The sequence below is a fragment of the Sceloporus occidentalis genome, unplaced genomic scaffold, assembly GCF_023333645.1.
Source record: "Sceloporus occidentalis isolate IW3139 unplaced genomic scaffold, rSceOcc1.0.p SCAF_26, whole genome shotgun sequence".
Taxonomy (NCBI): Eukaryota; Metazoa; Chordata; class Lepidosauria; order Squamata; family Phrynosomatidae; genus Sceloporus; species Sceloporus occidentalis.
The window spans coordinates 125944-197500 of NW_028317006.1; the positions used below are offsets into that span (position 1 = coordinate 125944).

General features: G+C 39.2%; 3 protein-coding genes across 3 annotated transcripts; all 3 read right to left on the reverse strand.

Annotated features, from left to right (window-relative positions):
- Positions 1-13247: 13247 nt before the first annotated feature.
- On the reverse strand, positions 13248-20592 carry LOC149299965 (tubulin polyglutamylase TTLL13-like). The gene is made up of 14 exons (XM_089485475.1): positions 20559-20592; positions 20275-20393; positions 19926-20056; positions 19266-19422; positions 18833-18976; positions 18602-18687; positions 18275-18500; positions 17720-17904; positions 17191-17379; positions 16284-16467; positions 15195-15525; positions 14061-14115; positions 13403-13553; positions 13248-13301 (listed from the first exon to the last, which is right to left on the reverse strand). Exons 2-14 carry the CDS (start codon positions 20365-20367, stop codon positions 13248-13250), a joined length of 1986 nt encoding a protein of 661 aa, XP_089341601.1. The 5' UTR covers positions 20368-20393; positions 20559-20592.
- A 9541-nt stretch (positions 20593-30133) lies between these two features.
- Positions 30134-37491, reverse strand: LOC149299966 (tubulin polyglutamylase TTLL13-like). Its single transcript, XM_089485476.1, has 13 exons — positions 37458-37491; positions 37172-37290; positions 36816-36946; positions 36156-36312; positions 35723-35866; positions 35493-35578; positions 35166-35391; positions 34611-34795; positions 34082-34270; positions 33164-33347; positions 32082-32412; positions 30928-30989; positions 30134-30187 (listed from the first exon to the last, which is right to left on the reverse strand). Exons 2-13 carry the CDS (start codon positions 37262-37264, stop codon positions 30134-30136), a joined length of 1842 nt encoding a protein of 613 aa, XP_089341602.1. The 5' UTR covers positions 37265-37290; positions 37458-37491.
- Positions 37492-47036: 9545 nt separating this feature from the next.
- LOC149299967 (tubulin polyglutamylase TTLL13-like) lies at positions 47037-59142 on the reverse strand. Its single transcript, XM_089485477.1, has 15 exons — positions 59134-59142; positions 54380-54422; positions 54094-54212; positions 53738-53868; positions 53078-53234; positions 52645-52788; positions 52415-52500; positions 52088-52313; positions 51533-51717; positions 51004-51192; positions 50086-50269; positions 49004-49334; positions 47850-47911; positions 47192-47392; positions 47037-47090 (listed from the first exon to the last, which is right to left on the reverse strand). The coding sequence occupies exons 3-15, from the start codon at positions 54184-54186 to the stop codon at positions 47037-47039; spliced, it is 2043 nt and encodes a 680-aa protein (XP_089341603.1). The 5' UTR covers positions 54187-54212; positions 54380-54422; positions 59134-59142.
- Between the last annotated feature and the right edge of the window lie 12415 nt (positions 59143-71557).

Sequence of the window (71557 nt, forward strand, 5' to 3'; positions counted from 1 at the left end):
AGTAATAAATAATAATATAGGTGATAGATGGAAAAAACATAGAAGAAGCAGCTTTAATACACAAACATCAGGAAGATGGGGACATCGCCCATCAGATGCCAGGATCACAGTGGCAACAAAAATAAAGACATTAAAGGTGGCGCTCCACATAGGGGGGTCTATAAACGCAGATGGAGCTACAGAGCCAGCTTTACTTCACTTCTGACTGATATGTATTAAAACACATGCACAGCAGCACACCTCATTACATGCACAGCAACATGCCACATCAGAAGCACATTACATACACATCTTAAAAAATTTTTATTTGAACACACCTGATTTCAAGCACAACACACCTGATCACACGGACTGTAGCACACCTGATCACAAGCACTGCAGCACACCTGATTAAAAGCATAGCAACACACTACGTCACATATAACATACACACATACATGTTATACATTATGTAACGTATGTGAACACACCTCATAACACATTACATACACAAGTACATATTGTAAGAAAGTAAAAAGGGGTTAACATGAACCTGCAGCCTCTGATCACCAACTGCTTGCTGTTTCTAATCTCAGTCCACTTGCAGCAGGCGCTGTGGGAAATCATTAACCCCTTCAGTGCCTGGCCAGCTTGGACAATGCAATGCTTCCCACCTTGTGGGAACAGTTTGGGGAAGATCCTTTTCCAGCATGACTGTGTCCCAGCGCACAAAGCGAGGTCCACACATTTAGTGCCTTATATCAGGAACGTTGCAAGGACTATGGATACAAACAACCCTCTTTGGTGATAAAATATATTTAACTAAAATATTCTAGTTCTGTCCATAGGTATAAAAGAATAATACATATTTGTTCATTTACATCATAAAATAATGTCAGTTATCCGTGAAATAGTATATGTGATTAAATTCACGATCTCTATGACTCGCCAGCTGATAATCATTTAGAATTTCCATTGCACTTGTAAGTTGCAGTGAAATACTGTAATTGTGTCATTTTTCTGTCCAGTTTTTGTTCCTGGGATGTGCGGTCTGCCTTGTGGTCTGCGAGGTAACGCGTAAGGAGCTGCTGCTCGCTACCTCAGAAGATCTAAGACGGCGAGAGGAGGTCCTTGGAGCGGGTCCCGGAGCGGCGTGAGTCCTGACGGATTCAATAGCATGGACTTTGTTCGTCAATAGATTATAGACTTCTTTATAGTTTTTCCCACAAAATTAAGTCTAAACGAGTGGAACCTAGCATCTTCTGTTCCAAAAAGTACCAGTCCTGTTCTTTACATGTTGACAGTTGAAATGCATGTGCATGGAATATTAAACTTGATTTGTGATATCTACTCAAATCAGGCAGACCCATACCTCCCTTAAATTTCCCTCTATATAAATGAGATTTAGCAATTCTTGGTTTCTTTCCTGCCCAAATAAATGTACCTACTAAGAATTGAAATTGTCTTATCCATTGGAACTCTCAGGGGGATCTTCTTCAAATAATAGACGACTTAATAACGTTTTTTCAACCCATCCAGGAAACAAAAAATGTATCCCATCCTTTTAACTGATTCTTTAACTGATTGGATAATAACAGGAATATCTTTCTTCAATCCATGTGCGAGAATCGCAGAGTATATCTTTGTGTCCGAATTACTTAGTCCATCAAGTGGGCTTCAATATCTGTAAGAAATTTTTTGTAAAATAAATTTGAAGAACCATCGGGCCCAGGGGTTTTATTTAGTTAATGTCTCTCTATTGTAGTTTGAACCTCATTGAGAGTAAAGGGGGATTCTAACATTTCTTTCTGTTCATGTAATATAATATTTACATTTTGTCATCTCAGATATCTTTTAATACCCAGGGCCGAGTGGAGCCGAGTGGGGCAACCGCTCCAGGCGGCACTTTTTTTTTACAGCCGAGAAGAGAGAGAGAGAGAGAGAGGGGCGCCGAGTGGTTTTATCTTCTCACTACCCACTCGGCGCCCCTCACTCTCTCCTCTGCGAGCCCTCTAGCTCGGTCTCGGTGCCGGCTTGTAATGACATCATCTTCCGGCGCTCAGCATTACAAGCCGGCACCGAGACCGAGCAGGGAGACTCACCGCAGGACTGCTGAAAGGTAAGTACGGGGGGGGGAAGAGTAGATAATGGGGGGGGGGGCGGCAGGGAGGGGAAGGGTAGATAATGGTGATCTAATGATGATCTAAGCATCATTTGATTTGCTCGTTGGGCTCGGTAATCTCTAATGTCTTGTTTCAGACAGGATATCTTAGTAGATGGCCCCTCATGCAACATTTATAGACACACCACACGTTGCACGTAGTTATATCTTCCTTCCTTTTTTCTTTAAAGAAAAGATCTGACAGTCTTGAAATCTCTTCAACAACTTCAGATTTAGCTAAAAGTGAATCCCTCAATCTCCAGTCCCTATTCTGTTTAGAATAACCACCGTTCATGTCCAATAATAAAGGTTTGTGATCAATCCAAGGGGAAGATGATACCATATTTGCTCAAATATAAGACAACCCTGATTATAAGATCACCCCCCCCAAATTTGAATATAGTATCATATCTAGTCTTGAATACGATATTGATATTGCTGAGGAAAATGGGTGAATTATTTCTCTAAAGGGTTCAATATTCTCCAGGCATCATATAATTTAAATTTACCCAATATCATAAACGGAGCCATCGATTTTTTGAAGTATCGGTACCTTCTTGTACTTCAGCCACACAGTTAAAGTCCCCGATACACAGAAAGGTGCCTTGTATTAAGTCTGTTATTCTGCTCAATGTTCCACTCAAAAATTGGGTTTGACGCCTAATATTTAAAAGCAAAATCTTTTTCTCATTTATCTTACAAATAAGAAAGTTTACCGCCCTTCTGAATCTGATACGCCTCTTTTTTTACTTGCCTGCAGGGATACATGTGCTGCTACTGAAAAACATTTACTTTGTATTCTCTTAGCGTCTGAACCACAACAATGTGTCTCCTGAACACAATACACATCAATATTTTCATCTCTCAACACTTTATTCAAAATTAAACGCTTTTAGGGAGAGTTAATCCCCTGCAGATTAATAGTAGGAAATCTTATGCTAGCCATTTGTTATGAATTTGTTTTATACAAAAACCTCTTCTCCTTACAGCCACAAAAATAACTTTACAGCCAAATAAAATACATAATTTAGCAAATATATACAACATATAACAAAGGATTATTTAATATCCAATTAACGATAGCCCTATCTGGGCATGGAGAACCCTCTTCACGCATTCACATCGCCTATCTCGAGTAACCCCATGTGTGATTTTATAAGCAAACTTCTCGTATCTTGTAGCTATGTAGGAGAGAGAAAAAAACAAAAGAAGTACAGGTTCATATTCTCTCTACCTCCCCAATCACCCAATATCGCTACTTTCAGGCGTTTAGAGTCCCTTTACCTCAAAAAGAAAAAAGGAAATTATATATATATATCTATAACATAATATTAAGAGATTGAAGAACAATATCCATTTTAATTAGTGATCGTTGCGTGTTTCATTAATTAGTTGATTGTGTCTATAATTTGGAAGCGTATCCAATCAAAATATGATATACCATATCATCCTATAAACCATTCACAAATATTTCCTGAATCTGCGACTATTGCCGATATAGTACCATTAAGCGCCATTCATCCATTCTTCACCCTTAACTTGTGTCAATAAATTCTTAACAAATTCATCCAATCAGTGAATAATGTCTAAATAATATAAATTTCCACAAAATTAAGTCTAAAAATCTTAATCACGATTTAACCCACCAAAAAAGAAAAAAAATATCAATTTTAACCCCTTAGTAATCAGTGATCTATATTTTTCCAATATAAATATAAATAAAATCAAAATAATATTAAATGACTGCCCTAATTAAGTCTGAACTTAATTATATCAAATATGTTTATGATTAGAGGGAAAATCATAAACGTAAATGTAAATGACCAAAATATTCTCTCATCTCAGTTAACTTTTCTTTACCGTATTGTCCTATAAACCTTTGCCAAGTATTTCCAAAATCGGCAAGTGATAACATTATAATTCCATTATGTGCCGTTCATTCAACCTTAGATTGTGTCAATAACAAATTCATCCAGCAAATAAATAAAACAAATAAATAGTTATCCATGTAACAACTATATTATGCAATGATCCTCGTGCATTATAAATATCTTAAATGGAAACCCCCAGGTGTATTTTTTTTTTTTTCACAAAGTCTTTATGTCAAAGAACTTCTGGACCTCGTGGAAGGACAGAGATCCTGAAAAAAGAGAAGCCCTTTAAATCTTGGGTCGTCGTTAGCAAAGTCTTGTGCAGCCGTGAACACCTTCTGTCTCCCATAAAACGTAGTGAACCCTTTATATTAGCCGGTTTGGGAATTCGGTGTGCCCTTTCTATACACGTTTCCTCAGAAGCTTCTTGAACTTTCATTGTTCTAAATAGTTCCAGAAGTACAGGTATTAGCTTGTTAGGTCCTATTATTTCCCTCAGGCCCCTAATTTTTATTTTTTTCTCCTATTTCGGTCTTCCATATCGGCGATTATTTACTCCATTTCTTCTAGCTTAACATTTAGATCTTTTTTTTTTTTGTAAATATATTTTTATTAATTTTTCATACAAGTAGAACAGGAAATGGGGAGAGGGTAGAGGAGACATACAACACACCATAAAAGGGAAGGGGAAGGGAAACATAAGTCCCGACGCAGCGGAACTGGCAGAATATAATACTGTCACATAAGAGATTTACAGAAAGTACCAAAAGCACAGGTACAAAACTTCAACAGTGCGTGTCTGCATCTGTAATCAAAGTACCACCCGAAACCGGCAGCAGCATGGAGTGATTTGACCTACGTAAAGGGCAGCACAAACGGGAAACAAAAAGGGTAGGACAAGGGGCTACAGGGGGGGGAAAGGAACAGGGAAACAGGGTAGTACGGAGTAGCGGAAGAGTAGGTAAAGAGAAGAAAGAAGAGAAGAGAAAGAAAAAGAAAAAAAAAAAAAAGGGGGGGGAGCCTCTCCAACAGCACCCGAAGCACCACGCCCACACCTAGATCCCCAGTATGGACCGTGCATCAGGGCTTGCAACATACTCCAACCAGTAATACCACGTCCTATTATACTTCACAGTCTGATCATCAGAAGACATAGTTAGTTCCTCCAATGTTCTAATGCTTTCCACTTTCACAATCCATTCCTTGAAGGAAGGAGGTACGGGGTCCTTCCAATGAAGGGGTATTAAAGCTTTTGCAGCATTAAAAAGATGAGGCACTACCGACTTCCTATAACTGGAGATCGAACTGGAGGTATTATGTAGAAGGAAGGTGGCAGGGGAAAACGGAATTGAGTAATCCGTGAATCTCGGCAGAAGTGCGTGAATCTGTCGCCAGAAGGGAACTATCCTCGGACACTCCCACCAAATATGTAGCAGCGTACCCACCCCCGCCATGCATCTCCAACAGGTATCGGGCACGTCTGGGAAGGCGCCATGAATCGCCACAGGGGTCCGGTACCAGCGAGCTAAAAGCTTATATGAAGTCTCCTGCAACTTCGTACTACGTGAGCATTTGTGTGTAAGAAGGAAAATCTTTTCCCACTCCTGGGGGCTCAAAGAAACCTGCAAAGCCTGTTCCCAATAGCCCTGAAAGTGCAGAGGGACGGCGGTCATGGACTGTAATAGAAGCTGATACAACAGCGAGATGCCATGGGCAGGCAGGGAAGACCCAGTACAGAGGAGTTCAAAGCAAGTAAGTTCCCTAGTCAGAGTCCACCACAATGTCCGTCAGGGGGCGCAACTTGCCGACAACCAAAAACATAGAGATCTGGGCTTTATCTGTCAGTGAAGTCGAGAGAAAGGGGCCTGCCCCTTGTCCCGAAGGAAAGTCAGGGTTGTTCCGAATCGGCAACAAGGGTGAAGGATACGTCGTTAAAGCGTGTGTCAAGTGTAAAGAATGCAAAACTTGCAGTGTAGCGGACACAAATGGGTGGCCGCGGGCTTGAGCTCGGGAATGATGGCGAGGCAGCCATAAAAGGTGATGCAGCGGCAGTGTAATCGCCGCAGACTCAATATCTACCCAAAGCTTATGGAGAGGTCGATGGGACCACTCCAAAGCCCTGAGAAGATGACACGCCTGGTAATACAAGCGAGGGTTAGGAAGACCAGCCCCGCCACATCGTTTCGTCCTACACAGTGTGGTAAATTTGATTCTGGACTGCTTCCGCATCCAGATGAATCTTAGAAACATGGACCTCACAGAGGTAAAAAAGGCCAAGGGAATCGCAATCGGGAGCGACTGAAAAAGGAATAGAAGCCGAGGCATGATATTCATCTTAATCGCATTGATTCTCCCGAACCACGAGATATGCTGGGGGGCCCACCCATTGAGGTCTTTTTGGATCGCAACCAGTAGCGGGGCGAAATTATGGCGATAGAGAGCGGACATATCATTTAATATCAGATTAATATTAAGGATTTCAGACTTGGAGTTATTGATTTTTAAATTCGCCAGTTCGCCATAGTCCCGGAATTCCCGGAGAATAATCGGGAGAGACAACTGCGGTTGCGTAATCGCAAAGAGCAAATCGTCCGCATAGCCCAAAATTTTGTGCGTAGTCGTTCCAACCCGGAGTCCCCGAATATCAGTGTTCCGCCGTACAGATTCCAAAAAGGGCTCCAGGGACAATATAAAAATCAGAGGAGACAGCGGACAGCCCTGCCTAGTTCCGTTCGTGATGGGAAAGGATTCAGTGAGCATCCCATTGACCCGAATCCTGGCGGACGGGCCGGAATACAAGGAAGCCACCCAACGTCGCATGTTGGGACCAAAACCCATTCGCTCCAGGACTGCAAACATAAACGACCAATCCAACCTGTCGAACGCCTTTTCAGCGTCCGTCGACAGGAGGATAGTCTCAGTCCGAGATTGGAGCGCGTAATGTATCAAATTTAGGGCCCGGATCGTGCTATCCCTGGACTCCCGCCCCGGTACAAAACCCGTTTGGTCAGGATGGACCAGGATCGGAATGAAACACTGCATTCTAGAAGCAAGGATTTTAGAAAATAATTTAAGATCTGCATTAAGCAGAGAAATGGGCCTAAAGCTGCTACATTGTTCCAAATCTTTGCCCTCCTTGGGAATTAAGGAGATAGTAGCCATCAGGGTGTGCGGATGGATAGCCCTGCCGTCTAGGATAGCGTTAAGAGAGAGCACCAGCTGCGGACCCAAGATGTCCAACAACTTTTTATAATAGAGCAAGGGAAGCCCGTCAGGACCAGGGCATTTCCCCAGCTTTGAACTTTTAATGGCAGCCCCCAATTCAGACAAGGTGATGGGAGTTTCCATACTCTCCGCTTCCGCCACAGACAATTTCCTCCTCAAAGTTTTATCGAGGTAAGCAGATATTTTGGATGACCGCACAGCTTGGGGGGCAGGGGGGGGAGGATCAGAAAGGTTATAGAGACCGGAGTAATACTCCGTAAAAGCTGTCATAATCTCCTGGGGGAGCCTACAGGGGGCCCCAGACGAAGAACGTACCTTAGGAATGTAAGAGAGTCGCCGGCGAGCACGCAGTGCCCATGCGAGGAATTTGCCGGGTTTATCCCCGTGTTCATAGTATATCGCCCTCAATTTTAAAAAGGAACGCCTCGCTTTAGCAGCAAGCAGGGAGGATAAATCCTTCCTAAGAAGGACCAACCGCTGGAACATTGCGTCCGTGAGAGTGTCCTTATGAACCTGTTCAATAGTCGCTATTTCGTGATACAATGTCCCAAGGGCAGCCGAGTCCGCCTTTTTCTTTTCAGCGCCAAGCTTAATGAGATGCCCGCGGACCACACACTTATGAGCCTCCCAAACAGTCAGCGGGGAAACATCAAGCGTTGAATTTTCTAAGAAGTATTTAGTCAAGAGCGTCCGAGTGTTGGCCAGAAGCACAGGGTCAGAAAAAAGCGTTTCATTAAGTCTCCATGATGAGGAAGTCGGCCTGGTCAACGTCGAAGTCAAGTCCATTATCAGCGGTGCATGGTCCGACCAGGTAATCGAACCATATCGCGCCGCCCTCAACGAGCGCAGATGATAGTACGGCATAAAGAAATAGTCAATTCTAGTGTAGAGCCCCCTAGGAGTGGAGAAAAAACTATAGTCCCTGTCGCAAGGATGCAGTGCCCTCCAACAGTCCACTAGCTGGAAATCATGGAGTAGGGATTTCAACCGGTGGAGGACATGGGGGGGGTGCAGGAGTGCCCAGCAGAAGTATCCACCGCAGGCTCCAGAGCCACATTAAAATCCCCTCCGAGGACCAACAGACCTTCCTGAAAGGACCGTAGCAACTCAAGAATCCTAGCTAAGCAGCGATGTTGCTGTCTGTTAGACAGATAAACATTAGCGAAAGTGTACAGGGAGTCTGCAATTGTGCCCTTCACAAAAACAAATCTGCCACCTGGATCCGTCAAAGTAGCCTTCTCAAGAAATGGGGTATGTTTGTCAAAAAGAATCGCTGTGCCCTTAGATTTAGAGGTAACATTATTACTAAAAAAACCCAATGGGTAGGAAGCATTGAGCAACGTAGGCGACCTGGAAGCCTTAAAATGGGTCTCCTGAAGATAGACAACAGAGGCTTTGTGATAGTGCAGGTCTCTCAGCAAATGGGAACGCTTTTCGGGTATATTGAGACCCTTCACATTATAGGAGACAATGGTAAGGTCACGAGGAACACAGGGAGGACGCCTGAGCACCAAGGGCGCTACAACCGAGGCCATGAGAGAAGCAAAAGAGAGAAGAGAGGAAAGAGAGAGAAGAAAAGAAGAGAAGGAAAAGAAAAAAGAAAAAAGGGGGGGGTGGAGGGGCTGAGGAGGAAAGGGAAAGGGCAGGGTAGGGCAGAAAGGGGGAAGGGACACAAAAACCACCTGGAGTGACTACTGGATAGTGGAACGCGGCCTCCCTAACAAGGAAGGACGGCAGTCGTAACCACCTCAGTAACGTTACACACTCCCAATGAGGGGGTAAGCGTCACCCGTCCAGAGGGGAAGCAGGTTCCCCGAAAACTGTATAACCAAGGGAATAAAAACAAAATAACACTGGTGCGGAAGGCAGCCGCTGCCGCCCAGAACCATCAGCAGTATTTCTATATCCCGCAAGAATTACCAAAGAACCAAAGAGAGAAACATCAGTGTGAAACCTCTTTTACTAATAGTAATCTGTGAAGGATTCCAATAATGAATCATAAAACATTCGATACTAGAGGCAAACCGAGCGAGAGACCGAAGAAAACGAGTACGAACAGAAAGAACAGCATACATCATGCAGTGGCGGGTTCCCAATAAAGGGCAGCAGAAGGTGGCCGTCAGAGTATGCAATGCACCGGACCAGGCCACAGAGCAAATACAAATGTACAACATTGAAAATACATATATAACAAAACAAAACAAAAAAAAGTAAAAAAAATATATATATATAATCCAGTCCAGACACGGAGTTGCATCCTAGAGAACAACCCCATGGGGCAAGAAATCTAATTTGAGGGAGGCAAAAGGCACACCCATGGAGGGGGTATCATGGCGGCTTACCATGACCGCAAGGAGGTGTGAAAAAGAAAAACAATAATTAAATTAAGGAACCCCCCCCCCCCATAGAGAAATAAAGCACAAATATGTGTATGTGTGGTGCATCCGGGAGGTGCAATAAGCGAAGAGAACATCCACGCCTAGACCAGAGTAGCACAGTATAGGGCACACATGAAGAAACACCCCCACAAACTCCTCCCCCGTGTGACCAGGCCAAAATGCGCATTCATAGAAGCAGCGAGGTAGCAACCCTGTATTTGGAAAAACAAATTTATGATGTAGTGTGCGATGAGGGCAGATAGACAGGACTGAACAGCGATTGCACAGGCGTGTAGAGCCCAAATGAAAGCAGGAAAAAAGGGAAAAGAAAAAAAAAAAAAATCCCCTAACACCCCAAAGCAACCTCCCCCCGAACTCAACCCCCCCCCCACATCCCCCGAAATAATAATAAGAGTAATGTGTGTGGAAGTAGACCCATAGCATCCCCATACAGCTACACAAAATGTACACGGAGAGGAAGGGGGAACTCCCTCATCGAGAAAAAGTGCGATGGAAACAGATCTACAGAACGGACTGCCTAGGAGCGTCCGCAATAAGCTAGGGCAATTGCGAGGACATAAGGGCCCACTGAAAACGACAGGGTCCGTCCACATGTGCACCCATAAACATGAATAGCTAAGTGTGATGTCAAGGCATATAATGTACAGTGAGAGCATATGAGCTAGATAGACCACATGGGGGCGTAGTGTCAAGTGTAACGGGCAAAGACTGCAAGGGCAGTACTTAACCACAGGTGTAGACATAGACATAATAAAAAAAAAAAAAAAAAACAACAAAAAAGAACAAAACAACCTCCCCGTCCCAAAGCAAACCCCCCCGCCCACAAATACATACATAGAGATCATGGTGGGTGGCATGGTCACAGAGACATCGGCAAGAAAACAGCAATAACATGGCTCGCATAGTGTACCACACAATACAGTAGGACACCATAACATATAAACCAAAATCCAAATCCAAATCAAAACAGCCCGGTTCCGAAGACATCCATGGTGGTGAAGTCACGAAGGACTGGCCAGCTCAGGTAAGGGACATGACAACCGAGGGGGCCAGAGAGAGGAGCACATGGCCGGCAACCCCGGGCACTCGCAGGCATAGAAGGTAGTATAGGTGGCGAAAAAGGAAGAGGTAGTCTCTACGCCAAGATGTAGCAGGCGAAAACCACGTGGCAAGGCCCAAACATGTCATCACGGGGCAATAGAAAGCTCAAAACAAACATTTAGATCTTTTATGTTATTATGGGCTTTTTTGTTTTCAAATTCCAAATTTTCAATAATCAATTCAGATTTAGTTAGCCTTTCATTCATGGAGTGAAGATCTTGCTTGATATCTTGAAAGTGATTTTTTAATTTGACTTTTATTTAAATTAGTTGTGCATCCAAACATTTTTGCATTTCCATGTATGTAATTAAGCCCTCTGAAGTTGTAGGGCTTCTAGGATGTGTTGTATTTATATCAAGGTCTGTTTCACTTGGCGCATTTAGGCTCTGGCCTGGGGAATAAACATTTTTTGGAATTTTGAGGAGAAAAAAGTGTCATTTTCTTATCTTTTCCATGTTCTACGTTGTGCTTTTTGAGATTATTTGCCATTATCACAGAGGTAAAATTCTGCTAAGTCAATAAATACATAATAAAAAAGCACAAGGTAAAGTTCTGCTGGATCAATAAATATGGAATAAATATTTAAATAGACAAATAAATAAAGAGCTGGAGGGAAAATTCTCTTCTTCATTTAGGGAAGCTGACAGTCTTTATGGTTTCATTCGGTTAGGTTCCAGGGAGAGTTGAAATAAAATATAATAAATTGAAATCAGTGGCGTTACAAATGGGGGTGCCTCTCCCCTGTGACCACTTTTCCAGCAGGTCCAAAATTATTAAAAAAAGGCTAGACTTGCCCCTTGTGAACAATTTTGATCGGGCATGGGGAGACAGGAACACAGCGGGGTCTGGGTATATGCCCCAAGGGTAGAATCAAGACTGCTCGTAAAGTGTGTGCGAACACCTGAGAAAATGCTGCTGGTGAGAGGATGCGAGAGAGAGTGAGCTATTGACTGTAAGGATAAGGAAGGATGTATGATTTATTGTATGTATGTGAAATGTGTGTAACATGAATGTATATGAATACATTTACGTGAGCATGGATGTGTATGTGTTTGCATGTAAACATTGATGTGTGTATGTAAGGGTTTGGGCAGGGGCACAAGAAGGCTTTTTGGAGACAAATATGTCACAGACAGGTTGCTTGGTGGCAAAGAAGTCAGAGACAAGCTGTTTGCAGACATGACAGGCTGTTTGGGGAAGAAAATGGCACAGACAAGCTGTTGGTCAGCACTGGCAAGGTGGGGGCACTGATAACACAGTCAGAATGTTTGGGGGGCCCTGGGTTTTTGGGAGGAGCCCTGGGGGGGTTTCCGCACAAGAGCCCTGTGATTTCTTCTTTTTTTTAATATTTATCTTTATCATATTATAATAAAACATAAACAAACACATTTAGACAATACTAAGACATAGGACTAAAGCCTGTATTAGATGTTTACTTGTGTGTGTTTGAGCATGCATGTGTACTTGTGTGTGAGCATGGATGTATGCTTGTGTGTGTGAACATCGATGTGTACTTGTGTGTGTGTGAACATCGATATGTTCTTGTGTGTGTGTGTGTGTGTATGTGAGCATGAATGTGTAATTGTGTGTGTGATTATGGATATGTTATTGTGTAAGTGAGGTGAGATAGAGTGTGTGTTAGTGAGTAAGTGTACATCATTTGTGTAGGTGTGTTTACATATGTTGTGTGTTAGAAGGGGGCAAGGGGCAAAGAAGGCTAAGACCAGTTGTGTGGGGGCAATGATGGCACAGACTAGCTGTTGAGTTTGGGGGGGACGAGGCAATTTATCGCACTAGGGCCCTGTGTTTTCTAGTTAAGTCCCTGTGTGAAGTCTTAATATGTGCATGCCTAAAACAAGTTTATTGTGATCAGTTAAAACAGGTTTTACATATTTTCCTAATTTTTAGAACAGATGTCCTGTACCTCACAGTAAAGGTGGTGGCATGCATTTGGACCTCTACAGGGCACTGCGCATGCTCTTTCAGTTTATATAATGTCCTTGCCAGCAGGAACAATTATTTAAACATGAGTGAGTATATGTGATGACAGAGATTATACATAAACATGGTCATGTATGAAGCTATTTATTTACAGAAACTGGTATTTATATGCATGCATGCTAACGATTCACTGTATAAGATGTATAACAGTATAACAAGATTCAAAGTGTCACAACTTCATTCACGTATGCATGGAGTCTTCTTTGCTTCATCATGATGGGACTGGCAGTCAAGTATGTTTCCCCTGTAGTGGATAAAGTTAAATAACTTGTTAGGAATTCAATTTTGATGCAGCATATAATATAAGTGTTGATGTATAAAGAAAAAATCCTAAACTATCTGGCTATGACGAAGAATTAGCATAATGTATCATATAAATATCAATAGGTTAGGCAGGTGTTTTTTAAGCCCCCTCTAGAGATGTTGGTTTCCAATGCAGCTATTATATATTTTCTGTTATATTTATTCAGTCCATAATTTCCGTACTAACATTTTACTACTGCTTCCAAATTATGCTTCCCGAAGGTGTTCTGGTGGTTGTTGGCTCATACCAAGGTCTTTCTCCTAAAACAGAAACACAATTTTTATAACATGTACAAAGAATCGGTTATTTTCATGCTGCTGCATTGTACAATGACCAGGATTCCAATAAATGATTGAATTACCAGTTTCTGTTTGTGACACCCGCACTCTGTTGGTTTGGCCGAGATGTGCGTCGGGTAATTGGAGCAGTAGGTGGCGCAGAAGATTTCGGCTAAGAACAAGGAGGAAACCGTTTTGAGGTGCGTCAGGACATCTTCCACCATGGGGGCTGTTCTAAAGAGAGCCAGAAGAAACAGCAGATGGTTTCCTGCATCTTGTACGTCCTGAGGGGAAAAATAAAAATCCATAGCAGACACAGGTAGACTACACTTTTAACTAGACTTGTGCATTCATATTCGGGAGAACATGAAAAGAAGACGAGTTGCGTTTTCATTGTTCAAACCGAATACCCAATACACTAAATATGACGGCGGGTAATAGAAGGTTTCAGAACATAAAACAATGTGTCACGAATACTGGCTTTAAAGTACTCTAAGTGAGAGGACATTTGAAAATGATTCCTTGACCAAATAAGAAAATACTTTCTCCCCATCAATAAGGATTCTGATACTGCCTTCCCTTGGGGTTTTAGCATTAGTGCACTTATGGGGAGCAACGTTCTAGGCCTGGCACGGCTTTTAAGCCCCTTCTAGAGATGTTGATTTTTAGTGCAGCTATTATATATTTTCTGTTACATTTATATAGTGTAAGACCCTCATAATTCTCGTACTAACATTTTACTGCTGAAGTTGTACTTCCTGAAGGTGTTGTGGTGGCTCATACCAAGGTCTTTCTCCTAAAACATGTATAAAGAATCAGTTATTTTCATGCTCCTGCATGTACTATGACCAAGATTCCAATAAACGATTGAATTACCATTTTTCTCACGTTTGTGACACCCGCAGTCTGTTGTTTTAAGATGTGCGTCGGGGAATTGGAGCAGTAGGTGACGCAGCAACTAAGGAGCGATTTCCGCTAGGAACAGGGGGGGAAGCGCTTCGAGGTGCGTCAGGACATCTTCCACCATGGGGACTGTTCTTAAGAGAGCCAGAAGAAACACCAGATGGTTTCTTGCATCTTGTACCTCCTGAGGGGAAGAAATATCTTAGAATAAAAATTTGTAGCACACACATGTAGACTGTACCGAAAACCAAGCCATATTCTGGATTACGGTATATAAACATGTAGAAAGAATTACAATATGTTGTATATTTATTAAGTAGAAAACTTTGTAAACAGACAATAAATGGTATAGGGGTTTAGCCGGATCATGAAATGTTATTGTTATCCATTACATTTTTAAAAGAAAAAACACATCTTCCTGGATATTATCTTTAAAATGTTTAAGTGGATGCTGTGACAAATATTAACATCACAAGAGGTGTCGTCATTCTTACCTTAGAAATAAGACAAATTATTTTACAAAATTCTATAAGGTCTTATATAGGAACGACTGTTCATAATGTACAGGGAAGTTAGAGGGATGAAATGTTTCTAGATTTAGTGAATACACTAAACTAGTTTCTAGTTTAGTGAATACACATCTACAAGTACAGGTCCATGGTTGGCATTTCAGTAAAGAGCTGAGCTTTATCGCAGTTATTCAGTGTTTGGATTATTTTGAAAAGATGAGAATCGCAGTTAATGCATGCATCCATTTTGCCTTTTGATATAGAAAGGAAGAGGAATCTTGAGGATGGTTATTTAAGTTAGCCTAGATTGCCCTGAGGACACATTGCCGATGAAATAGATTATTTGGCTCAGGGGAACCTAAAAAGGGTTTAGCTTTAGTCTCCAGTCTTTTTCTGGAGATTGGGTCATCAAGCATGTCAGTTATAGATATTAATCCCAAATTGTATACATATATGTTCTTACTGTGTTCAGCTGTGTTTTTGTTACTGGAGAGGCTCCTCTGGCTGTCACGCGTTGGTGGTTTAACTGGCTCACTGATAGCAGCAGTTGCCCGCACATTTTTCACCCCATACGATGTTACGGGTCTCTGCTGTGCATGTCTCTGCGCAGAATACTGGGGTGATAGAGAGCCTCCTCCTCCTGACTGCAAGAGTCTAGGAAAACCCCTATAGGATTGACGGCTGGCAGCGGCTTGAGCATTGGCGTGTGATGTTGTGTTCCTCAGTTTAGGTAAGGGAACAATAGATACGCTTTCTGCTTTCTGGCGCACTACCAGTGGGGGGGTACATTGTGCCTGTGAGAAAACAACAAGATGTGAGTTATCATTCACTAGAATCTTTACTGACATATACTATATGGAGATCCAAAAGACTACTCATCTCTTGACATAAGTGGACACAACAGAAGAATTTGGAGTTTTGTCCACAGAATATTTAACCATACCGTCTCTATCACTTCATGTTTTTGTACATAGAAAACAGCAACATTTCTGCCAATACTATAAGACCAAATGACTATCACTATCATAATCAGCTGAAGAGAAGCCTGCAACCCTAAGTGATCAACAACATCAAACAGCCACAAATAGATGCGCAAATGGTTAAGGAAGCCAAGTGTGGAACAGCGTCCTCATAAAGCTACATCCCACATCTTCAACCTGCAAATATACAGATAATTGGCACATACTTGGCTTGCTTGTTGCATGCAAAATAAAGACCTTGTACTATTTACTACATCCCTTCACCTCTACACTGATATATCCATTAATGAAGGGGAAATCCCAATGAGCTTCACCTGCAGAAAGCCCGGTGTAGCCCTGTATAATGCATATTTCATGTCGGAAGATCTCTTCGGGTATCTCATAGATTTGACTTTGTAATACACAGGGCTGCATTATTTCACATGGCAGAAGCTGAGGATGGCCCTTCATAGTACAGTGAAGTGAGTAAGCTGAAAGGCATATAATGGCACTATATAAAACAATAATAATAATGAATACACCTTTCACTGTGAACTATTAACTGGATCTGCTTAACTGCCCATGGATCATACCTTTTTTTCCATCCTCTTAATGGAATTAGGAGGACACGTTGGAGGCCTCTTTGTTAGTTTACGTGCGACGGACTTTTCAACTGCTAATGCCCCTGGGATAGGGATACTGTCCTTAGTCTCTGGATTTTTCCCAATCAGAATGCCCTTTTGCTCTTCCTTCAGACGCAGCTCCTCCAACTGCTGCCTGCAATTAAGGAAAACCAAGATCATTATGATACAAATGCTGACAGAAATGAATAAATTAGCCCAAATATATAGAATAATGAATAGAATTCTAAAACGTTTGTAGAGTTCTCATATTTCCGGGGCCCTTCATGATCGCTATGACCTCAGACAAAACCTCTCATGTTTTAAGGAGCGCGATCTAAAGTTGAGAAATGTTTACTAAAGTTATCTTAAAAACTGCTGAACTTATAATGTTAAGAAGTCATGCACTGTGTTTGTGCTGATATTACATTGTTATAATGCAAACAGAAGCAATAGAAGGTCTCAGAACATAAAACAATGGGTCAAGAATACTGGCTTTAAAGAACTCTAAGTGAGAGGACATTTGTAAATGATTCCTTGACCAAATAAGAAAATACTTTCTCCCCATCAATTAGGATTCTGATACTGCCTTCCCTTGAGATTTTAGCATTAGTGTACTTATGGGGAGCAACGTTCTAGGCCTGACGTGGCGCGGCACCTCCAGCTGCCTCCGCCATGATTCTATCCCCAGCATACTATGAGGCCGTGCCACCTTGGCACAGTTCTTCATGGCATTAAAAGGCTGGGTGGAGAGATCAGAGTTCTGTATTGCCTCGACCTGCCATCCTAGGCCTAGATGACCTAGCCAAAACACAAGGCTAGGTGTTGGTAAAGGTTGATTACATGTGTGTACCCGCTGCATATGTACTGAGAAACTCACCTAGCACAATCCTTTCTTGCCTTTGAAGCAGCAGTTTCCTGAAACAAAGAGCTGCACTGTTGGAAGAACTTTTCATACCGCTCCGTTCCGTCACTGGGGTAGATACGGCGGTAGCCTCCCAGATGGCTGTCTTCATATTTTTCAGCCTGCTCCATACAAGCAGCCTGGTTGTCTTCCAACCGCTTGAATCTAGATTTACAAAACACATATAAATACATAGCATCTAACACATAAAATCTATCTGTTTCATCTAACAGCCACGTGCAGAAATATTATAGAATGATTAGAAATATTCTTCCAAACATAACCTTTCCATACACCTTTCATGAGTTGTGACCTGCTTTATATATAGTTTTATATGTAGGTATATATTAAACATGTTAAAAAAACAACGAGCACGTACATTTTGTAAAGAAGCACATATATGTATATATGAACATATACCGTATAGTAAATATACATACAATGTTCACATAAGTAACTTCTGCTGCTTCTTCTGAAATGTGAAAAAGAATGACTTTAAACTAACCTCGCTTCCTTAGGGAGGGTGCACCGGAATAAACGTTCTTTCGCTCTTTGACGTCTATCTTCCTCAGTGACTTTTGCTTCGTTGGAGGCACGAAGGTTGATTAAATTTAGGGTGTCTTCCAGGAGCGCATCCTTGACCTCTTGATCTAAACATGAATCTGTTCTAAAGCTTGGGGAGTGATTTACCTGCACAAACACGGAAACAAATGATGAGATTGAAGCTAACTATTGGCTATAATCGGGTGTAATTATGGAAAAGAAGGACTGTTAAGAAATATAAATGGGAGATGAGGAGGTTCTTTCCAAGGACAGTCGCTCATTACAGCATAAAGCTGGAAGTAATACCAAAATCTTCAATATCTGCTTCCTTATGTACTGCGTGTATTATAAGCATCATGCCATGTATTCACGTCAGCTTCATGGCACACTCTGAGCAGACAGACAATTTCTTATGCAGGAGAACATTTTGTAAATATGGGTGATATATTATATATAATTAATACGGGTTTATTGCTGGTCTTTAGTACACAAGCCAAATGAAAATGATTACTGTTACCTCTAGTAGCCATGGCTTCAAATTTTTATCCAGGATGATGTCGAATCCAAGGACCTCGAAGCATGCGCTACCAGCAAGATGGTTTGGGAAGCAAGTCCGATAATTGTGCTTCAGGATAGGATGGGCAGAAATCAGGGTCTTGATGACCACATCCTCAATATCTCCCCAGAGCTTTACGGTATCGTAGCCATGATTTTCCAGCCAGCTGTTAAGAGTTGAAATTTTCCTGTTGAAGAAATAAAAAAAAATGAAAACACAAAAAAATGATCAGAAAAACAGAAATAAATAAACAAAGAAATACTATTACTGATGGTTCAAATTACATACCTTTTACTTCCTTTAATGTCATCTCTAATGAAGTTTCTGTTGTTTTTGTTGATGGAATAATTTGTGAGATGCATAAAGACATTTTTCTAGAAAAAAAAAAAAGAAAATATTGCTATTTTAATTCTACCATAGATTCATTTCTGGGAACTCTCCAGATTTGAGTCGTGTAATCAGTTCTCATTGCCTGTTTTACAATCGAGAGATATTGGCGTTTCTGTTAAAGATACTCACCAGGTTGGCGTGGCTGGGTTCGGTGTAATCTATTGTCGCAAAGCGTACGATACCCTCTTTATACATAAAAACACGCAGGGGGTCACAAGATGTGACAAGGACATATATCCGCAGATCAAATTTAAATCCATCGATGAGGAATGGCTGTGCGATTAAAGCAAATATAAATGAGTAGAATTCATACAGTGCAAGAAATGATTATAGACTTCCAGAGTGAGTTATTCCTGATAAAAGTGTATTTATACAATGTTTTTGCAATGTTATGTCGCTTTAGGTAAGTGTTTGCAGTAACCGATCACCATCATTGCCACAATGTTTCTATATCTACCAAATACAGCACATAACCATTCATGCAAATTCTAAACGGACTCTTAAGATGTCTGTTCAGTAAATCATTAAGCATAACATTTCATAGACGTCCACATCCCATTACCTTGCCGATATACTGCTGACAGACCACTTTATCGTAGCGTTCAATGTCCTTCGTGTTGTGGGTCAAGAATATTCCTGTGCCTTGGGAGCCTGTGCCCGGCTTGCAGATGAAGGTCTCTCCTTTGTTGATGCGGCCGTAGTCCTGGAAAGCTCCATAACTGCAGGAGAAAGAAGTGGATTTTAGATGTAAAGAAGGTGAGGTTAGCATTAGTGGTACTGAAGAAACATCTGCATTTGTAAACATTGTTTCAGATCAGTAACAACTCCTAAGATGCTCAGCTATATAAAAAACAAGCTATATAAAAACAAGCTCTGTAAAAGAATGATACTCAATGGAGAAAAATAAAATATTCTTAAACTGCCTCCAATCCATTAGTAATAATATTCCCAATATCTAATTCGCTGCAAATGTTTCATATTCTTTAATAACATGTATGTTTAAATAAATGTATTCAGAAGAGTATATAGGATGCTTAGAGAAAATCTTCTTTCTTAGTTTCGTTTTTTAGAAAGTCTTTTATGTTTTCTGATAACGTGTGACTTATATGAATATTTTACTACTGATAGAGGAACGTATAGGAGTTACTCTATAAAGAGGAAGCGTCAAATCGCTATGTAGATGGAAGATAAAATAACTCATATCCATTGCTTGTAAACTCACTCGGCTGGCATACTCCAGGTCCGGGGAAAGATGTTATATTCCTTGGGGAACAGCTTTAACAGGCGGTTCATGTTCCTGGCCAGTAAGTCCTTTCTGTAGATCGCGTTCATTCCAGGAAAGTGGTTGATTTTCTGTAAATAGAAATGTATAGAAAGACACAAAAAGGGCTCCTTGTTTTGAATTGATCGATTCTTTAATATGTCTAATATTATTAGTGAATTTATGATAAAATGCAGCAGTTTGTGCAAAACTGTCACTCAAGCGAGGTTAAAAATACATAAGTACAAGTACAATGTCCTGAAACCCTACAAATGTATAATATAGCCCCAAACAAAAAGCAGCTTCTAACCTGATATCTTTCCATGGCCTTGATGCGCTGCAGGGACGTAGACGTGTCTGACCAGTAAACCATCCATTCATCTTCATCCTCGACCTCCTTCATTCCACAACGCCGGACAGCCCGACGCACTGAAATACAACCAACAGCAAAGAAACTTATAAAAAAAATATATATGATGTAAGGCGTGTAAGATCGTTTTTTCTGTGCTTGTTCCAGAACTCCTATATGCCCATTATTTTTCTGAATTGTTTAACCTATTAAACGTGTAATTGATCAGTAAAGACTATGCTTACCACTGTCGTATCTGCAATTGGTTAAATTAATTCCAATTGGCCTAAAAACAAGAGAGGAAAATGCATCAGTTATTCTGGCTGTTTAACAGAAACATTAAAACATCTTACAATTCAGATTGCTATAAAGTTAATTATGTTTAAAAAAAATACATATTATATAAAAAATACAATATTTTTATAACAGGGGTAGAAATCATATTCACTCATTCGTATAGAAATCTTATAATTATCACAATAGGATCCACAGAATGATACCGATGACCCTAGAATTCTCCACCCCGGCCCCAAATCCAAGGACACTATATCACCATTTGAAGGAAAGGGCTCTACTGATACACCTAGAAGTTTGGGGATACCTTGGTTTTGGCTTTGATGTCTCTTTTCTGAAATTCAGAAAATCTCGTCCGGGGATTTCCGCAAAAAGGTCTCGGTCTTCATCTCCGGTGTCATAATCCGAATGGCAAAAGTCGTAGTAATGAGCCATCGTTTTACCTGGAACGACAAAACTGGAAAACCATGATGGCATATTAGAAAGTTATGGAAAACCACAATAACTAAGAAAAATGTTCTGTATACGTTTATTTAATGAGTTTCCTTACGAGGTGATCCAGCCTTGTAAAGAAAAGCTTTGTTTGGGGATATAATTGGTTTCCACAGGTCTATTATTTACAAAACTAGAGAATGCGTAATGGGAAAAAACAAAGCTTGGGTTCGTGAAAGCAAATGCTCTATCAATAAATGGAAATGACTAATGTTACTTATTAAACATTACATTCAGACATTTCCGTCTATAATAGATCTGGGAGCTATTAAAGAGCAAACCTAGTAATGTTGTATTTATTCAATTATGCAATAGTATATACGTTGGATATGTCCAAATATTGCTTTAGACGGAACATAAGTAATGCTGGACCTTGATGCATGAGATAAATGCTTTTAGTGTAATGCTATTTTTATGTAATTCTAACGGAAATAAAGTTGTATTTCTTAAAGAATCGTATAATGAGTTAATTTGAGTAAAATATAATGAAACAACAATCCCTGACATACCCTATGAGAAGGTGCGCGTTCACAGATGACTGATAACACTTGGATTGGGGTCCAAGCTGAATTTTCTCAGTTAAAACCTCAGAATAAAACAGAGTTTATCCAAAGATATCGCTCTCTATTCTCTCTCAGCAATAGAGTGGCTTTCTGGAGTCCTGCTCCTCAATATATTCATTTAGAATGTGTGACATCACAGAGGTATGACATAACAATTGACCTGTTACCGTGGAGACAAAATATTGTCATGCCAAACTTGTGGTAGGAAGCTGTTGTGTCTCAGTAGTATAGGTGAGAGATGACATCATAAACCTATCTATGATGTGAAAGGTCATGTGGAATTCAGCTTGGCAAAGTAGCAGTTATGCCAGCCTATTACGCTATTAGTGATCTTCAGAGCTTCCTCTGCAATGCAATGAAACGTAATTAACAATGAAAGTTTTATTGTACTTGGTTCATCTCCATCCCTGTGTGCCTCTGTCCTGTTTGATGTTTGTCTTTCTTATGAGCCCAGAACACTTTGGTGTAATTACTACATTTTCAACAAAAAACTACAGACAACGATACATTGTATTAAAACAGGAATGTGTTTATTGAGCATGTATACTATAGTAGTAAATAATAATATAGGTGATAGATGGAAAAAACATAGAAGAAGCAGCTTTAATACACAAACATCAGGAAGATGGGGACATCGCCCATCAGATGCCAGGATCACAGTGGCAACAAAAATAAAGACATTAAAGGTGGCGCTCCACATAGGGGGGTCTATAAACGCAGATGGAGCTACGGAGCCAGCTTTACTTCACTTCTGACTGATATGTATTAAAACACATGCACAGCAGCACACCTCATTACATGCACAGCAACATGCCACATCAGAAGCATACCTGATCACAAGCACTGCAGCACACCTGATTAAAAGCATAGCAACACACTACGTCACATTTAACATACACACATACATGTTATACATTATGTAACGTATGTGAACACACCTGATCACAAGCACAGCAACACACCTCATAACACATTACATACACAAGTACATATTGTAAGAAAGTAAAAAGGGGTTAACATGAACCTGCAGCCTCTGATCACCAACTGCTTGCTGTTTCTAATCTCTGTCCACTTGCAGCAGGGGCTGTGGGAAATCATTAACCCCTTCAGTGCCTGGCCAGCTTGGACAATGCAATGCTTCCCACCTTGTGGGAACAGTTTGGGGAAGATCCTTTTCCAGCATGACTGTGTCCCAGCGCACAAAGCGAGGTCCACACATTTAGTGCCCTATATCAGGAACGTTGCAAGGACTATGGATACAAACAACCCTCTTTGGTGATAAAATATATTTAACTAAAATATTCTAGTTCTGTCCATAGGTATAAAAGAATAATACATATTTGTTCATTTACATCATAAAATAATGTCAGTTATCCGTGAAATAGTATATGTGATTAAATTCACGATCTCTATGACTCGCCAGCTGATAATCATTTAGAATTTCCATTGCACTTGTAAGTTGCAGTGAAATACTGTAATTGTGTCATTTTTCTGTCCAGTTTTTGTTCCTGTGACGTCCGGTCTGCCTTGTGGTCTGCGAGGTAAAGCGTAAGGAGCTGCTGCTCGCTACCTCAGAAGATCGAAGACGGCGAGAGGAGGTCCTTGGAGCGGGTCCCGGAGCGGCGTGAGTCCTGACAGATTCAATAGCATGGACTTTGTTCGTCAATAGATTATAGACTTCTTTATCGTTTTTCCCACAAAATTAAGTCTAAACGAGTGGAACCTAGCATCTTCTGTTCCAAAAAGTACCAGTCCTGTTCTTTACATGTTGACAGTTGAAATGCATGTGCATGGAATATTAAACTTGATTTGTGATATCTACTCAAATCAGGCAGACCCATACCTCCCTTAAATTTCCCTCTATATAAAAGGGATTTAGCGATTCTTGGTTTCTTTCCTGCCCAAATAAATGTTCCTACTAAGATTTGAAATTGTCTTATCCATTGGAACTCTCAGGGGGATCTTCCTCAAATAATAGACGACTTTAACGTTTATTCAACCCATCCAGGAAACAAAAAATGTATCCCATCCTTTTAACTGATTCTTTAACTGATTGGATAATAACAGGAATATCTTTCTTCAATCCATGTGCGAGAATCGCAGAGTATATCTTTGTGTCCGAATTACTTAGTCCATCAAGTGGGCTTCAATATCTGTAAGAAATTTTTTGTAAAATAAATTTGAAGAACCATCGGGCCCAGGGGTTTTATTTAGTTAAGGTCTCTCTATTGTAGTTTGAACCTCATTGAGAGTAAAGGGGGATTCTAACATTTCTTTCTGTTCATGTGATATAATATTTACATTTTGTCCTCTCAGATATCTTTTAATACCCAGGGCCGAGTGGAGCCGAGTGGGGCAACCGCTCCAGGCGGCACTTTTTTTTTACAGCCGAGAAGAGAGAGAGAGAGAGGGCCGCCGATTGGTTTTATCTTCTCACTACCCACTCGGCGCCCCTCACTCTCTCCTCTGCGAGCCCTCTAGCTCGGTCTCGGTGCCGGCTTGTAATGTTGAGCGCCGGAAGATGATGTCATTTCCGGCGCTCAGCATTATAAGCCGGCACCGAGACCGAGCAGGGAGACTCACCGCAGGACTGCTGAAAGGTAAGTACGGGGGGGGGGGGAGAGTAGATAATGGGGGGGCCGCAGGGAGAGGAAGGGTAGATAATGGTGATCTAATGATGATCTAAGCATCATTTGATTTGCTCGTTGGGCTCGGTAATCTCTAATGTCTTGTTTCAGACAGGATATCATGGCCCCTCATGCAACATTTATAGACACACCACAGGTTGCACGTAGTTATATCTTCCTTCCTTTTTTCTTTAAAGAAAAGATCTGACAGTCTTGAAATCTCTTCAACAACTTCAGATTTAGCTAAAAGTGAATCCCTCAATCTCCAGTCCCTATTCTGTTTAGAATAACCACCGTTCATGTCCAATAATAAAGGTTTGTGATCAATCCAAGGGGAAGATGATACCATATTTGCTCAAATATAAGACAACCCTGATTATAAGATCGCCCCCCCCCAAATTTGAATATAGTATCATATCTAGTCTTGAATACGATATTGATATTGCTGAGGAAAATGGGTGAATTATTTCTCTAAAGGGTTCAATATTCTTCAGGCATCATATAATTTAAATTTACCCAATATCATAAACGGAGCCATCGATTGTTTGAAGTATCGGTACCTTCTTGTACTTCAGCCACACAGTTAAAGTCCCCGATACACAGAAAGGTGCCTTGTATTAAGTCTGTTATTCTGCTCAATGTTCCACTAAAAAATTGGGTTTGACGCCTAATATTTAAAAGCAAAATCTTTTTCTCATTTATCTTACAAATAAGAAAGTTTACCGCCCTTCTGAATCTGATAATTTATAAATGTCTTCTTATTTAAGTTTTTTAGATATAAGGATCGATACGCCTCTTTTTTTACTTGCCTGCAGGGATACATGTGCTGCTACTGAAAAACATTTACCTTGTATTCTCTTAGCGTCTGAACCACAACAATGTGTCTCCTGAATACAATATTTTCATCTCTCAACACTTTATTCAAAATTAAACGCTTTTAGGGAGAGTTAATCCCCTGCAGATTAATAGTAGGAAATTTTATGGTAGCCATTTGTTATGAATTTGTTTTATACAAAAACCTCTTCTCCTTACAGCCACAAAAATAACTTTACAGCCAAATAAAATACATAATTTAGCAAATATATACAACATATAACAAAGGATTATTTAATATCCAATTAACGATAGCCCTATCTGGGCATGGAGAACCCTCTTCACGCATTCACATCGCCTATCTCGAGTAACCCCATGTGTGATTCTATAAGCAAACTTCTCGTATATTGTAGCTATGTAGGAGAGAAGGAGAGAGAAAAAAACAAAAGAAGTACAGGTTCATAATCTCTCTACCTCCCCAATCACCCAATATCGCTACTTTCAGGCGTTTAGAGTCCCTTTAGCTCAAAAACAAAAAAGGAAATTATATATATATATATCTATAACATATTATTAAGAGATTGAAGAACAATATCCATTTTAATTAGTGATCGTTGCGTGTTTCATTAATTAGTTGATTGTGTCTATAAATTGGAAGCGTATCCAATCAAAATATGATATACCATATCATCCTATAAACCATTCACAAATATTTCCTGAATCTGCGACTATTGCCGATATAGTACCATTAAGGGCCATTCATCCATTCTTCACCCTTAACTTGTGTCAATAAATTCTTAACAAATTCATCCAATCAGTGAATAATGTCTAAATAATATAAATTTCCACAAAATTAAGTCTAAAAATCTTAATCACGATTTAACCCACCAAAAAAGAAAAAAAATATCAATTTTAACCCCTTAGTAATCAGCGATCATAATTCATTTTGTTAATAATTGTGTCTATATTTTTCCAATATAAATATAAATAAAATCAAAATAATATTAAATGACTGCCCTAATTAAGTCTGAACTTAATTATATCAAATATGTTTATGATTAGAGGGAAAATCATAAACGTAAATGTAAATGACCAAAATATTCTCTCATCTCAGTTAACTTTTCTTTACCGTATTGTCCTATAAACCTTTGCCAAGTATTTCCAAAATCAGCAACTGATGCCATTATAATTCCATTATGTGCCGTTCATTCAACCTTAGATTGTGTCAATAACAAATTCATCCGGCAAATAAATAAAACAAATAAATAGTTATCCATGTAACAACTATATAATGCAATGATCCTCGTGCATTATAAATATCTTAAATGGAAACCCCCAGGTGTATTTTATTTTTTTTCACAAAGTCTTTATGTCAAAGAACTTCTGGACCTCGTGGAAGGAGAGAGATCCTGAAATAAGAGAAGCCCTTTAAATCTTGGGTCGTCGTTAGCAAAGTCTCGTGCAGCCGTGAACGCCTTCTGTCTCCCATAAAACGTAGTGAACTGAACAATTATGTCTCCAGGGCTTTCACCCTTTATATTAGCTGGTTTGGGAATTCGGTGGGCCCTTTCGATACACGTTTCCTCAGAAGCTTCTTGAACTTTCATTGTTCTAAATAGTTCCGGAAGTATAGGTATTAGCTTGTTAGGTCCTATTATTTCACTCAGGCCCCTAATTTTTATTTTTTTCTCCTATTTCGGTCTTCCATATCGGCGATTATTTACTCCATTTCTTCTAGCTTAACATTTAGATCTTTTATGTTATTATGGGCTTTTTTGTTTTCAAATTCCAAATTTTCAATAATCAATTCAGATTTAGTTAGCCTTTCATTCATTAAGTGAAGATCTTGCTTGATATCTTGAAAGTGATTTTTTAATTTGACTTTTATTTAAATTAGTTGTGCATCCAAACATTTTTGCATTTCCATGTATGTAATTAAGCCCTCTGAAGTTGTAGGGCTTCTAGGATGTGTTGTATTTATATCAAGGTCTGTTTCACTTGGCGCATTTAGGCTCTGGCCTGGGGAATAAACATTTTTTGGAATTTTGAGGAGAAAAAAGTATCATTTTCTTATCTTTTCCATGTTCTACGTTGCGCTTTTTGAGATTTATTTGCCATTATCACAGAGGTAAAATTCTGCTAAGTCAATAAATACATAATAAAAAAGCACAAGGTAAAGTTCTGCTGGATCAATAAATATGGAATAAATATTTAAATAGACAAATAAGTAAAGAGCTGGAGGGAAAATTCTCTTCTCGTCATTTAGGGAAGCTGACAGTCTTTATGGTTTCATTCGGTTAGGTTCCAGGGAGAGTTGAAATAAAATAGAATAAATTGAAATCAGTGGCGTTACAAATGGGGGTGCCTCTCCCCTGTGGCCACTTGTCCAGCAGGTCCAAAATTATTAAAAAAGGGCTAGACTTGCCCTTTGTGAACAATTTTGATCGGGCATGGGGAGACAGGAACACAGCGGGGTCCGGGTATATGCCCCAAGGGTAGAATCAAGGCTGCTCGTACAGTGTATGAACGCCAGAGAAAATGCTGCTGGTGAGAGGATGCGAGAGAGAGTGAGTTATTGACTGTAAGGATAAGGGAGGATGTATGATTTATTGTATGTATGTGAAATGTGTGTAACATGAATGTATATGAATACGTTTACGTGAGAATGGATGTGTATGTGTTTGCGTGTAAACATAGATGTGTGTATGTAAGGGTTTGGGCAGGGGCACAAGAAGGCTTTTTGGAGACAAATATGTCACAGACAGGTTGCTGGTGGCAAAGAAGTCACAGACAAGCTGTTTGCAGACAGGCTGTTTGGGGAAGATAATGGCACAGACAAGCTGTTGGTCGGCACTGGCAAGCTGGGGGCACTGATAACACAGTCAGAATGTTTGGGGGGCCCTGGGTTTTTGGGAGGAGCCCTGAAGTCGGTTAACTCAATTTAACCCCGTCAAACCATATATTTTTGAAAACTAGACACCCCAGGGTATTCCAAATGCTGTTATTTTAACCCTTTCCATGCACCAATTATATAACTACACTTTGTCAAACTTTGTAATAGTAATTTTTGTAATTTTTTTTCACACAAATTGTACTTTAGTTATAGATATACAGGTTCTGGTATATATCACTGTCAAACAACACCCCACATGCATGGGTTTGTCGTGTTGTTTGAGATTTAAAATGCCACATTTGGGAAGTGCGCTTTTTTTCTCCATTTTGGTCAGTCTGTACCTATGCCCTATCTTTGAGCTCGGCCACTCCAATTTACCCCATCAGCCATTTTTTTTTTATATTAGACACCCCTTGGGTATTTGAAGTGCTTTTATTTTAACTCTTTGTTGAGATTTTTGAGAAATTTTAGCACTTGCTCAAAATAATAAACTTTATTTTTTTATTTTATTTTTTTAATACTTTTTTTAATATTTTTTTTACACATTTTGCTGGTACTGGATGGTTCATCTAGTGACATCACTGCATAATTATTTTTAAATGTTAGCACATTTTATTTTTTTTTCCATTTTTTTTTTATTTTTTTTTGAATATTTTACTAATCACATTGTGATTAGAAAGCTGGGCTCCATTGACTTGCATGGTTGAATGCAGTACCTGTAAGTGTTTGGTGTCGCTGGATGCCTCCTGATCGAGGCATTCCAGCGACACCATTTAAGTTTTTAAAACGCTTTTAAAACGGGCGTCCGCCACCATACAATGTATGGCGGCTGTTGACGCCCCGGGGAGGGGCCAGGCATGGCCCCCGATGCCGATCTCGGCCTTGCTGAATGCCCCACATCGAGGCACTACAGTAACGCCGTTTAAGCGAAGAAAGTGATCGTTGATCACTTTCTAAGCTTATTTAATTTTTTGACGGTTCAGGACCGTCAAAGGTCATTAAGTAACCGTTTTTCCATGACGGTCCTGAACCGACAAAGGTCGTTAAGGGGTTAATATTTATCTTTATCATATTATTATAAAACATAAACAAACACATTTAGACAATACTAAGACATACGACTAAAGCCTGTATTAGATGTATGTGTTTGAGCATGCATGTGTACTTGTGTGTGAGCATGGATGTGTAATTGTGTGTGTGTATGAGCATGAATGTGTAATTGTGTGTGTGAGTATGGATATGTTATTGTGTAAGTGAGGTGAGATAGAGTGTGTGTTAGTGAGTAAGTGTACATCATTTGTGTAGGTGTGTTTACATATGTTGTGTGTTAGAAGGGGGCAAGGGGCAAAGAAGGCTAAGACCAGTTGTGTGGGGGCAATGATGGCACAGACTAGCTGTTGAGTTTGGGGGGGGCGAGTCAATTTTTCACACTAGGGCCCTGTGTTTTCTAGTTAAGTCCCTGTGTGAAGTCTTAATATGTGCATGCCTAAAACAAGTTTATTGTGATCAGTTAAAACAGGTTCTACATATTTTCCTATTTTTTAGAACAGATGTCCTGTACCTCACAGTAAAGGTGGTGGCATGCATTTGGACCTCTACAGGGCACTGCGCATGCTCTTTCAGTTTATATAATGTCCTTGCCAGCAGGAACAATTATTTAAACATGAGTGAGTATATGTGATGACAGAGATTATACATAAACATGGTCATGTATGAAGCTATTTATTTACAGAAACTGGTATTTATATGCATGCATGCTAACGATTCACTGTATAAGATGTATAACAGTATAACAATATTCAAAGTGTCACAACTTCATTCACGTATGCATGGAGTCTTCTTTGATGGGACTGGCAGTCAAGTATGTTTCCCCTGTAGTGGATAAAGTAATATAACTTGTTAGGAATTCAGGTTTGATGCAGCATATAATATAAGTGTTGATGTATAAAGAAAAAATCCTAAACTATCTGGCTATGACGAAGAGTTAGCATAATGTATCATATAAATATCAATAGGTTAGGCAGGTGTTTTTTAAGCCCCCTCTAGAGATGTTGGTTTCCAATGCAGATATTATATATTTTCTGTTATATTTATTCAGTCCATAATTTTCGTACTAACATTTTACTACTGCTTCCAAATTATGCTTCCCGAAGGTGTTCTGGTGGTTGTTGGCTCATACCAAGGTCTTTCATCTAAAACAGAAACACAATTTTTATAACATGTACAAAGAATCGGTTATTTTCATGCTGCTGCATTGTACAATGACCAGGATTCCAATAAATGATTGAATTACCAGTTTCTGTTTGTGACACCCGCAGTCTGCGTCGGGTAATTAGAGCAGTAGGTGGCGCAGAAGATTTCGGCTAAGAACAAGGAGGAAACCGTTTTGAGGTGCGTCAGGACATCTTCCACCATAGGGGCTGTTCTAAAGAGAGCCAGAAGAAACAGCAGATGGTTTCCTGCATCTTGTACGTCCTGAGGGGAAAAATAAAAATCCATAGCAGACACAGGTAGACTACACTTTAAACTAGACTTGTGCATTCATATTCGGGAGAACATGAAAAGAAGACGAGTTGCGTTTTCATTGTTCAAACCGAATACCCAATACACTAAATATGACGGCGGGTAATAGAAGGTTTCAGAACATAAAACAATGTGTCACGAATACTGGCTTTAAAGAACTCTAAGTGAGAGGACATTTGTAAATGATTCCTTGACCAAATAAGAAAATACTTTCTCCCCATCAATAAGGATTCTGATACTGCATTCCCTTGGGGTTTTAGCATTAGTGCACTTATGGGGAGCAACGTTCTAGGCCTGGCACGGCTTTTAAGCCCCTTCTAGAGATGTTGATTTTTAGTGCAGCTATTATATATTTTCTGTTACATTTATATAGTGTAAGACCCTCATAATTCTCGTACTAACATTTTACTGCCGAAGTTGTACTTCCTGAAGGTGTTGTGTTGGTTGTTGGCTCATACCAAGGTCTTTCTCCTAAAACATGTATAAAGAATCAGTTATTTTCATGCTGCTGCTTTGTACTATGACCAAGATTCCAATAAATGATTGAATTACCATTTTTCTCACGTTTGTGACACCCGCAGTCTGTTGTTTTAAGTTGTGCGTCGGGTAATTGGAGCAGTAGGTGACGCAGCAACTAAGGAGCGATTTCCGCTAGGAACAGGGGGGAAAACGCTTCGAGGTGCGTCAGGACATCTTCCACCATGGGGACTGTTCTTAAGAGAGCCAGAAGAAACACCAGATGGTTTCTTTCATCTTTTACGTCCTGAGGGGAAGAAATATCTTAGAATAAAAATTTGTAGCACACACATGTAGACTGTACTGAAAACCAAGCCATATTCTGGATTAAGGTATATAAACATGTAGAAAAAATTACTACATGTTGTATATTTATTAAGTAGAAAACTTTGTAAACAGACAATAAATAGTATAGGGGTTTAGCCGGATCATGAAATGTTATCGTTATCCATTACATTTCTAAAAGAAAAAACACATCTTCCTGGATATTATCTTTAAAATGTTTAAGTGGGTCCTGTAACAAATATTAACATCACAAGAGGTGTCGTCATTCTTACCTTAGAAATAAGACAAATTATTTTACAAAATTCTATAAGCTCTTATATAGGAACGACTGTTCATAATGTACAGGGAAGTTAGAGGGATGAAATGTTTCTAGATTTAGTGAATACACTAAACTAGTTTCTAGTTTAGTGAATACACATCTACAAGTACAGGTCCATGGTTGGCATTTCAGTAAAGAGCTGAGCTTTATCGCAGTTATTCAGTGTTTGGATTATTTTCAAAAGATGAGAATCGCAGTTAATGCATGCATCCATTTTGCCTTTTGATATAGAAAGGAAGAGGAATCTTGAGGACGGTTATTTAAGTTAGCCTAGATTGCCCTGAGGACACATTGCCGATGAAATAGATTGTTTGGCTCAGGGGAACCTAAAAAGGGTTTAGCTTTAGTCTCCAGTCTTTTTCTGGAGATTGGGTCATCAAGAATTAGTCCAAGCATGTCAGTTATAGATATTAATCCCAGATTGTATACATATATGTTCTTACTGTGTTCAGCTGTGTTTTTGTTACTGGAGAGACTCCTCTGACTGTCACGCGTTGGTGGTTTAACTGGCTCACTGATAGCAGCAGTTGCCCGCACATTTTGCACCCCATACGATGTTACGGGTCTCTGCTGTGCATGTCTCTGCGCAGAATACTGGGGTGATAGAGAGCCTCCTCCTCCTGACTGCAAGAGTCTAGGAAAACCCCTATAGGATTGACGGCTGGCAGCGGCTTGAGCATTGGCGTGTGATGTTGTGTTCCTCAGTTTAGGTAAAGGAACAATAGATACGCTTTCTGCTTTCTGGCGCACTACCAGTGGGGGGGTACATTGTGCCTGTGAGAAAACAACAAGATGTGAGTTATCATTCACTAGAATCTTTACTGACATATACTATATGGAGATCCAAAAGTCTACTCATCTCTTGACATAAGTGGACACAAAAGAAGAATTTGGAGTTTTGTCCACAGAATATTTAACCATACCGTCCCTATCACTTCATGTATTTTGTGCATAGAAAACAGCAACATTTCTGCCAAAACTATAAGACCAAATGACTATCACTATCATAATCAGCTGAAGAGAAGCCTGCAACCTTAAGTGATCAACAACATCAAACAGCCACAAATAGATGCGCAAATGGTTAAGGAAGCCAAGTATGGAACAGCGTCCTCATAAAGCTACATCCCACATCTTCAACCTGCAAATATACAGATAATTGGCACATACTTGGCTTGCTTGTTGCATGCAAAATAAAGACCTTGTACTATTTACTACATCCCTTGACCTCTACACTGATATACCCATTAATGAAGGGGAAATCCCAATGAGCTTCACCTGCAGAAAGCCCGGTGTAGCCCTGTATAATGCATATTTCATGTCGGAAGATCTCTTCTGGTATCTCATAGATTTGACTTTGCAATACACAGGGCTGCATTATTTCACATGGCAGAAGCCCTTCATAGTACAGAGTGAAGTGAGTAAGCTGAAAGGCATATAATGGCGCTATATAAAACAATAATAATAATGAATACACCTTTCACTGTGAACTATTAACTGGATCTGCTTAACTGCCCATGGATCATACCTTTTTTTCCATCCTCTTAATGGAATTAGGAGGACACATTGGAGGCCTCTTTGTTAGTTTACGTGCGACGGACTTTTCAACTGCTAATGCCCCTGGGATAGGGATACTGTCCTTAGTCTCTGGATTTTTCCCAATAAGAATGCCCTTTTGCTCTTCCTTCAGACGCAGCTCCTCCAACTGCTGCCTGCAATTAAGGAAAACCAAGATCATTATGATACAAATGCTGACAGAAATGAATAAGTTAGCCCAAATATATAAAATAATGAATAGAATTCTAAAACGTTTGTAGAGTTCTCATATTTCCGGGGCCCTTCATGATCGCTATGACCTCAGATAATTGATCAGACAAAACCTCTCATGTTTTAAGGAGCGCGATCTAAAGTTGAGAAATGTTTACTAAAGTTATCTTAAAAACTGCTGAACTTATAACGTTAAGAAGTCATGCACTGTGTTTGTGCTGATATTACATTGTTATAACGCAAACAGAAGCAATAGAAGGTCTCAGAACATAAAACAATGGGTCAAGAATACTGGCTTTAAAGAACTCTAAGTGAGAGGACATTTGTAAATGATTCCTTGACCAAATAAGAAAATACTTTCTCCCCATCAATTAGGATTCTGATACTGCCTTCCCTTGAGATTTTAGCATTAGTGTACTTATGGGGAGCAACGTTCTAGGCCTGACGTGGCGCGGCACCTCCAGCTGCCTCCGCCATGATTCTATCCCCAGCATACTATGAGGCCGTGCCACCTTGGCACAGTTCTTCATGGCATTAAAAGGCTGGGTGGAGAGATCAGAGTCCTGTATTGCCTTGACCTGCCATCCTAGGCCTATATGACCTAGCAAAACACAAGGCTAGGTGTTGGTAAAGGGTGATTACATGTGTGTACCCGCTGCATATCTAATGAGAAACTCACCTAGCACAATCCTTTCTTGCCTTTGAAGCAGCAGTTTCCTGAAACAAAGAGCTGCACTGTTGGAAGAACTTTTCATACTGCTCCGTTCCGTCACTGGGGTAGATACGGCGGTAGCCTCCCAGATGGCTGTCTTCGTATTTTTCAGCCTGCTCCATACAAGCAGCCTGGTTGTCTTCCAACCGCTTGAATCTAGATTTACAAAACACATATAAATACATAGCATCTAACACATAAAATCTATCTGTTTCATCTAACAGCCACATGCAGAAATATTATAGAATGATTAGAAATATTCTTCCAAACATAACCTTTCCATACACCTTTCATGAGTTGTGACCTGCTTTATATATAGTTTTATATGTAGGTATATATTAAACATGTTAAAAAAACAACGAGCAAGTACATTTTGTAAAGAAGCACATATATGTATATATGAACATATACCGTATAGTAAATATACATACAATGTTCACATAAGTAACTTCTGCTGCTTCTTCTGAAATGTGAAAAAGAATGACTTCAAACTAACCTCGCTTCCTTAGGGAGGGTGCACCGGAATAAACGTTCTTTCGCTCTTTGACGTCTATCTTCCTCAGTGACTTTTGCTTCGTTGGAGGCACGGAGGTTGATTAAATTTAGGGTGTCTTCCAGGAGCGCATCCTTGACCTCTTGATCTAAACATGAATCTGTTCTAAAGCTTGGGGAGTGATTTACCTGCACAAACACGGAAACAAATGATGAGATTGAAGCTAACTATTGCCTATAATCCGGTGTAATTATGGAAAAGAAGGACTGTTAAGAAATATAAATGGGAGATGAGGAGGTTCTTTCCAAGGACAGTCGCTCATTACAGCATAAAGCTGGAAGTAATACCAAAATCTTCAATATCTGCTTCCTTATGTACTGCGTGTATTATAAGCATCATGCCATGTATTCACGTCAGCTTCATGGCACACTCTGAGCAGACAGACAATTTCTTATGCAGGAGAACATTTTGTAAATATGGGTGATATATTATATATGATTAATACGGGTTTATTGCTGGTCTTTAGTACACAAGCCAAATGAAAATGATTACTGTTACCTCTAGTAGCCATGGCTTCAAATTTTTATCCAGGATGATGTCGAATCCAAGGACCTCGAAGCATGCGCTACCAGCAAGATGGTTTGGGAAGCAAGTCCGATAATTGTGCTTCAGGATAGGATGGGCAGAAATCAGGGTCTTGATGACCACATCCTCAATATCTCCCCAGAGCTTTACGGTATCGTAGCCATGATTTTCCAGCCAGCTGTTAAGAGTTGAAATTTTCCTGTTGAAGAAATAAAAAAAAATGAAAACACAAACAAATTATCAGAAAAACAGAAATAAATAAACAAAGAAATACTATTACTGATGGTTCAAATTACATACCTTTTACTTCCTTTGATGTCATCTCTAATGAAGTTTCTGTTGTTTTTGTTGATGGAATAATTTGTGAGATGCATAAAGACATTTTTCTAGAAAAAAAAAAAGAAAATATTGCTATTTTAATTCTACCATAGATTCATTTCTGGGAATTCTCCAGATTTGAGTCGTGTAATCAGTTCTCATTGCCTGTTTTACAATCGAGAGATATTGGCGTTTCTGTTAAAGATACTCACCAGGTTGGCGTGGCTGGGTTCGGTGTAATCTATTGTCGCAAAGCGTACGATACCCTCTTTATACATAAAAACACGCAGGGGGTCACAAGATGTGACAAGGACATATATCCGCAGATCAAATTTAAATCCATCGATGAGGAATGGCTGTGCGATTAAAGCAAATATAAATGAGTAGAATTCATACAGTGCAAGAAATGATTATAGACTTCCAGAGTGAGTTATTCCTGATAAAAGTGTATTTATACAATGTTTTTGCAATGTTATGTCGCTTTAGGTAAGTGTTTGCAGTAACCGATCACCATCATTGCCACAATGTTTCTATATCTACCAAATACAGCACATAACCATTCATGCAAATTCTAAACGGACTCTTAAGATGTCTGTTCAGTAAATCATTAAGCATAACATTTCATAGACGTCCACATCCCATTACCTTGCCGATATACTGCTGACAGACCACTTTATCGTAGCGTTCAATGTCCTTCGTGTTGTGGGTCAAGAATATTCCTGTGCCTTGGGAGCCTGTGCCCGGCTTGCAGATGAAGGTCTCTCCTTTGTTGATGCGGCCGTAGTCCTGGAAAGCTCCATAACTGCAGGAGAAAGAAGTGGATTTTAGATGTAAAGAAGGTGAGGTTAGCATTAGTGGTACTGAAGAAACATCTGCATTTGTAAACATTGTTTCAGATCAGTAACAACTCCTAAGATGCTCAGCTATATAAAAAACAAGCTATATAAAAACAAGCTCTGTAAAAGAATGATACTCAAAGGAGAAAAATAAAATATTTTTAAACTGCCTCCAATCCATTAGTAATAATATTCCCAATATCTAATTCGCTGCAAATGTTTCATATTCTTTAATAACATGTATGTTTAAATAAATGTATTCAGAAGAGTATATAGGATGCTTAGAGAAAATCTTCTTTCTTAGTTTCGTTTTTTAGAAAGTCTTTTATGTTTTCTGATAACGTGTGACTTATATGAATATTTTACTACTGATAGAGGAACGTATAGGAGTTACTCTATAAAGAGGAAGCGTCAAATCACTATGTAGATGGAAGATAAAATAACTCATATCCATTGCTTGTAAACTCACTCGGCTGGCATACTCCAGGTCCGGGGAAAGATGTTATATTCCTTGGGGAACAGCTTTAACAGGCGGTTCATGTTCCTGGCCAGTAAGTCCTTTCTGTAGATCGCGTTCATTCCAGGAAAGTGGTTGATTTTCTGTAAATAGAAATGTATAGAAAGACACAGAGTTCAAAAAGGGCTCCTTGTTTTGAATTGATCGATTCTTTAATATGTCTAATATTATTAGTGAATTTATGATAAAATGCAGCAGTTTGTGCAAAACTGTCACTCAAGCGAGGTTAAAAATACATAAGTACAAGTACAATGTCCTGAAACCCTACAAATGTATAATATAGCCCCAAACAAAAAGCAGCTTCTAACCTGATATCTTTCCATGGCCTTGATGCGCTGCAGGGACGTAGACGTGTCTGACCAGTAAACCACCCATTCATCTTCATCCTCGACCTCCTTCATTCCACAACGCCGGACAGCCCGACGCACTGAAATACAACCAACAGCAAAGAAACGTATAAAAAATATATATATATGATGTAAGGCGTGTAAGATCGTTTTTTCTGTGCTTGTTCCAGAACTCCTATATGTCCATTATTTTTCTGAATTGTTTAACCTATTAAACGTGTAATTGATCAGTAAAGACTATGCTTACCACTGTCATATCTGCAATTGGTTAAATTAATTCCAATTGGCCTAAAAACAAGAGAGGAAAATGCATCAGTTATTCTGGCTGTTTAACAGAAACATTAAAACATCTTACAATTCAGATTGCTATAAAGTTAATTATGTTTAAAAAAAATACATATTATATAAAAAATACAATATTTTTATAACAGGGGTAGAAATCATATTCACTCATTCGTATAGAAATCTTATAATTATCACAATAGGATCCACAGAATGATACCGATGACCCTAGAATTCTCCACCCCGGCCCCAAATCCAAGGACACTATATCACCATTTGAAGGAAAGGGCTCTACTGATACACCTAGAAGTTTGGGGATACCTTGGTTTTGGCTTTGATGTCTCTTTTCTGAAATTCAGAAAATCTCGTCCGGGGATTTCCGCAAAAAGGTCTCGGTCTTCATCTCCGGTGTCATAATCCGAATGGCAAAAGTCGTAGTAATGAGCCATCGTTTTACCTGGAACGACAAAACTGGAAAACCATGATGGCATATTAGAAAGTTATGGAAAACCACAATAACTAAGAAAAATGTTCTGTATACGTTTATTTAATGAGTTTCCTTACGAGGTGATCCAGCCTTGTAAAGAAAAGCTTTGTTTGGGGATATAATTGGTTTCCACAGGTCTATTATTTACAAAACTAGAGAATGCGTAATGGGAAAAAACAAAGCTTGGGTTCGTGAAAGCAAATGCTCTATCAATAAATGGAAATGACTAATGTTACTTATTAAACATTACATTCAGACATTTCCGTCTATAATAGATCTGGGAGCTATTAAAGAGCAAACCTAGTAATGTTGTATTTATTCAATTATGCAATAGTATATACGTTGGATATGTCCAAATATTGCTTTAGACGGAACATAAGTAATGCTGGACCTTGATGCATGAGATATATGCTTTTAGTGTAATGCTATTTTTATGTAATTCTAACGGAAATAAAGTTGTATTTCTTAAAGAATCGTATAATGAGTTAATTTGAGTAAAATATAATGAAACAACAATCCCTGACATACCCTATGAGAAGGTGCGCGTTCACAGATGACTGATAACACTTGGATTGGGGTCCAAGCTGAATTTTCTCAGTTAAAACCTCAGAATAAAACAGAGTTTATCCAAAGATATCGCTCTCTATTCTCTCTCAGCAATAGAGTGGCTTTCTGGAGTCCTGCTCCTCAATATATTCATTTAGAATGTGTGACATCACAGAGGTATGACATAACAATTGACCTGTTACCGTGGAGACAAAATATTGTCATGCCAAACTTGTGGTAGGAAGCTGTTGTGTCTCAGTAGTATAGGTGAGAGATGACATCATAAACCTATCTATGATGTGAAAGGTCATGTGGAATTCAGTAGCTTGGCAAAGTAGCAGTTATGCCAGCCTATTACGCTATTAGTGATCTTCAGAGCTTCCTCTGCAATGCAATGAAACGTAATTAACAATGAAAGTTTTATTGTACTTGGTTCATCTCCATCCCTGTGTGCCTCTGTCCTGTTTGATGTTTGTCTTTCTTATGAGCCCAGAACACTTTGGTGTAATTACTACATTTTCAACAAAAAACTACAGACAACGATACATTGTATTAAAACAGGAATGTGTTTATTGAGCATGTATACTATAGTAGTAAATAATAATATAGGTGATAGATGGAAAAAACATAGAAGAAGCAGCTTTAATACACAAACATCAGGAAGATGGGGACATCGCCCATCAGATGCCAGGATCACAGTGGCAACAAAAATAAAGACATTAAAGGTGGCGCTCCACATAGGGGGGTCTATAAACGCAGATGGAGCTACGGAGCCAGCTTTACTTCACTTCTGACTGATATGTATTAAAACACATGCACAGCAGCACACCTCATTACATGCACAGCAACATGCCACATCAGAAGCATACCTGATCACAAGCACTGCAGCAGACCTGATTAAAAGCATAGCAACACACTACGTCACATTTAACATACACACATACATGTTATACATTATGTAACGTATGTGAACACACCTGATCACAAGCACAGCAACACACCTCATAACACATTACATACACAAGTACATATTGTAAGAAAGTAAAAAGGGGTTAACATGAACCTGCAGCCTCTGATCACCAACTGCTTGCTGTTTCTAATCTCTGTCCACTTGCAGCAGGGGCTGTGGGAAATCATTAACCCCTTCAGTGCCTGGCCAGCTTGGACAATGCAATGCTTCCCACCTTGTGGGAACAGTTTGGGGAAGATCCTTTTCCAGCATGACTGTGTCCCAGCGCACAAAGCGAGGTCCACACATTTAGTGCCCTATATCAGGAACGTTGCAAGGACTATGGATACAAACAACCCTCTTTGGTGATAAAATATATTTAACTAAAATATTCTAGTTCTGTCCATAGGTATAAAAGAATAATACATATTTGTTCATTTACATCATAAAATAATGTCAGTTATCCGTGAAATAGTATATGTGATTAAATTCACGATCTCTATGACTCGCCAGCTGATAATCATTTAGAATTTCCATTGCACTTGTAAGTTGCAGTGAAATACTGTAATTGTGTCATTTTTCTGTCCAGTTTTTGTTCCTGTGACGTCCGGTCTGCCTTGTGGTCTGCGAGGTAAAGCGTAAGGAGCTGCTGCTCGCTACCTCAGAAGATCGAAGACGGCGAGAGGAGGTCCTTGGAGCGGGTCCCGGAGCGGCGTGAGTCCTGACAGATTCAATAGCATGGACTTTGTTCGTCAATAGATTATAGACTTCTTTATCGTTTTTCCCACAAAATTAAGTCTAAACGAGTGGAACCTAGCATCTTCTGTTCCAAAAAGTACCAGTCCTGTTCTTTACATGTTGACAGTTGAAATGCATGTGCATGGAATATTAAACTTGATTTGTGATATCTACTCAAATCAGGCAGACCCATACCTCCCTTAAATTTCCCTCTATATAAAAGGGATTTAGCGATTCTTGGTTTCTTTCCTGCCCAAATAAATGTTCCTACTAAGATTTGAAATTGTCTTATCCATTGGAACTCTCAGGGGGATCTTCCTCAAATAATAGACGACTTTAACGTTTATTCAACCCATCCAGGAAACAAAAAATGTATCCCATCCTTTTAACTGATTCTTTAACTGATTGGATAATAACAGGAATATCTTTCTTCAATCCATGTGCGAGAATCGCAGAGTATATCTTTGTGTCCGAATTACTTAGTCCATCAAGTGGGCTTCAATATCTGTAAGAAATTTTTTGTAAAATAAATTTGAAGAACCATCGGGCCCAGGGGTTTTATTTAGTTAAGGTCTCTCTATTGTAGTTTGAACCTCATTGAGAGTAAAGGGGGATTCTAACATTTCTTTCTGTTCATGTGATATAATATTTACATTTTGTCCTCTCAGATATCTTTTAATACCCAGGGCCGAGTGGAGCCGAGTGGGGCAACCGCTCCAGGCGGCACTTTTTTTTTACAGCCGAGAAGAGAGAGAGAGAGAGGGCCGCCGATTGGTTTTATCTTCTCACTACCCACTCGGCGCCCCTCACTCTCTCCTCTGCGAGCCCTCTAGCTCGGTCTCGGTGCCGGCTTGTAATGTTGAGAGCCGGAAGATGATGTCATTTCCGGCGCTCAGCATTATAAGCCGGCACCGAGACCGAGCAGGGAGACTCACCGCAGGACTGCTGAAAGGTAAGTACGGGGGGGGGGAGAGTAGATAATGGGGGGGCCGCAGGGAGAGGAAGGGTAGATAATGGTGATCTAATGATGATCTAAGCATCATTTGATTTGCTCGTTGGGCTCGGTAATCTCTAATGTCTTGTTTCAGACAGGATATCATGGCCCCTCATGCAACATTTATAGACACACCACAGGTTGCACGTAGTTATATCTTCCTTCCTTTTTTCTTTAAAGAAAAGATCTGACAGTCTTGAAATCTCTTCAACAACTTCAGATTTAGCTAAAAGTGAATCCCTCAATCTCCAGTCCCTATTCTGTTTAGAATAACCACCGTTCATGTCCAATAATAAAGGTTTGTGATCAATCCAAGGGGAAGATGATACCATATTTGCTCAAATATAAGACAACCCTGATTATAAGATCGCCCCCCCCCAAATTTGAATATAGTATCATATCTAGTCTTGAATACGATATTGATATTGCTGAGGAAAATGGGTGAATTATTTCTCTAAAGGGTTCAATATTCTTCAGGCATCATATAATTTAAATTTACCCAATATCATAAACGGAGCCATCGATTGTTTGAAGTATCGGTACCTTCTTGTACTTCAGCCACACAGTTAAAGTCCCCGATACACAGAAAGGTGCCTTGTATTAAGTCTGTTATTCTGCTCAATGTTCCACTAAAAAATTGGGTTTGACGCCTAATATTTAAAAGCAAAATCTTTTTCTCATTTATCTTACAAATAAGAAAGTTTACCGCCCTTCTGAATCTGATAATTTATAAATGTCTTCTTATTTAAGTTTTTTAGATATAAGGATCGATACGCCTCTTTTTTTACTTGCCTGCAGGGATACATGTGCTGCTACTGAAAAACATTTACCTTGTATTCTCTTAGCGTCTGAACCACAACAATGTGTCTCCTGAATACAATATTTTCATCTCTCAACACTTTATTCAAAATTAAACGCTTTTAGGGAGAGTTAATCCCCTGCAGATTAATAGTAGGAAATTTTATGGTAGCCATTTGTTATGAATTTGTTTTATACAAAAACCTCTTCTCCTTACAGCCACAAAAATAACTTTACAGCCAAATAAAATACATAATTTAGCAAATATATACAACATATAACAAAGGATTATTTAATATCCAATTAACGATAGCCCTATCTGGGCATGGAGAACCCTCTTCACGCATTCACATCGCCTATCTCGAGTAACCCCATGTGTGATTCTATAAGCAAACTTCTCGTATATTGTAGCTATGTAGGAGAGAAGGAGAGAGAAAAAAACAAAAGAAGTACAGGTTCATAATCTCTCTACCTCCCCAATCACCCAATATCGCTACTTTCAGGCGTTTAGAGTCCCTTTAGCTCAAAAACAAAAAAGGAAATTATATATATATATATCTATAACATATTATTAAGAGATTGAAGAACAATATCCATTTTAATTAGTGATCGTTGCGTGTTTCATTAATTAGTTGATTGTGTCTATAAATTGGAAGCGTATCCAATCAAAATATGATATACCATATCATCCTATAAACCATTCACAAATATTTCCTGAATCTGCGACTATTGCCGATATAGTACCATTAAGCGCCATTCATCCATTCTTCACCCTTAACTTGTGTCAATAAATTCTTAACAAATTCATCCAATCAGTGAATAATGTCTAAATAATATAAATTTCCCCAAAATTAAGTCTAAAAATCTTAATCACGATTTAACCCACCAAAAAAGAAAAAAAATATCAATTTTAACCCCTTAGTAATCAGCGATCATAATTCATTTTGTTAATAATTGTGTCTATATTTTTCCAATATAAATATAAATAAAATCAAAATAATATTAAATGACTGCCCTAATTAAGTCTGAACTTAATTATATCAAATATGTTTATGATTAGAGGGAAAATCATAAACGTAAATGTAAATGACCAAAATATTCTCTCATCTCAGTTAACTTTTCTTTACCGTATTGTCCTATAAACCTTTGCCAAGTATTTCCAAAATCAGCAACTGATGCCATTATAATTCCATTATGTGCCGTTCATTCAACCTTAGATTGTGTCAATAACAAATTCATCCGGCAAATAAATAAAACAAATAAATAGTTATCCATGTAACAACTATATAATGCAATGATCCTCGTGCATTATAAATATCTTAAATGGAAACCCCCAGGTGTATTTTATTTTTTTTCACAAAGTCTTTATGTCAAAGAACTTCTGGACCTCGTGGAAGGAGAGAGATCCTGAAATAAGAGAAGCCCTTTAAATCTTGGGTCGTCGTTAGCAAAGTCTCGTGCAGCCGTGAACGCCTTCTGTCTCCCATAAAACGTAGTGAACTGAACAATGATGTCTCCAGGGCTTTCACCCTTTATATTAGCTGGTTTGGGAATTCGGTGGGCCCTTTCGATACACGTTTCCTCAGAAGCTTCTTGAACTTTCATTGTTCTAAATAGTTCCGGAAGTATAGGTATTAGCTTGTTAGGTCCTATTATTTCACTCAGGCCCCTAATTTTTATTTTTTTCTCCTATTTCGGTCTTCCATATCGGCGATTATTTACTCCATTTCTTCTAGCTTAACATTTAGATCTTTTATGTTATTATGGGCTTTTTTGTTTTCAAATTCCAAATTTTCAATAATCAATTCAGATTTAGTTAGCCTTTCATTCATTAAGTGAAGATCTTGCTTGATATCTTGAAAGTGATTTTTTAATTTGACTTTTATTTAAATTAGTTGTGCATCCAAACATTTTTGCATTTCCATGTATGTAATTAAGCCCTCTGAAGTTGTAGGGCTTCTAGGATGTGTTGTATTTATATCAAGGTCTGTTTCACTTGGCGCATTTAGGCTCTGGCCTGGGGAATAAACATTTTTTGGAATTTTGAGGAGAAAAAAGTATCATTTTCTTATCTTTTCCATGTTCTACGTTGCGCTTTTTGAGATTTATTTGCCATTATCACAGAGGTAAAATTCTGCTAAGTCAATAAATACATAATAAAAAAGCACAAGGTAAAGTTCTGCTGGATCAATAAATATGGAATAAATATTTAAATAGACAAATAAGTAAAGAGCTGGAGGGAAAATTCTCTTCTCGTCATTTAGGGAAGCTGACAGTCTTTATGGTTTCATTCGGTTAGGTTCCAGGGAGAGTTGAAATAAAATAGAATAAATTGAAATCAGTGGCGTTACAAATGGGGGTGCCTCTCCCCTGTGGCCACTTGTCCAGCAGGTCCAAAATTATTAAAAAAGGGCTAGACTTGCCCTTTGTGAACAATTTTGATCGGGCATGGGGAGACAGGAACACAGCGGGGTCCGGGTATATGCCCCAAGGGTAGAATCAAGGCTGCTCGTACAGTGTATGAACGCCAGAGAAAATGCTGCTGGTGAGAGGATGCGAGAGAGAGTGAGTTATTGACTGTAAGGATAAGGGAGGATGTATGATTTATTGTATGTATGTGAAATGTGTGTAACATGAATGTATATGAATACGTTTACGTGAGAATGGATGTGTATGTGTTTGCGTGTAAACATAGATGTGTGTATGTAAGGGTTTGGGCAGGGGCACAAGAAGGCTTTTTGGAGACAAATATGTCACAGACAGGTTGCTGGTGGCAAAGAAGTCACAGACAAGCTGTTTGCAGACAGGCTGTTTGGGGAAGATAATGGCACAGACAAGCTGTTGGTCGGCACTGGCAAGCTGGGGGCACTGATAACACAGTCAGAATGTTTGGGGGGCCCTGGGTTTTTGGGAGGAGCCCTGAAGTCGGTTAACTCAATTTAACCCCGTCAAACCATATATTTTTGAAAACTAGACACCCCAGGGTATTCCAAATGCTGTTATTTTAACCCTTTCCATGCACCAATTATATAACTACACTTTGTCAAACTTTGTAATAGTAATTTTTGTAATTTTTTTTCACACAAATTGTACTTTAGTTATAGATATACAGGTTCTGGTATATATCACTGTCAAACAACACCCCACATGCATGGGTTTGTCGTGTTGTTTGAGATTTAAAATGCCACATTTGGGAAGTGCGCTTTTTTTCTCCATTTTGGTCAGTCTGTACCTATGCCCTATCTTTGAGCTCGGCCACTCCAATTTACCCCATCAGCCATTTTTTTTTTTATATTAGACACCCCTTGGGTATTTGAAGTGCTTTTATTTTAACTCTTTGTTGAGATTTTTGAGAAATTTTAGCACTTGCTCAAAATAATAAACTTTATTTTTTTATTTTATTTTTTTAATACTTTTTTTAATATTTTTTTTACACATTTTGCTGGTACTGGATGGTTCATCTAGTGACATCACTGCATAATTATTTTTAAATGTTAGCACATTTTATTTTTTTTTCCATTTTTTTTTTTATTTTTTTTTGAATATTTTACTAATCACATTGTGATTAGAAAGCTGGGCTCCATTGACTTGCATGGTTGAATGCAGTACCTGTAAGTGTTTGGTGTCGCTGGATGCCTCCTGATCGAGGCATTCCAGCGACACCATTTAAGTTTTTAAAACGCTTTTAAAACGGGCGTCCGCCACCATACAATGTATGGCGGCTGTTGACGCCCCGGGGAGGGGCCAGGCATGGCCCCCGATGCCGATCTCGGCCTTGCTGAATGCCCCACATCGAGGCACTACAGTAACGCCGTTTAAGCGAAGAAAGTGATCGTTGATCACTTTCTAAGCTTATTTAATTTTTTGACGGTTCAGGACCGTCAAAGGTCATTAAGTAACCGTTTTTCCATGACGGTCCTGAACCGACAAAGGTCGTTAAGGGGTTAATATTTATCTTTATCATATTATTATAAAACATAAACAAACACATTTAGACAATACTAAGACATACGACTAAAGCCTGTATTAGATGTATGTGTTTGAGCATGCATGTGTACTTGTGTGTGAGCATGGATGTGTAATTGTGTGTGTGTATGAGCATGAATGTGTAATTGTGTGTGTGAGTATGGATATGTTATTGTGTAAGTGAGGTGAGATAGAGTGTGTGTTAGTGAGTAAGTGTACATCATTTGTGTAGGTGTGTTTACATATGTTGTGTGTTAGAAGGGGGCAAGGGGCAAAGAAGGCTAAGACCAGTTGTGTGGGGGCAATGATGGCACAGACTAGCTGTTGAGTTTGGGGGGGGGCGAGTCAATTTTTCACACTAGGGCCCTGTGTTTTCTAGTTAAGTCCCTGTGTGAAGTCTTAATATGTGCATGCCTAAAACAAGTTTATTGTGATCAGTTAAAACAGGTTCTACATATTTTCCTATTTTTTAGAACAGATGTCCTGTACCTCACAGTAAAGGTGGTGGCATGCATTTGGACCTCTACAGGGCACTGCGCATGCTCTTTCAGTTTATATAATGTCCTTGCCAGCAGGAACAATTATTTAAACATGAGTGAGTATATGTGATGACAGAGATTATACATAAACATGGTCATGTATGAAGCTATTTATTTACAGAAACTGGTATTTATATGCATGCATGCTAACGATTCACTGTATAAGATGTATAACAGTATAACAATATTCAAAGTGTCACAACTTCATTCACGTATGCATGGAGTCTTCTTTGATGGGACTGGCAGTCAAGTATGTTTCCCCTGTAGTGGATAAAGTAATATAACTTGTTAGGAATTCAGGTTTGATGCAGCATATAATATAAGTGTTGATGTATAAAGAAAAAATCCTAAACTATCTGGCTATGACGAAGAGTTAGCATAATGTATCATATAAATATCAATAGGTTAGGCAGGTGTTTTTTAAGCCCCCTCTAGAGATGTTGGTTTCCAATGCAGATATTATATATTTTCTGTTATATTTATTCAGTCCATAATTTTCGTACTAACATTTTACTACTGCTTCCAAATTATGCTTCCCGAAGGTGTTCTGGTGGTTGTTGGCTCATACCAAGGTCTTTCATCTAAAACAGAAACACAATTTTTATAACATGTACAAAGAATCGGTTATTTTCATGCTGCTGCATTGTACAATGACCAGGATTCCAATAAATGATTGAATTACCAGTTTCTGTTTGTGACACCCGCACTCTGTTGGTTTGGCCGAGATGTGCGTCGGGTAATTGGAGCAGTAGGTGGCGCAGAAGATTTCGGCTAAGAACAAGGAGGAAACCGTTTTGAGGTGCGTCAGGACATCTTCCACCATAGGGGCTGTTCTAAAGAGAGCCAGAAGAAACAGCAGATGGTTTCCTGCATCTTGTACGTCCTGAGGGGAAAAATAAAAATCCATAGCAGACACAGGTAGACTACACTTTAAACTAGACTTGTGCATTCATATTCGGGAGAACATGAAAAGAAGACGAGTTGCGTTTTCATTGTTCAAACCGAATACCCAATACACTAAATATGACGGCGGGTAATAGAAGGTTTCAGAACATAAAACAATGTGTCACGAATACTGGCTTTAAAGAACTCTAAGTGAGAGGACATTTGTAAATGATTCCTTGACCAAATAAGAAAATACTTTCTCCCCATCAATAAGGATTCTGATACTGCATTCCCTTGGGGTTTTAGCATTAGTGCACTTATGGGGAGCAACGTTCTAGGCCTGGCACGGCTTTTAAGCCCCTTCTAGAGATGTTGATTTTTAGTGCAGCTATTATATATTTTCTGTTACATTTATATAGTGTAAGACCCTCATAATTCTCGTACTAACATTTTACTGCCGAAGTTGTACTTCCTGAAGGTGTTGTGTTGGTTGTTGGCTCATACCAAGGTCTTTCTCCTAAAACATGTATAAAGAATCAGTTATTTTCATGCTGCTGCTTTGTACTATGACCAAGATTCCAATAAATGATTGAATTACCATTTTTCTCACGTTTGTGACACCCGCAGTCTGTTGTTTTAAGTTGTGCGTCGGGTAATTGGAGCAGTAGGTGACGCAGCAACTAAGGATCGATTTCCGCTAGGAACAGGGGGGAAAACGCTTCGAGGTGCGTCAGGACATCTTCCACCATGGGGACTGTTCTTAAGAGAGCCAGAAGAAACACCAGATGGTTTCTTTCATCTTTTACGTCCTGAGGGGAAGAAATATCTTAGAATAAAAATTTGTAGCACACACATGTAGACTGTACTGAAAACCAAGCCATATTCTGGATTAAGGTATATAAACATGTAGAAAAAATTACTACATGTTGTATATTTATTAAGTAGAAAACTTTGTAAACAGACAATAAATAGTATAGGGGTTTAGCCGGATCATGAAATGTTATCGTTATCCATTACATTTCTAAAAGAAAAAACACATCTTCCTGGATATTATCTTTAAAATGTTTAAGTGGGTCCTGTAACAAATATTAACATCACAAGAGGTGTCGTCATTCTTACCTTAGAAATAAGACAAATTATTTTACAAAATTCTATAAGCTCTTATATAGGAACGACTGTTCATAATGTACAGGGAAGTTAGAGGGATGAAATGTTTCTAGATTTAGTGAATACACTAAACTAGTTTCTAGTTTAGTGAATACACATCTACAAGTACAGGTCCATGGTTGGCATTTCAGTAAAGAGCTGAGCTTTATCGCAGTTATTCAGTGTTTGGATTATTTTCAAAAGATGAGAATCGCAGTTAATGCATGCATCCATTTTGCCTTTTGATATAGAAAGGAAGAGGAATCTTGAGGACGGTTATTTAAGTTAGCCTAGATTGCCCTGAGGACACATTGCCGATGAAATAGATTGTTTGGCTCAGGGGAACCTAAAAAGGGTTTAGCTTTAGTCTCCAGTCTTTTTCTGGAGATTGGGTCATCAAGAATTAGTCCAAGCATGTCAGTTATAGATATTAATCCCAGATTGTATACATATATGTTCTTACTGTGTTCAGCTGTGTTTTTGTTACTGGAGAGACTCCTCTGGCTGTCACGCGTTGGTGGTTTAACTGGCTCACTGATAGCAGCAGTTGCCCGCACATTTTGCACCCCATACGATGTTACGGGTCTCTGCTGTGCATGTCTCTGCGCAGAATACTGGGGTGATAGAGAGCCTCCTCCTCCTGACTGCAAGAGTCTAGGAAAACCCCTATAGGATTGACGGCTGGCAGCGGCTTGAGCATTGGCGTGTGATGTTGTGTTCCTCAGTTTAGGTAAAGGAACAATAGATACGCTTTCTGCTTTCTGGCGCACTACCAGTGGGGGGGTACATTGTGCCTGTGAGAAAACAACAAGATGTGAGTTATCATTCACTAGAATCTTTACTGACATATACTATATGGAGATCCAAAAGTCTACTCATCTCTTGACATAAGTGGACACAAAAGAAGAATTTGGAGTTTTGTCCACAGAATATTTAACCATACCGTCCCTATCACTTCATGTATTTTGTGCATAGAAAACAGCAACATTTCTGCCAAAACTATAAGACCAAATGACTATCACTATCATAATCAGCTGAAGAGAAGCCTGCAACCTTAAGTGATCAACAACATCAAACAGCCACAAATAGATGCGCAAATGGTTAAGGAAGCCAAGTATGGAACAGCGTCCTCATAAAGCTACATCCCACATCTTCAACCTGCAAATATACAGATAATTGGCACATACTTGGCTTGCTTGTTGCATGCAAAATAAAGACCTTGTACTATTTACTACATCCCTTGACCTCTACACTGATATACCCATTAATGAAGGGGAAATCCCAATGAGCTTCACCTGCAGAAAGCCCGGTGTAGCCCTGTATAATGCATATTTCATGTCGGAAGATCTCTTCTGGTATCTCATAGATTTGACTTTGCAATACACAGGGCTGCATTATTTCACATGGCAGAAGCCCTTCATAGTACAGAGTGAAGTGAGTAAGCTGAAAGGCATATAATGGCGCTATATAAAACAATAATAATAATGAATACACCTTTCACTGTGAACTATTAACTGGATCTGCTTAACTGCCCATGGATCATACCTTTTTTTCCATCCTCTTAATGGAATTAGGAGGACACATTGGAGGCCTCTTTGTTAGTTTACGTGCAACGGACTTTTCAACTGCTAATGCCCCTGGGATAGGGATACTGTCCTTAGTCTCTGGATTTTTCCCAATAAGAATGCCCTTTTGCTCTTCCTTCAGACGCAGCTCCTCCAACTGCTGCCTGCAATTAAGGAAAACCAAGATCATTATGATACAAATGCTGACAGAAATGAATAAGTTAGCCCAAATATATAAAATAATGAATAGAATTCTAAAACGTTTGTAGAGTTCTCATATTTCCGGGGCCCTTCATGATCGCTATGACCTCAGATAATTGATCAGACAAAACCTCTCATGTTTTAAGGAGCGCGATCTAAAGTTGAGAAATGTTTACTAAAGTTATCTTAAAAACTGCTGAACTTATAACGTTAAGAAGTCATGCACTGTGTTTGTGCTGATATTACATTGTTATAACGCAAACAGAAGCAATAGAAGGTCTCAGAACATAAAACAATGGGTCAAGAATACTGGCTTTAAAGAACTCTAAGTGAGAGGACATTTGTAAATGATTCCTTGACCAAATAAGAAAATACTTTCTCCCCATCAATTAGGATTCTGATACTGCCTTCCCTTGAGATTTTAGCATTAGTGTACTTATGGGGAGCAACGTTCTAGGCCTGACGTGGCGCGGCACCTCCAGCTGCCTCCGCCATGATTCTATCCCCAGCATACTATGAGGCCGTGCCACCTTGGCACAGTTCTTCATGGCATTAAAAGGCTGGGTGGAGAGATCAGAGTTCTGTATTGCCTTGACCTGCCATCCTAGGCCTATATGACCTAGCAAAACACAAGGCTAGGTGTTGGTAAAGGGTGATTACATGTGTGTACCCGCTGCATATCTAATGAGAAACTCACCTAGCACAATCCTTTCTTGCCTTTGAAGCAGCAGTTTCCTGAAACAAAGAGCTGCACTGTTGGAAGAACTTTTCATACTGCTCCGTTCCATCACTGGGGTAGATACGGCGGTAGCCTCCCAGATGGCTGTCTTCGTATTTTTCAGCCTGCTCCATACAAGCAGCCTGGTTGTCTTCCAACCGCTTGAATCTAGATTTACAAAACACATATAAATACATAGCATCTAACACATAAAATCTATCTGTTTCATCTAACAGCCACATGCAGAAATATTATAGAATGATTAGAAATATTCTTCCAAACATAACCTTTCCATACACCTTTCATGAGTTGTGACCTGCTTTATATATAGTTTTATATGTAGGTATATATTAAACATGTTAAAAAAACAACGAGCAAGTACATTTTGTAAAGAAGCACATATATGTATATATGAACATATACCGTATAGTAAATATACATACAATGTTCACATAAGTAACTTCTGCTGCTTCTTCTGAAATGTGAAAAAGAATGACTTCAAACTAACCTCGCTTCCTTAGGGAGGGTGCACCGGAATAAACGTTCTTTCGCTCTTTGACGTCTATCTTCCTCAGTGACTTTTGCTTCGTTGGAGGCACGGAGGTTGATTAAATTTAGGGTGTCTTCCAGGAGCGCATCCTTGACCTCTTGATCTAAACATGAATCTGTTCTAAAGCTTGGGGAGTGATTTACCTGCACAAACACGGAAACAAATGATGAGATTGAAGCTAACTATTTGCTATAATCGGGTGTAAATATGGAAAAGAAGGACTGTTAAGAAATATAAATGGGAGATGAGGAGGTTCTTTCCAAGGACAGTCGCTCATTACAGCATAAAGCTGGAAGTAATACCAAAATCTTCAATATCTGCTTCCTTATGTACTGCGTGTATTATAAGCATCATGCCATGTATTCACGTCAGCTTCATGGCACACTCTGAGCAGACAGACAATTTCTTATGCAGGAGAACATTTTGTAAATATGGGTGATATATTATATATGATTAATACGGGTTTATTGCTGGTCTTTAGTACACAAGCCAAATGAAAATGATTACTGTTACCTCTAGTAGCCATGGCTTCAAATTTTTATCCAGGATGATGTCGAATCCAAGGACCTCGAAGCATGCGCTACCAGCAAGATGGTTTGGGAAGCAAGTCCGATAATTGTGCTTCAGGATAGGATGGGCAGAAATCAGGGTCTTGATGACCACATCCTCAATATCTCCCCAGAGCTTTACGGTATCGTAGCCATGATTTTCCAGCCAGCTGTTAAGAGTTGAAATTTTCCTGTTGAAGAAATAAAAAAAAATGAAAACACAAACAAATTATCAGAAAAACAGAAATAAATAAACAAAGAAATACTATTACTGATGGTTCAAATTACATACCTTTTACTTCCTTTGATGTCATCTCTAATGAAGTTTCTGTTGTTTTTGTTGATGGAATAATTTGTGAGATGCATAAAGACATTTTTCTAGAAAAAAAAAAAGAAAATATTGCTATTTTAATTCTACCATAGATTCATTTCTGGGAATTCTCCAGATTTGAGTCGTGTAATCAGTTCTCATTGCCTGTTTTACAATCGAGAGATATTGGCGTTTCTGTTAAAGATACTCACCAGGTTGGCGTGGCTGGGTTCGGTGTAATCTATTGTCGCAAAGCGTACGATACCCTCTTTATACATAAAAACACGCAGGGGGTCACAAGATGTGACAAGGACATATATCCGCAGATCAAATTTAAATCCATCGATGAGGAATGGCTGTGCGATTAAAGCAAATATAAATGAGTAGAATTCATACAGTGCAAGAAATGATTATAGACTTCCAGAGTGAGTTATTCCTGATAAAAGTGTATTTATACAATGTTTTTGCAATGTTATGTCGCTTTAGGTAAGTGTTTGCAGTAACCGATCACCATCATTGCCACAATGTTTCTATATCTACCAAATACAGCACATAACCATTCATGCAAATTCTAAACGGACTCTTAAGATGTCTGTTCAGTAAATCATTAAGCATAACATTTCATAGACGTCCACATCCCATTACCTTGCCGATATACTGCTGACAGACCACTTTATCGTAGCGTTCAATGTCCTTCGTGTTGTGGGTCAAGAATATTCCTGTGCCTTGGGAGCCTGTGCCCGGCTTGCAGATGAAGGTCTCTCCTTTGTTGATGCGGCCGTAGTCCTGGAAAGCTCCATAACTGCAGGAGAAAGAAGTGGATTTTAGATGTAAAGAAGGTGAGGTTAGCATTAGTGGTACTGAAGAAACATCTGCATTTGTAAACATTGTTTCAGATCAGTAACAACTCCTAAGATGCTCAGCTATATAAAAAACAAGCTATATAAAAACAAGCTCTGTAAAAGAATGATACTCAAAGGAGAAAAATAAAATATTTTTAAACTGCCTCCAATCCATTAGTAATAATATTCCCAATATCTAATTCGCTGCAAATGTTTCATATTCTTTAATAACATGTATGTTTAAATAAATGTATTCAGAAGAGTATATAGGATGCTTAGAGAAAATCTTCTTTCTTAGTTTCGTTTTTTAGAAAGTCTTTTATGTTTTCTGATAACGTGTGACTTATATGAATATTTTACTACTGATAGAGGAACGTATAGGAGTTACTCTATAAAGAGGAAGCGTCAAATCACTATGTAGATGGAAGATAAAATAACTCATATCCATTGCTTGTAAACTCACTCGGCTGGCATACTCCAGGTCCGGGGAAAGATGTTATATTCCTTGGGGAACAGCTTTAACAGGCGGTTCATGTTCCTGGCCAGTAAGTCCTTTCTGTAGATCGCGTTCATTCCAGGAAAGTGGTTGATTTTCTGTAAATAGAAATGTATAGAAAGACACAGAGTTCAAAAAGGGCTCCTTGTTTTGAATTGATCGATTCTTTAATATGTCTAATATTATTAGTGAATTTATGATAAAATGCAGCAGTTTGTGCAAAACTGTCACTCAAGCGAGGTTAAAAATACATAAGTACAAGTACAATGTCCTGAAACCCTACAAATGTATAATATAGCCCCAAACAAAAAGCAGCTTCTAACCTGATATCTTTCCATGGCCTTGATGCGCTGCAGGGACGTAGACGTGTCTGACCAGTAAACCATCCATTCATCTTCATCCTCGACCTCCTTCATTCCACAACGCCGGACAGCCCGACGCACTGAAATACAACCAACAGCAAAGAAACGTATAAAAAATATATATATATGATGTAAGGCGTGTAAGATCGTTTTTTCTGTGCTTGTTCCAGAACTCCTATATGTCCATTATTTTTCTGAATTGTTTAACCTATTAAACGTGTAATTGATCAGTAAAGACTATGCTTACCACTGTCATATCTGCAATTGGTTAAATTAATTCCAATTGGCCTAAAAACAAGAGAGGAAAATGCATCAGTTATTCTGGCTGTTTAACAGAAACATTAAAACATCTTAAAATTCAGATTGCTATAAAGTTAATTATGTTTAAAAAAAATACATATTATATAAAAAATACAATATTTTTACAACAGGGGTAGAAATCATATTCACTCATTCGTATAGCAATCTTATAATTATCACAATAGGATCCACAGAATGATACCGATGACCCTAGAATTCTCCACCCCGGCCCCAAATCCAAGGACACTATATCACCATTTGAAGGAAAGGGCTCTACTGATACACCTAGAAGTTTGGGGATACCTTGGTTTTGGCTTTGATGTCTCTTTTCTGAAATTCAGAAAATCTCGTCCGGGGATTTCCGCAAAAAGGTCGCGGTCTTCATCTCCGGTGTCATAATCCGAATGGCAAAAGTCGTAGTAATGAGCCATCGTTTTACCTGGAACGACAAAACTGGAAAACCATGATGGCATATTAGAAAGTTATGGAAAACCACAATAACTAAGAAAAATGTTCTGTATACGTTTATTTAATGAGTTTCCTTACGAGGTGATCCAGCCTTGTAAAGAAAAGCTTTGTTTGGGGATATAATTGGTTTCCACAGGTCTATTATTTACAAAACTAGAGAATGTGTAATGGGAAAAAACAAAGCTTGGGTTCGTGAAAGCAAATGCTCTATCAATAAATGGAAATGACTAATGTTACTTATTAAACATTACATTCAGACATTTCCGTCTATAATAGATCTAGGATCTATTAAAGAGCAAACCTAGTAATGTTGTATTTATTCAATTATGCAATAGTATATACGTTGGATATGCCCAAATATTGCTTTAGACGGAACATAAGTAATGCTGGACCTTGATGCATGATATATATGCTTTTAGTGTAATGCTATTTTTATGTAATTCTAACGGAAATAAAGTTGTATTTCTTAAAGAATCGTATAATGAGTTAATTTGAGTAAAATATAATGAAACAACAATCCCTGACATACCCTATGAGAAGGTGCGCGTTCACAGATGACTGATAACACTTGGATTGGGGTCCAAGCTGAATTTTCTCAGTTAAAACCTCAGAATAAAACAGAGTTTATCCAAAGATATCGCTCTCTATTCTCTCTCAGCAATAGAGTGGCTTTCTGGAGTCCTGCTCCTCAATATATTCATTTAGAATGTGTGACATCACAGAGGTATGACATAACAATTGACCTGTTACCGTGGAGACAAAATATTGTCATGCCAAACTTGTGGTAGGAAGCTGTTGTGTCTCAGTGAGTATAGGTGAGAGATGACATCATAAACCTATCTATGATGTGAAAGGTCATGTGGAATTCAGCTTGGCAAAGAAGCAGTTATGCCAGCCTATTACGCTATTAGTGATCTTCAGAGCTTCCTCTACAATGCAATGAAACGTAATTAACAATGAAGGTTCATCTCCATCCCTGTGTGCCTCTGTCCTGTTTGATGTTTGTCTTTCTTATGAGCCCAGAACACTTTGGTGTAATTACTACATTTTCAACAAAAAACTACAGACAACGATACGTTGTATTAACAGGAATGTGTTTATTGCGCATGTATACTATAGTAATAAATAATAATATAGGTGATAGATGGAAAAAACAGAAGAAGCAGCTTTAATACACAAACATCAGGAAGATGGGGACATCGCCCATCAGATGCCAGGATCACAGCACAACAAAAATAAAGACATTAAAGGTGCCGCTCCACATAGGGGGGTCTATAAACGCAGATGGAGCTACAGAGCCAGCTTTACTTCACTTCTGACTGATATGTATTAAAACACATGCACAGCAGCACACCTCATTACATGCACAGCAACATGCCACATCAGAAGCACATTACATACACATCTTAAAAAAAATGTATTTGCACACACCTGATTTCAAGCACAACACACCTGATCACACGGACTGTAGCACACCTGATCACAAGCACTGCAGCACACCTGATTAAAAGCATAGCAACACACCACATCACACATATAACATACACACATACATGTTATACATTATGTGAACACACCTCATAACACATTACATACACAAGTACATATTGTAAGAAAGTAAAAAGGGGTTAACATGAACCTGCAGCCTCTGATCACCAACTGCTTGCTGTTTCTAATCTCTGTCCACTTGCAGCAGGGGCTGTGGGAAATCATTAACCCCTTCAGTGCCTGGCCAGCTTGGACAATGCAATGCTTTCTACCTTGTGGGAACAGTTTGGGGAAGATCCTTTTCCAGCATGACTGTGGTCCCAGCGCACAAAGTAAGGTCCATGAAGACGTGTTGGATGAGTTTGGTGTGCAAGAGCTTGACCGGCCGCACTGAGCCCTGATGTCAATCCCATCGAACACCTTTGGAATAAAATGTGAGCCAGGCCTTCTCATTCAACATCAGTGCCTGTCATCATAGCTCCGCCACTGGATGAATGGGCAAAATTCCCACAGAAACTCTCCAGGATCTTCCCAGAACCCTTCCCAGAAGAGCGGAGGCTGTTATAGCTGCAAAGGGGGGACCAACTACATATTATTGCCTAAAACATTAGCTATGTCATAAAAATCCCTGAAATGGTCAGCTGTCCACTTACTATGTTTTGTATATATATATAATTACAGTGTTAAGAGTCAATTTATATATTGTTCATACGGCGCTGCGGACTCGGCCGGCGCTTTATAAATATATGTAATGGGTATATGTTAGTGTATTTTGGTGGATAGTGTGAATGTATATATGAGTGTGGTGTTAGCATTTGTGTGTATGGTGTTGTGTGTGACTGTATAGCATTAGCATGGATATCAGTATGTAGTGTTACATTGTATTTATTTCATGTATACGGTTAGAAGGTCTACTCTAGGCATTAGTGTATGTTGTTTGTTAAGCTACCTACAAGAATGCTATATGAGCTGAAATGGGCTACATAAGTAATTATTTTAATAATTGTTTACATACACCACAAAACACAGTTTCCAATTATATTTATTTATATCCAGGGATTATGAGCTTCAAGCAACAATCGATAAAACACATAAACCAAGGGTCCATTTCATATCACATTTATTCAACAAAATATTTCCTGAGAAAGGTTTCAGACACAAAACACACATTTAGTGCCCTATATCATGAACATTGCGAGGATCATGGATACAAACAACCCTCTTTGGTGATCAAATATATTTAACTAAAATATTCACTACTCTGTGAAATAATATATGTGCCTAAATCCATGATGTCTTTGACTCGCTGGTTGATAAACTGGAATTTCCATTGCGTGAAATAAATCACTAGAGTTGACTAACCCCAAGCTAAAAAAAATCTTTAAACACAGGATTGAAACCACAGATTTGATTCAAGTAGATATTAGATCTATTATGCAATTACTGCACCAAGTGGTCATTTGAAGTCGTTTTCAAAATAGTGGTTTACAAAAAAAGAAGTATTTAATAACTAAACCAGTTACTTATTTCGGTAAGTAACCAACAGAATGCCATTCTGAACAGCTATTCCTGATCTCACCGGTGTGTCAGTCTGGAGCACTACTTTTACATGAAGTGTATTCAGGAAATGAGTTTAATCTCACTGATTTTACAGTTTATTATAAATGGGCGAACCTAGTGAACGTTTCCCCCAATGTTTCAATCCATGAATGATGCAGGCAAATCTTCTCTAGTTTGCAGGAGAAGCTTACTTTAACACAAAGTATTCCCATATCAAACTTTTGTGTTATTAGTACCCCAATATATAATTCTAGGCACCCCAAGGCAGAGGCATCCATATTATTGGAAAGCCCGATTGAGACATGGTCATCCATTCCAGTTGGGTAAAGGACTAAACATCCCCAAATTAAATTGCAATGAATGCATTCATCATAAAAAAAAAAAATATTTAACATCAAAAAACGTAATTGAGTTTTTCATTAAAAAGTAAAGGTGAGTCCGTGTAACCCACAAGCTTTCAGCAACACACTGCATGCTTTCACAGAGCCAGCACTGGAACATGTTATCGAGCTGGTTGAAAATCCCTAATTCACAGCACCTTTAAGTATCAAAAATATTCATGGTTACAATCTACACAGTGTCTACTGCAATTCCCCTATCCATAAACAGCTGGTGCAGACTTTTCTCCAGAACGGCATTTGTCCCTCGAAGGCCCTTCACCACTTCTGATGCCCACTGGAAATATTCCTGCACCCGTTCCTTTGTCCAGCCTGCAAAATAACGACACTGGTTGTTATTCACAATACATATGAAGAATAAACAATCTATCTTACCAGGGACAGTCCCTGAAACATAGAAATGCATATTAAAAGAACTCTATGAGCGCTTGCATATGCATTCTTCCAGAAGGGAGAAAAATAAAATATGTGACATAGAACTTGTCACCGCACTGCAAAAATCGTCTTTCTTTCTCCATGATCCAAAATTTCTTGGCACTAATTAGCTGCTTAAGATGTTAATCAGCGGTAGAAAATACTCCAAGTGAAATCAATGGGAGTACGAGCCTGTCACTGATGGACAGTTTAGGCAGCCAATCAGTGGGCAGGAGAGTAATCCAGGATGGCGCTGTATTGCTTCTGGGTGTGTACCTTCTGGAGTGCTGCGGTTTAGGTCTCTCAGGTTGTATAACTTGTCAGCCAACTTCACCAGCTTGGCCTTGTAGCTACAGTGCGGCGCGTGCTCAATCTGCTGACGTTTCCTCTCCATCTTGGGTAACGTCTTATCATCTGTCACCTCTTCGACTATTCGTCGGACCTCCAGACCAAACCTCTCTTCTATCTCCAAGAAAGTTGTGTCTGTATCTTCAACTGTGTCATGAAGCAACGCTGCCTGCGCAACCACATAGAGAGAAGAAATCAGTCTTTTTCAACAATTTACTTCTTGATTGTGTCCGAGCCAGGGTGAACAATTTACTGCCTCTAATATAGAAACTGCTAGATGCTCTCTACATTAACATTCACAGTCTGATACAATGCACTAAAACACAAACACTACACACAATTGTAACACAAGCTTATCCGGAAAATACAGTAAAAAAAGAAGACAGAGAACTTTATTTTTGTTAAAGTCTGGATTTTGTTATTTACTACGTTTGTACATGCAGTAAGAAATCCGTTGGCTCCCAATCAGAATTGGACCCATGTATTGGCAACTGGCGTCATTTTGGATCTGATTTTTTTTGTGGTATATATGTCCTGTTATTGCGAATACCGTTTTCTCATGGAAAGGTAAAGCGACAGCGATAAAGCAAGTTTTTCACACTGAAATCCTCCTAACCCAATAGTGATCAATGCTTACCTGCAGTACAGCTGTATCTGTGATCCCAGCTTCCCGAGATAATATTCTAGCAACACCTATAAAACAATATAAATCAGGGTAAAAGTGTGATAAACTAAACAAAAATACATAATGCTATTAATAGTAATCAAAAGGGAAAGAGTGATCTCTGGCTGGCCTGCCTGCAGGTGACAGCTTCCTGCAGCCACTTCAATTACCCTTCAAGATAAACAATGCACACGGTCATAAGAAGTCTCTTCGCTCAGGTCTGGGTCAGTCATATGTCACCGGCTACAACCATTCCCTCCTATCCTTTCATGCTGGTGGGGAGTGAAGCGCAAGGCAGCTGCTGGCCCGGCACCGACTGGGTTAACGTGGGCTGTTACCTATTGGGTGGTTAATATAAGGCGTTTTGTCGACATCTTTTCTCCGCTGCTGTCTGTGCTTCTCAGCGGCAAAGTCAGTGGCTTCCAGAATGAGAGCGACGTCTGCGATCATTGCCATCCGCCTCAACAAACGGCACGGGCACCGCCTGCTTCCGACCCCGCAGAGGGCTCTCTGATGACGTCACACACCACGTGACCGCAATGCTCACATGGTTCAGGAAGCTGCCGGCAAAGCGGGTCCGGAGATGAAAGCGGTGTCAGAGGGCGAGAACTAGGCCTTTCTTTCCGTTTTGAGCAGCTATTTTTAGCGTATTCATTATTTATTACTGCACGGGATGTGAACGTTGAGGCGCATTGTTAAGTATAACGTGTCTAATAGCAGCTCCCTCGGTGTCCCCTGCAGATTCCCATACAGAGCAGTGAGCGTTATACTGTCGTCCCGCGCTATTAGGGAGACGCGAATGTGAGGCTATCAAAGGAACACATTTACGGAGGCGCTGAAGTGATTAACGAGCAGCCCCCGCTCCCGGTAACCGGATGAATGAAATCTGCAAACGGCAGAGGCTGTGGACGTGTATGAACCCCTTCAGTGCTAGGTCATCGTGTGCCTGCAGCCTACAGATGCCCCTCACCTGCTTCCATACTCCTTGTAACCTGTGGGTACACGTGACGGGACATACTAAAACGAATGACAAAATGGAATGCCCATAGACTTTAATGGGGAGGAATGTCCATAGACTATAATGGGGAGGAATGCCCATAGACTATAATGGAAGGGAAAAGAATAATTGATTTTGAAATAAAAGCTTAAGAAATAGCATTTAGACCTTTGGCACACATACTCCCTTAGGACACACATGTGATCTAAAACTCAGATTACGTTGGATTATAGCTGTTTTCTATGGAATGACAGGTGAATGACAGTTTTGAGGGAATGCCCATAGGATATAATGGGAGAAAAAATAATATTGTTTTTTTAGAGAAAACCATATGACATATCACATAGATCTTTGTCATGTATACTCCCCTAGTACAGTTATAGGTTCCAAACCTCATATTAAGTGGGATTATAGCTGTTTTCTATGGAATGACAGGTGAATGACAGTATTGATGGAATGCCCATAGGATATAATGGGAGAAAAATCAAACCTGTTTTTCAGACAAAACCCTCTGAAATATCATATCGATCTTTGGCACATATACTCTCCTAGTACAGACACAGGATCTAAAACTCATATTAAGTGGGATTATAGCTGCTTTCTATGGAATGACAGGTGAATGACAGTATTGATGGAATGCCCATAGGATATAATGGGACAAAAATGTAACTTGTTTTTTAGAGAAAACCCTCTGACATATCATATAGATCTTTGTCATGTATACTCCCCTAGTACAGTTATAGGTTCCAAACCTCATATTAAGTGGAATTATAGCTGTTTTCTATGGAATGACAGGTGAATGACAGTATTGATGGAATGCCCATAGGATATAATGGGAGAAAAATCAAACCTGTTTTTCAGACAAAACCCTCTGAAATATCATATCGATCTTTGGCACATATACTCCCCTAGTACAGAGATAGGATCTAACACTCAGATTATGTGGGATTATAGCTGTTTTCTATGGCATGACAGGTGAATGACAGTTTTGTATGCCCATAGGATATAACGGGAGAAAAAATAATATTGTTTTTTTAGAGAAAACCATATGACATATCATATAGATCTTTGGCACACATACTCCCCTAGTATAGTTATAGGTTCTAAACCTCATATTAAGTGGAATTATAGCTGTGTTCTATGGAATGACAGGTGAATGACAGTATTGATGGAATGCCCATAGGATATAATGGGAGAAAAATCAAACCTGTTTTTCAGACAAAACCCTCTGAAATATCATATAGATCTTTTGCACATATACTCCCCTAGTACAGAGACAGGATCTAAAACTCATATTATGTGGGATTATAGCTGTTTTCTATGGAATGACAGGTGAATGACAGTATTGATGGAATGCCCATAGAATATAATGGGAGAAAAATCAAACCTGTTTTTCAGACAAAACCCTCTGAAATATCATATAGATCTTTTGCACATATACTCCCCTACTACAGAGACAGGATCTAAAACTCATATTATGTGGGATTATAGCTGTTTTCTATGGAATGACAGGTGAATGACAGTATTGATGGAATGCCCATAGGATATAATGGGAGAAAAATCAAACCTGTTTTTCAGACAAAACCCTCTGAAATATCATATAGATCTTTGGCACATATACTCCCCTAGTACAGAGACAGGATCTAACACTCATATTATGTGGGATTATAGCTGTTTTCTATGGAATGACAGGTGAATGACGGTTTTGAGGGAATGCCCATAGGATATAATGGGAGAAAAAATAATATTCTTTTTTTAGCGAAAACCCTCTGACATATCATATAGATCTTTGGCACACATACTCCCCTAGTACAGTTATAGGTTCTAAACTTCATATTAAGTGGAATTATAGCTGTTTTCTATGGAATGACAGGTGAATGACAGTATTGATGGAATGCCCATAGGATATAATGGGAGAAAAATCAAACCTGTTTTTCAGACAAAACCCTCTGAAATATCATATAGATCTTTTGCACATATACTCCCCTACTACAGAGACAGGATCTAAAACTCATATTAAGTGGGATTATAGCTGTTTTCTATGGAATGACAGTATTGATGGAATGCCCATAGGATATAATGGGAGAAAAATGTAATTTGTTTTGTAGAGAAAACCCTCTGACATATTATATAGATCTTTGTCATGTATACTCTCCTAGTGCAGTTATAGGTTCTAAACCTCATATTAAGTGGAATTATAGCTGTATTCTATGGAATGACAGGTGAATGACAGTATTGATGGAATGCCCATATGATATAATGGGAGAAAAATCAAACCTGTTTTTCAGACAAAACCCTCTGAAATATCATATAGATCTTTTGCACATATACTCCCCTACTACAGAGACAGGATCTAAAACTCATATTAAGTGGGATTATAGCTGTTTTCTATGGAATGACAGGTGAATGACAGTATTGATGGAATGCCCATAGGATATAATGGGAGAAAAATGTAACTTGTTTTTTAGAGAAAACCCTCTGACATATTTTATAGGTCTTTGTCATGTATACTCTCCTAGTGCAGTTATAGGTTCTAAACCTCATATTAAGTGGAATTATAGCTGTTTTCTATGGAATGACAGGTGAATGACAGTATTGATGGAATGCCCATAGGATATAATGGGAGAAAAATCAAACCTTTTTTTCAGACAAAACCCTCTGAAAAATCATATAGATCTTTGGCACATATACTCTCCTAGTACAGATACATGATCTAAAACTCATATTATGTGGGATTATAGCTGTTTTCTATGGAATGACAGGTGAATGACAGTTTTGAGGGAATGCCCATAGGATTTAATGGGAGAAAAATGAAACTTGTTTTTTAGAGAAAACCCTCTGATTTATCATATAGATCTTTGTCATGTATACTCCCTCAGTACAGTTATAGGTTCCAAACCTCATATTAAATGGAATTATAGCTGTGTTCTATGGAATGACAGGTGAATGGCAGTATTGATGGAATGCCCATAGGATATAATGGGAGAAAAATCAAACCTGTTTTTCAGACAAAACCCTCTGAAATATCATATAGATCTTTTGCACATATACTCCCCTAGTACAGAGACAGGATCTAAAACTCATATTATGTGGGATTATAGCTGTTTTCTATGGAATGACAGGTGAATGACAGTATTGATGGAATGCCCATAGGATATAATGGGAGAAAAATCAAACCTGTTTTTCAGACAAAACCCTCTGAAATATCATATAGATCTTTGGCACATATACTCCCCTAGTACAGAGACAGGATCTAACACTCATATTATGTGGGATTATAGCTGTTTTCTATGGAATGACAGGTGAATGACGGTTTTGAGGGAATGCCCATAGGATATAATGGGAGAAAAAATAATATTCTTTTTTTAGAGAAAACCCTCTGACATATCATATAGATCTTTGGCACACATACTCCCCTAGTACAGTTATAGGTTCTGAACTTCATATTAAGTGGAATTATAGCTGTTTTCTATGGAATGACAGGTGAATGACAGTATTGATGGAATGCCCATAGGATATAATGGGAGAAAAATCAAACCTGTTTTTCAGACAAAACCCTCTGAAATATCATATAGATCTTTTGCACATATCCTCCCCTACTACAGAGACAGGATCTAAAACTCATATTAAGTGGGATTATAGCTGTTTTCTATGGAATGACAGGTGAATGACAGTATTGATGGAATGCCCATAGGATATAATGGGAGAAAAATGTAACTTGTTTTTTAGAGAAAACCCTCTGACATATCATATAGATCTTTGTCATGTATACTTCCCTAGTACAGTTATAGGTTCCAAACCTCATATTAAGTGGAATTATAGCTGTATTCTATGGAATGACAGTATTGATGGAATGCCCATAGGATATAATGGGAGAAAAATCAAACCTGTTTTTCAGACAAAACCCTCTGAAATATCATATAGATCTTTTGCACATATACTCCCCTAGTACAGAGACAGGATCTAAAACTCATATTATGTGGGATTATCGCTGTTTTCTATGGAATGACAGGTGAATGACAGTTTTGAGGGAATGCCCATAGGATTTAATGGGAGAAAAATGAAACTTGTTTTTTAGAGAAAACCCTCTGATTTATCATATAGATCTTTGTCATGTATACTCCCTTAGTACAGTTATAGGTTCCAAACCTCATATTAAATGGAATTATAGCTGTGTTCTATGGAATGACAGGTGAATGGCAGTATTGATGGAATGCCCATAGGATATAATGGGAGAAAAATCAAACCTGTTTTTCAGACAAAACCCTCTGAAATATCATATAGATCTTTTGCACATATACTCCCCTAGTACAGAGACAGGATCTAAAACTCATATTATGTGGGATTATAGCTGTTTTCTATGGAATGACAGGTGAATGACAGTATTGATGGAATGCCCATAGGATATAATGGGAGAAAAATCAAACCTGTTTTTCAGACAAAACCCTCTGAAATATCATATAGATCTTTGGCACATATACTCCCCTAGTACAGAGACAGGATCTAACACTCATATTATGTGGGATTATAGCTGTTTTCTATGGAATGACAGGTGAATGACGGTTTTGAGGGAATGCCCATAGGATATAATGGGAGAAAAAATAATATTCTTTTTTTAGAGAAAACCCTCTGACATATCATATAGATCTTTGGCACACATACTCCCCTAGTACAGTTATAGGTTCTGAACTTCATATTAAGTGGAATTATAGCTGTTTTTTCTGGAATGACAGGTGAATGACAGTATTGATGGAATGCCCATAGGATATAATGGGAGAAAAATGTAACTTGTTTTTTAGAGAAAACCCTCTGACATATCATATAGATCTTTGTCATGTATACATCCCTAGTACAGTTATAGGTTCCAAACCTCATATTAAGTGGAATTATAGCTGTATTATATGGAATGACAGTATTGATGGAATGCCCATAGGATATAATGGGAGAAAAATCAAACTTGTTTTTTTAGAGAAAACCCTGTGACATATCATATAGATCTTTGTCATGTATACTCCCCTAGTACAGTTATAGGTTCCAAACCTCATATTAAGTGGAATTATAGCTGTGTTCTATGGAATGACAGGTGAATGGCAGTATTGATGGAATGCCCATAGGATATAATGGGAGAAAAATCAAACCTGTTTTTCAGACAAAACCCTCTGAAAAATCATATAGATCTTTGGCCCATATACTCCCCTAGTACAGAGACAGGATCTAAAACTCATATTATGTGGGATTATAGCTGTTTTCTATGGAATGACAGGTGAATGACAGTTTTGAATGAATGCCCATAGGATATAATGGGAGAAAAAAAAATCTTGTTTTTTTTAGAGAAAACGATTTGACATATCATATAGATCTTTGACACACATACTCCCCTAGTACAGGTATAGGTTCTAAACCTCATATTAAGTGGAATTATAGCTGTTTTCTATGGAATGACAGGTGAATGACAGTATTGATGGAATGCCCATAGGACATAATGGGAGAAAAATGTAACTTGTTTTTTAGAGAAAACCCTCTGAAATATCATATAGATCTTTTGCACATATACTCCCCTACTACAGAGACAGGATCTAAAACTCATATTAAGTGGGATTATAGCTGTTTTCTATGGAATGACAGGTGAATGACAGTATTGATGGAATGCCCATAGGATATAATGGGAGAAAAATGTAACTTGTTTTTTAGACAAAACCCTCTGACATATTATATAGATCTTTGTCATGTATACTCTCCTAGTGCATTTATAGGTTCCAAACCTCATATTAAGTGGAATTATAGCTGTGTTCTATGGAATGACAGGTGAATGGCAGTATTGATGGAATGCCCATAGGATATAATGGGAGAAAAATCAAACCTGTTTTTCAGACAAAACCCTCTGAAATATATAGATCTTTGGCACATATACTCCACTAGTACAGAGACAGGATCTAAAACTCATATTATGTGGGATTATAGCTGTTTTCTATGGAATAACAGGTGAATGACAGTTTTGAGGGAATGCCCATAGGATATAATGGGAGAAAAAAAAATCTTGTTTTTTTAGAGAAAACCATTTGACATATCATATAGATCTTTGGCACACATACTCCCCTAGTACAGGTATAGGTTCTAAACCTCATATTAAGTGGAATTATAGCTGTTTTCTATGGAATGACAGGTGAATGACAGTATTGATGGAATGCCCATAGGATATAATGGGAGAAAAATCAAACCTGTTTTTCAGACAAAACCCTCTGACATATCATATCGATCTTTGGCACATATACTCCCCTAGCACAGAGACAGGATCTAAAACTCATATTATGTGGGATTATAGCTGTTTTCTATGGAATGACAGGTGAATGACAGTTTTGAGGGAATGCCCATAGGATATAATGGGAGAAAAAATAAACTTGTTTTTTAGAGAAAACCCTCTGACATATCATATAGATCTTTGTCATTTTGAACACTGGTGACACTTGTAATATGTTGGTCACCAGAATGAGGAATCTGCACACACACCAAAGGAACTCTGGTGCTTAACTGTGCCAGGAAGGGCCAGCTCCCCAGTAGATCAAAATAAATAAAGGCTCCAGGCACTCAAGGGTTCCAGCTCAGGCAGATTTATTAAAGGAAGACAGCAACAACGTTTCAACCTCACAATGAGGTCTTTATCAAGTTGATAAAACTGTTGTTTTGTTGAATTGAGTCCTCACACAAGTATGCCATCCACTCTTCTCTGATAAAACATACGTTTGCCAGTTGGTAACAAGCAGCTGCAATAGACAATAATATGTCACAATTTTCTTTTGCTCTTTCTTTTTCCTTCATGGAATCTATGACTATCACCTCCCTGGTATCAAAAAGGTATTAAAAAGGCCAGTATAACTGAGCTGCAAAAGCAAATTCTGCATTTCTCACCACTAACTAAAGTAAACCATCTCATACTTACAGGCAATAGGAAGCAACTTCGAATAAAGTAAACATTGCCCTAGTAAATTAGATAAATGGTTTAAATGTTATAATGAGGCTTAAAGTGATATTTATTAACTAAAATAAACTGAGATAGTGGGTTCTATCCAATTATGTGAGAGAAATCAGTTATTGGTTTTTTTTTTACTTCCGTCTATGGTATTCAATGAGCTGAGATAGATTAATTTAAACTACTGAATAGAGCTGGATATTTCAATATGCTGATTGTAAAAAAAAAACCAAAAAAACCCCTGGTCATTAACGGGTTAATCATAGCCTTAAATAAATGTTACCAATTTAATTATGTATTATGCTGGGCTAATTTGGAAATGTTTTAACAGCAGAATAAGCCTAGTTTAACACATGTCTAAATCAGCATATTGAAATATCCAGCTCTATTCAGTGGTTTAAATTAATCTATCTCAGCTCATTGAATACCATAGACGGAAGTAAAAAAAAAAACAATAACTGATTTCTCTCACATAATTGGATAGAACCCACTATCTCAGTTTATTTTAGTTAATAAATATCACTTTAAGCCTCATTATAACATTTAACCCCTTCAATCCCCTATAGACGTACCGGGACGTCTAGCCTTTCGTGCAGCGTCAGGAACACATCCCTGCCGCTGCACGGGAGAACAGGCTGTCGTTTGACAGCCTGGACCCCCCCCCTGGCAGCAGAAGCCAGCGTCGCTGGCTTTCTGCTGCCCGATCTCCTGTAACAACTTGGTGTGTCATTAGCCTTGGGGGACTGAACCACATCCGGGTCAGTGACATTACTGCCGGATGTGCGACACTGGGGGAGAGAGAGAGAGTTTTGCAGAGCTGCAGTGCTTAGTGCAAAACCACATTATATATTGGGGATAGTGTAGTGTTTTAGAAATTGGCCAGGTAGGTACAATGGCGCAACATGTCTTCAGCGCTGAGGAGGCTCATGACTGCCTCACTCAGTCTGATGACGATGCCACTCTGACCGCGTCAGACGCCGAGGCCACTCTGAGCGCGTCAGACGCCGAGGCCACTCTGACTGCATCAGATATTGATCCAATATCTGAGGAATCCTGCTGTGCGTCAGATAATGACGAGTCAGAGGAAGACGATGATGGCCAGGGTCCATCTGCCAAAGCCAGGCGTGGAGAGCCTGACTCTAAATATAATTGGGTGCCCCCAAATATGATAGACCCAGTAATCCCTGCTTTTACTGGGACTCCTGGCATCAGATGTGACATTGATGCTAGCGAGCCAAAGTCATTTTTCCATTTAATGTTTGCCCCCGAGTTTTTTGAGCTGCTAGCAGCTCAAACAAACCTCTATGCAGCCCAGTGTCAGGCAGCTGACCAAGGAGACAGAAGCCAGACCTGGTACCCCACTGACTCCCATGAAATTAGAAGATTTTGGGCCCTGACCCTTATGATGGGCATTGTGAAAAAGCCCACGATACGCTCCTATTGGAGCACAGATCCCGTAATATCCACCCCTGCTTTTTCCCAAATAATGCCCCGGAACAGGTACTTTGGGCTCCTAAGATTTTTACATTTTACTGACAATTCCCAATGCCCCCCTAGAGAGCACCCCCAATTTGACCGTTTATATAAATTGAGGCCCATTATTAATTATTTTTCACGTAAATTCCCTGACATTTATACCCCCGATAAAAATGTGGCTGTAGACGAGTCCCTGGTCCTATTCAAGGGTAGACTGAACTTCAAACAGTATATCCCGTCCAAGCAAGCGAGGTACGGTGTAAAGTTATATAAACTTTGCGAGAGTGGGACGGGATATACTGTTTCCTTCAGAATCTACGAAGGGAAGGACAGTCACCTTGATCCCCCTGGCTGCCCACAATCTGTGGGTACTAGTGGGAAGATAGTGTGGGACCTGCTGTCCCCCTATTTGAATAAGGGCTACCACCTCTGGGTGGATAACTTTTACACCAGCCCAGACCTGTTTCATTTTTTATTTTTACAGCAGACCCCGGCATGTGGCACTGTTAGGCCAACCCGCAAGGGTTATCCTAAAAAACTCACCTACCCAAGGCAGAGGCGCGGCACTACCAGTGCTCTGCGCAGTCAGGAGCTGTTGGCCCTCAGGTACACTGACAGGAAGGATGTGTATATCCTCTCCACTATACACAACGAGAAGGTGGTGCCTGTCAGTGTACGTGGGGAAGGTGATGCTCAGAGGCTCACGCCTCAGTGCATCACCGATTACAACAAGAACATGGGGGGTGTAGATCTCTCTGACCAGTGTCTGCAGCCGTACCTGGTGCTGCGTAAGACCAAGACCTGGTACAAAAAGGTGGCCATTTACCTCACCCAGGTTGCCATGTACAACACATATGTGTTGTACAAGAAATGTGCCACTGAGAAGATCTACACCTTCCTAGAGTTCCAGCTCAAAATCCTGAGGGATATCCTCTTTGAGCAGCCAATCCCTCATGTGCAGGATGAGAATGTCCTGCGTCTTACCGGCAGGCATTTTCCTTCTGCAATCCCTACCACTGGTGCCAAACAGAAGCCTCAGAAAAGATGCAGAGTCTGTTACAAAAAGGGTTTTAGGAAGGACTCCAGGTACCACTGCCCTTCCTGTCCCTCTTTGCCAGGACTCTGCATCGATGAGTGCTTCATGATCTACCACACCAAGGTAGATTATTAAATTTCCATTGACTGCCGCCGGACATAAGCATCCTGACTGACGCCGGCCAGCCTTAAGCCGCCCGCCTGCCTGCCAGCCTTAAGCCCTCCGCCGGCCTTAAGCCCCCCCCCGACCAGCCTTAAGCCCACCCACCCGACCAGCCTTAAGCCCCCCCGACCAGCCTTAAGCCCACCCACCCGACCAGCCTTAAGCCCCCCCGACCAGCCTTAAGCCCCCCCCCCGACCAGCCTTAAGCCCCCTTGACTGACTGCCACCTGACTTGTGTTTCTGGCCTCTGGCCGGCCGCAGGCAGGCCAAGTTGCTTGAGCCGCGGCAGGCCAAGTTGCTTGACGTATAACAAATGAACAAAAATCAACGTAATAATAATAATATAATATATAAAGTTTAATAAATATATGCTAGGTCATTTCTATAATTCATGCCCACAAATCATGGTACACATGGAAATTCTACACCAAATGATAATTCCAGTACGTATAACAAATGAACAAAAATCAACGTAATAATAATAATATAATATATAAAGTTTAATAATATATGCTAGGTCATTTCTATAATTCATGCCCACAGGAAATCTTGTGTCAAGGCATAAAATCCAAAAAGCTTCCCTTAGGCGAAGAGCACGGGACCAATCACCTCCCCTATTAGGGGGGTGAACGTGTTCTATGCCTATTACTTCTAAATTTGTTGTATTACCATTATGTATTTCACTGAAATGTTTGGATAAACCAGACATGGATCGTAGCGAAGAAAGAGCTGTACCTAAATCATGTATGTGTTCATATATACGTCTTTTAAACTTTCGGGTAGTGCACCCGACATATTGTACATTACATGAAGTACATGTTGCTAAATATATGACATGCGTTGTATCACAATTGATGAAAGTTTTTATAGAGTAGCTTTTGCGATTACTTAGTGACCTAAACAAATTAGTTTTCTTGATGTAACTACACAAGTTGCACCTGGGTTTAGAGCATTTGTAACATCCTTTAAGATGTAACCAACTACGTACATTATCACTGGTTGAAAAATCACTAGGAGACAATTGATTACGTAGTGTACAGCCTCTTTTCGCTACTACTTTAACACCATTTCTGAGAATCTCACTGAGGATGTCATTTTCATAAAGCACCGGTAAATGCCTGATTAAAATATCCTTTATGTGTGTGAA

Excerpts from the sequence above, each read along its gene's own strand:
- LOC149299965 (XM_089485475.1), bottom strand. The coding sequence starts at position 20,367 with ATGAAGGAGGTCGAGGATGAAGATGAATGGATGGTTTACTGGTCAGAC. Across the intron at positions 17,380-17,719 it reads ACCCTCCCTAAGGAAGCGAG|ATTCAAGCGGTTGGAAGACA; the intron begins GTTAGTTTAAAG and ends TTGTAAATCTAG. Across the intron at positions 16,468-17,190 it reads GCAAGAAAGGATTGTGCTAG|GCAGCAGTTGGAGGAGCTGC; the intron begins GTGAGTTTCTCA and ends CCTTAATTGCAG.
- LOC149299966 (XM_089485476.1), bottom strand. The coding sequence starts at position 37,264 with ATGAAGGAGGTCGAGGATGAAGATGAATGGGTGGTTTACTGGTCAGAC. Across the intron at positions 36,947-37,171 it reads AGGCCATGGAAAGATATCAG|AAAATCAACCACTTTCCTGG; the intron begins GTTAGAAGCTGC and ends TTCTATTTACAG. Across the intron at positions 36,313-36,815 it reads ACCTGGAGTATGCCAGCCGA|TTATGGAGCTTTCCAGGACT; the intron begins GTGAGTTTACAA and ends TTTCTCCTGCAG.
- LOC149299967 (XM_089485477.1), bottom strand. The coding sequence starts at position 54,186 with ATGAAGGAGGTCGAGGATGAAGATGAATGGATGGTTTACTGGTCAGAC. Across the intron at positions 52,501-52,644 it reads AACCCAGCCACGCCAACCTG|AAAAATGTCTTTATGCATCT; the intron begins GTGAGTATCTTT and ends TTTTTTTTCTAG. Across the intron at positions 50,270-51,003 it reads GCAAGAAAGGATTGTGCTAG|GCAGCAGTTGGAGGAGCTGC; the intron begins GTGAGTTTCTCA and ends CCTTAATTGCAG.